Raw genomic sequence first — 72,089 nt, 5'->3', positions numbered from 1 at the left:
ACTATATGTACATGAAGGGGTTGTACAGCTTTAACTATATTGAAATAGTTAGGTTTTGCTGCTTTAACTACACTTGTATAGTTAAAGCGGCAAAACTTTCCAGTGACAAGGTCCCATTCTCATCAAAAGTCAATGGAACTTAGGTATCAGCTATATGTCCCCACAGGATAGACTAGAGAGGTATGAGCTGCAGCATGCATTAAGGCCTGATCTGCCCCAAATATTAAAGCAACCTAGGGCTGGCCTACACTACAAAATTCAAGTTGACCTCGCTATGTTGCTCAGGGATGTGAAAAATTCACACCCCTGAACAATGTAGTAAAGCTGGCCTAAGCCCTGGGGTAGACATAACACTTCTCGGAGAAGTGGATATGCTACCTTCCCTCACTGAAGAACAGATGAACCCCTTCTGTTACTATACTAAGTGTGTACACTACAGTGCTTCCGCTGTAGCTTTTCTAGTGTAGACATACCCCCTAGCTACATCACACAGGCTTGCAAATTATTTCATTGACTTAGCTACCACCTCTTGCAGAGGTGGAAAAACCCCTTATGTCAACATATGAAGCATCTACACTACAGCTGCAGCAGTGTAGCTGTGCTGTGTAGACATACACTGTAACTGCCCAGGGAAGACCTTGCTAGCACATACTAAAGGCTGCCTAGTTAACATTAACATAGTCCTGTTCCTGCCAGCAGGATCTACATGGAGCAGATACAGTGCATTACTTAGGCCTTGGCTACACTGGCGCTGTACAGCGCTGCAACTTGCTGCGCTCAGGGGTGTGAAAATGCCCCCCCCCCCGAGCGCAGTGAGTACAGCGCTGTAAAGTGCCAGTGTAATCAGAGCCTGCAACGCTGCACGCTCCCTCGCAGCGCTGCAAGCTACTCCCCTCGGAGAGGTGGAGTACATACAGCGCTGCGAGAGCTCTCTCGCAGCGCTGGCGGCACGACTACACTCGTGCTTCACAGCGCTGTCGCGGCAGAAGTCCTGAGTGTAGCCAAGGCCATAATGTGTGCTGCAATTAACACATACACACACCCAGTAGTCTGTATTGTGAGGCTGAATACACAATCCCACATCGCCTCCCTGATGCCCCAGCTGTCCCATGGCAAATTCCACAATGCAGTTCCACATTGTCAATACAAAATTTGTAGTATATTGAAACTGAAAATGTGGGAGTGTATAAACAGAGTTTAGTATAAAAAAATAAATAACACAGGGGATACTGTACTGGATTGTGCTCTTGATTTCCGAACTATAGAATGTATACATAAAAATTCCAGTGAATTTCCAGTCTGTCTCATCAGATACTGTGCAGAATCCAGGGACCTTGCCACTGTCTTTAGGCCCAACTTGTGGCTGCATATATGGGGTCTTAGATAAAAGAAAAGCGGGAAAATGGATGCCACAAGTTGACAAATTATTTGAAAAAGATTCTGATTGTTATTCAAGAAAACCATGCATCCTAACAAGAGTTTTGTTGCCTTCGGGGGAAGATTATTTTGTAAAGAAGAACCTTGGTTGTGCATTTATAGCTTGCAGCTAAGAGGTTCCAGTTAGCAGTTAATCAGCCATTCTGTCTCCTGTCCCTGGTTTGTGGGGAGAAGAGGGAAGGAGGTGGGAAACAAACAGGCACTACATTCCAAAGGCAGGTATTCTGTGATAAGAGGTGATGATGAGCTGAAGAGCAAAAGGGCTGTGGGGAAACAATAGAACAGACAGGGAAAACTTTAGCCATCTATCTCAACCCAGTCTTGCTCAATGCTTACCAGAGCAGAGGTCACCACCATCCATAGCCCATGAGAATCCAGATGTATGCTTTTCATTCTCCAATAATCTACAAAGAGATTTAGGGTGAAATCCTGTCCCCACTGAAGTCAATGGGAGCTTTGTCAAAAATTTCAGTGGAGCCAGGATTCACCCCAGAGAGTTTTAAAGAAACCTTGAGCTCAAAGACAAACAACAGTGTCTTGGGAGCAGGAGAGGAATACGGGTGAGTTGAGAGAGTGGGGCCTAGAGAACCTATGTTCATTTGAGGAAAATTCAGACTGGAACAGCCAGCCATGAGAAACTGAATCAAGCAATGGAAGCCTAGAAACCAGAGTAGAGGTCTAAACTGGAAGATAAGACACCAATATCAACTAAACACTGGACCAGCCAGAGGAAAGCAAGGGACCTGACACAAATGGCTGGTGAGCTGATTTGGTAAAGTGGTGGTATTCCCAGTAATTCTAAGAAAGAAAGAAACACACACACACACAATTACATTACATTTCATTTAACATTAACTTTTCACCACCTTCCACAGTTCCTATCAGCCCTCTTGTCAGGCAATCACACTGGCTCCCTGTTCTGAGAATAAGGCTTAAATTATTCTAGGTTCTAGTACAGTAGACTCTGCATACACTTATCAACAGAGCTTCAAGACCATCACAACATGCAGTTAAGCAGCCTATATGCCAGTCCAAAATAAGGCTCTTTTATATTAACAGATACCAGTGGACTTACCATAAATTTCTCACTTAGAAAATACTTGTTACACACTGGAATACCCAAGTGATTCTCATAAATGCTGTATAAAAGAACTGTAGCTGCAACGTATTTATAAAGAGAAAAGATTAAGATAGATTTTTGAAACTTCTATACGTCTTACATTGTGAGCTCTTTTTGTTCTGTGTATACATAGCTCCTAGCACAATGGGGTCCTGGCCCATGGCTCGGGCTCTTAGGCACTACAGGAATACAAATAATAAATACATAAATAAATGAGTTGCCACTTAATACATGCAGGATGCATAAAAACATTTAATACAGATAACTCAGATTAAAATTCAGTTAGAAAAATTAACTGCACCTTATGAATGTTATTGCAACAGTATTATTATACATTGTGGGGCATGAATCAGCGTTCACGTTGCATTCCCTGTCAGTACCTGGCCTGGGCCGGGGAAGCTAATGTTCCAACTAGCAGACCAAATTTGGTGATGAATCCTGGTCACGTGTCACCTGAGGCATGTTGTACATATGCTAAGAAGAAGATTAAACATTTATTGTAAAAAAAAAAAACATAAAAGAGAAGACCGCATTGTACTTTGATTACAACAGGCCGGCTTATGTGCAGGGCCGGCTCTAGGTTTTTTGCTGCCCCAAGCAAAAAAAATTTTGGCTCTCCCCTCTCCCTCCCCCCTCCCCCCGCGTGCTTTTTTTTTGGCTTTTACACATGTTTGCACTTTGCAGTTTTGTTTTGACTGTTTAAAATTTTTTTAAAAAATGAAAACAGAGAATTTGTAGTTAGTGAAATAAAACAATTTCCTACTAGTGTAATTTTAACATTTAATTTTAACAAAAACACAATTACAAACAATTTGAGTTCAACTATACACTGTAATGAAAAACGTTAGTGTCTTCCAGTTTCTCATAAATTAAAAGAATTTATATGAACTGAATTTTTCTGGTTTTTATACTTGCGTAGTCTTTTAATAAGTCAGTGAAATCTACATTTTTTGCAATAGTACTTTCAATTGAAATTAATGCCAGTCCTGACATACGATTTTGAGACATGGTGGACCTCAAATAATTTTTTAGTAATTTCAATTTTGAGAAACTGCGCTCACCAGAAGCCACTGATACTGGTAATGTTAAAAGAATGCGTAATGCTATAGCAGTGTTTGGAGTGAAAAAATCATTTCTTGCTATAAATTCTAATACTTTTAGAGGAGAAGTTTTAGGACTTATTAGCTCAGATAAAGCTATTAATTCATCATACAATTCTACTGCATCAATGTCAGCAGCGTTATCAGTACTGAGCGCTAAATGTAGGTCTTGGCACTGCTTCATGAGGTCTTCTTTGGAAAACTGATTTTTAATATTTCCAATATCGTATAAAAATTCGAAAGTTTCACAATGACCATGCAACTGACAAAATATTTCTTCAATGGAAGTTATAGCTACATCCAAAATACAATAGAAACATTCAACTTTAAACCTTTCGTTTGGATCGAGAATAGGATCATCATGAGCCTCATAACAAAACTGTCTTGTTTTTTTCCAAGGACGAATGAATTTTTGAGGTGCAAACGTTGGTTCAAAATCAAGATCCTCTGCTATTGTTGTTGCTGCTTTGACAGTTTCTTCAAATCCTTCATCTGAACAGTATTTTTTTAAATATTCCAGCATTTTATTCAAAATCATCTTTGCCTCGGATATGTCTATGGTTATGTTCTGCATAACTTTGCTGATCAAATTAATTTGATTTAGAATATTGTGCCAAATAACAGTGCAACGTGAAAATTGAAACTGCATCGTTTTCTGAGCCAATGTTTCAGCTTCATGTCGAAATGAAGGATCATACGACAAGTCCTGGCTTATTTCGAATAGTGCATCGTAAATCTCTCCTGATGAATATCGGAATGGTCTAATAGCTTCTATCCTGCTTTCCCATCTAGTTTGACTCAGAGGTTTAAGTGTGAGTTTTTGTTCAAGAGGCTTCTTCAAGACTGCCCAACAGTGTGTGGAAGCACTAAAAAAGTTGTAAATTGCTTGCACTGTGGTAAAATATGAAATGGCATCTTTAGATGATTTGGCGGGATCACTGACAACCAGATTGAGCGAATGCGCATGGCAAGGAATGAAAAAAGCTCGATTGTTTAAATTCAATATTCTTTGCTGTACACCTGCATGTCGTCCTCGCATGTTTGAGCCGTTATCGTACCCTTGGCCGCGCATATTTTCTAAAGGTATTCCATAGTGTTCCAATCTCTGTAGAATTACATCTGTGAGGGCTTTCCCAGTAGTTTCATTCACTGGTATAAATTCTAAAAAGTGTTCACAAATTTTCACTTCTGCATTTTCATCAATTTTCAGAAATCGTAAAACTATTGACATTTGCTCGGTTTTGCTCAGATCTTGAGAACAATCAACTATAATTGAGTAATATTTGGCATGTTTCAAATTCAATAAAATTTCATTACGCACTCCATTAGAAATTAATTCTATCTCATTTTGTGTATTTTTACCCAAATAATGGGTGTGAATCTCTCCATCTTTCACTCTTCGTACATGCTCAGCCATAACATTATCAAATTTTGCCAATAACTCAACCAATTTTAAGAAATTTCCATTGTTATTCTCATATAAAATATCCGAGGATCCACGGAATGCGAGGCACCGTTCGGCTAGGAAATTAATGATTGCCAGTAAACGTTCCAACACTGCTTGCCAACGTAGAATTTCTGAATTTAGTTGACGTTGCTGTACCGCATCGATTGCTGTACCAGTACATAATCTGTTTGACAGCTCAATCCAATTTGTCAATGAGCGTAAATGATTTTTTGATGTTTCATGTTCTTTCAAATGCTGATGCAAATTTCGCCAGTCATTAAAACCTGCAGTTGCCAGAAAAATGTCCGAGTTACAGAACAGTTTGCAGCAAAAACAAAAAACTACATCTTTGGTCTGTGACTACACTAACCACGATCTATTAATTTGTTCCCCATTTTTCATTTTTTTCTTCATACTGGATGGCATAAATCGACGATTCGACTCTTTAAATGGATATTCAAATGTAGGATCCAGTTTTGAAGGACCTTTTTTCACAATAATAATTCGCATTGTATCAGTAATTATTGTCGGCCATGTACTTGTATCCGATCCTATGTCAGTCTCTCCACCTTCCAATAATTGTTCTTCAGTTTTAGATTTGGATAACAGTTCTTCATTTCTGGACTCTTCAGCTGAAGTAGTAAATCTTTGGCTGGATTGTGATTGTTCGTCTTTATCAGTTAGTGAAGATAACCTTTGGTCAGATTGTTGTTCATCTTTATCAGTTGATAAAGGTAATCTTTGGTTCAATCGGTCTTCATCAGTTGATGAATAATCACCTTCAATGCATTGCTTGGAGCTTTCTCCTTGATTGTCGACTTTTTTAAAATACTTTTTAGAAGTACGAGATAGTTTTCTAGTTCTTTTTGCCGTTTCTCTCTTTGTTGCCGGTAAGCAGCACCAGAAAGTCATTTTCGTTTTTGTCCCGGCATTTTAGCCCTATAACCACTGGCACCGACGCGAAACGGAAATTAGCGCGAATGGTGCCGATAGGGCAGCACAGTACACACACGTAATCATGATTTGAGTGACCGTGTCACAACATGACATGATATTTTTCACGTCACACTCCTATTGCACTACTGTACTTGCCGTAGGTAAGACGCTAGTCATTGGGGCGAGAGAGCTCCCCACGAGCTCGGATATACACTGGACCCAGCCCTGCTGGCGTTTTCCCAGTGCTGAGGTCGCCCAGCTGGGAGCCCGAGGGGCATGCAATGGAGAGAGCTCTGTGGCTGGAGGAGCCAAGGAAGAGGTGCTGAGCTTGCTGGACAGATGCTGCCCCTCTCTGCCAGGTCGCTCGCCCCCTGCAGGGGGGGAGGCAGAAGGAGACTCCAGGCACCGGCACCCTGAGGCCACCCTGCTGGGAGCCCGAGGGGCATGCAACGGAGAGAGCTCTGGGGCTGGAGGAACCAAGGAAGAGGTGCTGGGCTTGCTGGGCAGATGCTGCCCCTCTCTGCCAGGTCGCTCACCCCCTGCAGGAGGGGAGGCAGAAGGAGACTCCAGGCACTGGAGTGCTGTGAGGGGCTGGGGAGGGAGGCAGCAGCCTCTGGGGCTCCAGCAGGCAGAAGCTCCCCAGGGGTCCTGGGGACCCTCCCGCCTGGCCCGACTCTTACCTTGCTGCGGATCTGGCCTGAGGTGGAGTCATCTCTGGTCACCGCCGCTCCCAGGGCCAGGGGTTGGGGCTGCTGCTGGATCCCAGCCCTGCTCATCCTTGGGCTTCGCCTTGGCCCTGGCACGGGCTGGGCTCAGCCCGGGCTGCCGCTCCGCTCCCCTCTCCCCTCCCCTGGCAGGACGCGGCGCAGAGAGGAGGAGGAGGCAGAGGCGGGGACAAGCCGAGGAGGAGCGGACCGCCCGGGCGCCATGTTCCCCCGTCCTCTGCAGCCGGGGCAGGGCCGCGCTACCGGCTCCCGCCGCTCTCCCGCTGTCAGCGCCCACCCCCCAGGTGGAGCCGGTAGCACGGCCCTGCCCCGGCTGCAGAAGACGGGCCGCTCCTCGGCTTGTTCGCGCCGCTGTCCCGCGGGCAGCGGCCACCCCCTCCCCCAGGCGGGAGCCGGTAGCGTGGCCCTGCCCCGGCTGCAGAGGACGGGCCACTCCTCGGCTTGCAGCGGCGGGGACAAGCCGAGGAGGAGCTGTCCGTCCTCTGCAGCCGGGGCAGGGCCACGCTACCGGCTCCCGCCTGAGGGGGGCCGCTGCCCGCGGGAGAGTGGCGGGGACACGCTCCCCACTTAGCCGGCTCCGTGCCCCGCCGCACCCGGCAGCAGAACAGGATCCAGCCCAGGACGCTGCTTGAGGTGAGGCCCCAGCATTTTGCCGCCCCATACATTTTGCCGCCCTAGGCACCTGCTTGTTTAGCTGGTGCCTAGAGCCGCCCCTGCTTGTGTGTGTCACACTTGCTACTGTAAAATAACTGGTAATTGTGTTACAATATTGTCAAAATGACATTGTTGAATGAGCAACCAAAGATTATATGATAGCAGTGTCCTAGGATGGAATCCCGTTGGTCACTAAAAATGGTCACCTTATATCCAAGAGGTGTGATGGCAAAAAGAAACCTGGTGCTTGCCCACGTACAGCAGTTTCATTTTCACTTGTGTTCTCTATGTCCCCATGAGAAACTCTGTTATTTTTGTACTGAGATTCACAACACAGTGTAGAATCAGAATCACTTATCAGGCTTTCAGCAGCATTCCCTTTGCCAAATTCCACTTTTCTGAGTGGTTGAAATTTTCTTGTGGAAGAACATAAACAACTAGAGCAGTGTCAACAATAGTCCTGCTGTATATTATCCCATCCATTATTGTGTTAGTAAACCTGCCCTTTGGTAGAAATTTGCACTTGTTACTACTATTATGCTGTCCAAAGTTTCCCTGGGCCAGGATCGCCAATGGAACAATGCCAATTTACACCAGATGAGAATCTGGCCCAGACGGAACCAAATTCTGATCACATTTACACTGTAAATCCACAAAAAGAACAGGAGTACTTGTGGCACCTTAGAGACTAACACATTTATTTGAGCATAAGCTTTCATGGGCTACAGCCCACTTCTTCAGATGTATAGTAAGGAAATATATATACATACAGACCATGAAAAGGTGGAAGTAGCCATACCAACTCTAAGAGGCTAATTCATTAAGATGAGCTATTATCAGCAGGGAAAAAAAAACTTTTGTAGTGATAATCAAGATGGCCCATTTCAGACAGTTGACAAGAGGTGTGAGATATTTAACATGGGGAAATAGATTCAATCTGTGTAATGACTCAGCCATTCCCAGTCTCTATTCAAGCCTAAGTTAATGGTATCTAGTTTGCATTTTAATTCAAGTTCAGCAGTTTCTCGTTGGAGTCTAGTTTTGAAGCTTTTCTGTTCTTTAAGTCTGTTACTGAGTGACCAGAGAGGTTGAAGTATTCTCCTACTGTTTTTTAAATGTTATGATTCCTGATGTCAGATTTGTGTTCATTTATTCTTTTGCGTGGAGACTGTCCAGTCTGGCCAATGTTCATGGCAGAGGGGCATTGCTGGCACATGATGGCATATATCACATTGGTAGATGTGCAGGTGAACAAGCCCCTGATGGCATGGCTGATGTGATTAGGTCCTATGATGGTGTCACTTGAATAGATATGTGGACAGAGTTGGCATCGAACTTTGTTGCAAGGATAGGTTCCTGGGTTAGTGTTTTTGTTGTGTGGTTGCTGGTGAGTATTTGCTTCAGGTTGGGGGGCTGTCTGTAAGCGAGGACTGGTCTGTCTCCCAAGATCTGTGAGAGTGAGGGATCATCTTTCAGGATAGGTTGTAGATCTTTGATGATGCGCTGGAGAGGTTTTAGTTGGGGGCTGAAGGTGACAGCTAGTGGCGTTCTGTTACTTTCTTTGTTGGGCCTGTCTTGTAGTAGGTGACTTCTGAGTACTCTTCTGGCTCTGTCAATCTGTTTTTTCACTTCAGCAGGTGGCTATTGTAGTTTTAAGAATGCTTGATAGATATCTTGTAGGTGTTTGTCTCTGTCTGAGGGATTGGAGCAAATGCGGTTGTATCTTAGAGCTTGGCTGTAGACAATGGATCATGTGGTGTGTTCTGGATGAAGCTGGAGGCATGTAGGTAAGTATAGCGGTCAGTAGGTTTTTGGTATAGGGTGGTGTTTATGTGACCATCGCTTATTAGCACAGTAGTGTCCAGGAAATGGACCACTTGTGTGGGTTGGTCTAGACTGAGGTTGATGATGAGATGGAAATTGTTGAAATCATGGTGGAATTCCTCAAGGGCTTGTTTTCCATGGGTCCAGATGATGATGTCATCAATGTAGCGCAAGTAGAGTAGGGGCGTTAGGGGACAAGAGCGTTGTTCTAAGTCAGCCATAAAATCCAGAGTATCTCCATGCAAGGACTCTAGTAGCTCAGGGTCTTTATTTGTGTTAACAACTCTTTTATCACCTCAAGCATCAAGAGTTTGCGGTCTGATGAAGAACAAGTGATAGACGCTGCTTCCTAAAGTCATCTATGATTAGTCGTATAAGTACACCTAAAGAAGAAGGGAACTCAGTCATTTTGGTGGTCATTATAGCTTCCATGCCCTGAAGTGAAGAGGCTTTGCATGCCTTTTCTTGTGGTGACAGGAGACAGCTTGGAGAAGAGAACTAGGTCAAGAGAAGAAACGTATCTGAAAGGAGTTTCTTGGATTGCAAACTCTTAGGAGGAGGAACTATGTCTTTATATGTGTCTGTACAGTACCTAGCACAATGGGGGCCTAATACTGATGCTCTGTAATAGAAATTTTAATGAATTTTGATACTAAAAGGATTTTGTTTCCCAGAAGGCTCCCTGCCAGACAAAGAATAGGCATGTACTAGGTGTTTGCAGTGGAGGTCCCTCCCAGAGGAAAGTTGGGGATAACCGATGCAGTTTCCTGCATTTTAGAAGTGTGGTATTACCCTGAAAAGTTACTCTGAAAATGACAGTGTGGTTTCATATGCATCGATTTCCATCTCAAATTTGCTCAGTTTGAAAGTGAAAAGATGTTTTTTTCAAATTGCCAGCCTTGCAAACTGCCCTTGAGATTGAGCATCAAGATGGGCTCCTGCATTTCATGTCACCAGCAGTAGAGGTTGTAAAAGCCAAGTCAACCATCCTCAAATGCAACCTCCTAGTCTCCAGATCATGCCTTCAGCAACACCTCTGCAACCTCATTCAGTGAGGTTAACTGAGGGCATAATCTGAAGGCAATGGGGTTGTTCTGTGTGCCTATCTCTTTTCAGTTTTCATTTCCCAACTCACTGTGGAGTTCCAGGAGAGCAGAGGGGAAAGGAGCCATTTTACTGCTCTAGGGCTGTCTGTGCCTGTTTTTATCCTTGGAGAGGAAGCTGAAGCCTTCAAGGTGAGAGGAGCAGTGGTCTTCAGTCCCCTCTTCCCTCAGAGCCTAGGCAGGGAGAGGAAAGAGGGAGGACTCGTTACTCTCAGGGAGCTAGCAAAGGGACACATCACCAACTAGAACAGACTGTTAGGCGTCTCTTGACTTGGGAAACCCGAGTTGCTTCTACTTTACAGAAGTGGGAGGCAGTGTGTCCCAGGGGACAGAGCACTGGACCGGGACTCAGGTGACCTAGGTTTTACCGTCAGCTCTGCCACTGATTTGCTGAGTGATTTTGGGTAAGTCCCTTCACCTCTCTGTGCCTCAGCTTTTACAGATAAGGCTAACAATACTAACCTCCTTTGTAAAGCACTTTGAGGTCTACTGATGAAAAGCACTACATAAAAGCTAGGTATTGCTATCATTAAGGCTGGGATCCCCCAAACTCCCCAGGCTAGACAGCAGCTCTTCCTGCAGTCCTCAACTGGAAATCCCCCTTCCTGATGAGTCCTCATTTCACTACCCAGTGAGGAAATGGCAGGTGGTGGAGCAAGTCTGCCTCACACCAGAGGAAGAGTTCTCCCACGGCTTTTAGCAAAACTCTTTCACTTTAACCCCATGCTATGACCCTCAATCCACTGGATGTACCAATGAAGTCATGTTTGCTACTTAAAAATGTTTACGGTTCATCTATATGAGCCACGCAACAGACACAGAGCAGAATTGCTCTTTTTATTCTGCATTTTGTTGTGTAATCATTTTTCCATGTCTCTGCAGTCATCCACGCAGAGTTGTTGGCACCATGGGGGTACAAGTGATGTTTCTAGATTTTTAAAACAATGTGGATCCTTGTTTTTTCCAGTCACAAGAGAATCCAGTTCCTTGCTGCCATCCACTTACTGTCAACAGTATTGTTGCTCTGTCCTTCGTCATCTTTGCAGAACAGCTTGACACATAAGAAGTTAATGCCCCATCAGGAAACACACACTAGTACAAACCCAGCTCATCTGGATTAAAGATGCCTTTCTACTTGTTCATAGTCTTTCATAAGATCAGGGAGGATTTACATTACCCAGAGCACAGCAGCAAACCCACGTTTGTTTTTGTCACTATCCTGTCCTCGGACTGTTTTGCATTATGATCTTTCCATCTCTCCAGCCACTGATTTGTAACATTCATATCTAAAAACATATCCCTCACATGCCAAGTTTCCAGCTTCCCCCAACAACATGGATCCACTGACAGGAACTTGTGGGTGGCAGGCCTTGGTAAACCGGTGGCACACGTTTCTTTGACATTTTCCACCTTTCCAGCATGACAACTTTCATGGTCCGGGTTGTAATTATTCTGCCACTTTTCAAGAATCTTCTCTTTATTTTGTTTAAAATATTGAACCCTGACATACCAGTAGCTTCAACAGTTACCATCTGTGTTTTTTATTATATAACTTTAAATCAACTCCACTCTCTCAGCTTAGTATTTTGCAAATCCGAAGGCCACTGAACTGATGTTTGCCTTGTTACCACATTTTTACATTTCACTGACACTCTCCAACTCACCCATGCACTTGCCCAGAGACTAAGTACAGGTGGAGACAGCAAATAAGCCTGTTAGGTATGTAGTTAACCTAATTATGCATGAGTGATGGCACTTATGTAGAGTAGGAACACGTAGTCTGAGCAAAAACTGGGAATCGGTCATTACTATTCATGTGGGCACTTAAGAAAGAAGCACAGTCCACTCTGCTTATCTGGGGGCTTATGGTATCTGACACCAAGGCAAATATTTTAAAAAAATGTTAGAATCAAATGTTTTCTTGGACAAATTCTTTTGAGAAAGAGGCCTGATTCTGTTTGCTTACACTGATTTTATACCTTATAACACCACTGACTTCCAGAATCATACTAGTGTTATTGAGAAGAGAATCTGGCCAAAAATGTTTAATTTAAAACATATCACTAGTTATGCTTCTTGGTATTTTTATTTTTTTTTAAATGACCAAAATATGTGTTTGAAAAAAAAGCTACTTTTCATAGGTTTTTTTAATATAATGTGCTAGTTCTATACACTATTAGAATATCAATGCAATATTTCCTAGTATGACTGTTACATGTAAATGTGTCATGAATACATATGAACACAAGAAAGCATGTTAAAGTAATGTTATATGTGATTTCCCACATAGTCTCCAAATCAAGGCAAATTAGAGAGAGACTATATTCATTCTGATCAGTGCACAGATATGCAGATCACATGTGCTGCAGTACTGAGACAGAATGAGATGTATTAATGGATAAAAACCCTTAAATCTGAACTTGTTAGAGTTTGTGGCTTTTAGTCACAGCCTCATTGTTACCTTAATAGAGTTATTTCAGGTCTAGTGTTATTTTATAATGATTCTAATCAGAAAAAAATTCTCAGTGGAAGGATATGAGACACTCTTCTGATTCATTCTTTAATCTTTGTTAGTCTCTAAGGTGCCACAAGTACTCCTGTTATTCTTTAATCTGTCCATTTACACAGATCTATAAAAGCCACCACATTTCCCGGCAGTTCATCTCACGCCAGTTTTTCATAGGTACGTGTCCTTTGGGCTGGCTGAGAAGGACTTGGTGTATGACTGATGGGGAGAGTGGATTCAGAGTGGTGTAAAGCAGTCGAATGGTCTAAAAAACCCAGTCCATTCACTTCAGTGGAGTCGCACCCAGTTTACAAGAGGAGATCAGTTTCCTACTACGAGTCTGCAGATTACTGACAAGGGGCCAGACGTTGCTTGCTTTTCTCACTTGAACCATTCTGCTGAGGTTAATGGGACAAATCATGTAAGGCAAAAAGGATTTGGCCATTAGCTCAAAGACCCTTCTGATAAAATCAGTCAGACTGCAAACCAGTTTTGGGACAGGGAACTTCTCCTTGCCTTTCATACCAATAATGCAGTGTAATGAAATTCAGTCTCTCAGCCATTGTAAGCATTTTTTATTTTATTTTATTTTGTCACCAATGCTTAGAAATACCGATCACTGATATGGCCCACACCTGAACAATATTCTTACATAGGCTTTTTGAACTGCAGAGGAACAATGTCAGAGTCCAACACTTCCGTTTTGTTTGGTAACTTTATAACTTCAAAACAAACAACTCACATATTGGGCCAGATCTTCACCTTGTGTAAATCAGCCTGCCTCCATAGGAGTCAATGCAGCTGCATTGATTTACACCACCCTTATTTTTTTGAAAAATGAAAATTAATTTTCACCCCAGGGACACATTTCCCATCAAGGGGAGTATTTTTCCAGGCTAATTATAAATTCCTGAGAACAAAGCAGGGAGTGAGGAATATACAGGGTTTGCATTCTGTTGCCCTACACTTTGCATAGTTATTTGCACCAGTACAAAGTGGATATTCTGTTTTGGTGGTGTTTAATGCCCACTTTGCTCTGGTATAAATGCCTAGGCAAGGTGCAGGGAAGAGAGAGAATTGTGCTCACTGCCTCTTTTCCTAGAGCAGAGAAGTAAGAGTGCTGGCTGCAGATGAGGCTAGGCAGGCAAGGCAAGGCTGCACAGGGAATCACTGTGGAGCAGCCAGCATAACCACAGGCAGTGGGGAAAAGAGATCGGGCTGCAACAGGAGGCTTAAGAGGGGGAAGGTGGGAGGGGGAAAGGGGACAGCGGAGGGAGAGAGAGCGCAGTATAAAAGCATCACACACACAGAGCTCACTCCTCTCCAAAGAGAAAGAGGGGGAGAGAAAGCTGGACTGGAAGAAGAGGAGGGCCAGCGGCTTGCAATCACACACACACACGGTGGCAGGAGAGAGTGAGAGGAGCTGGCTAGGGTCATTGCAGGAGAGAGACAGAGAGAGATGGAGCCAGGTATCCAGAGCGCAAGCAGAGCAGATCGCTAACGCTCTGCAGTCCCGTCCCTCTGCTGCTGCGGCACCGGGAGTTTAGCTCCTAGGAGGAGGAGGGGACAGGCACCATCTACCCCGGATTAACCCAGCGGGGGAGAAATCAGCAGCGCCCGCCTGCCCACCGCTCGGCAGCGGGATGAAAGGGCAGCAGAAGCCCGCAGCAGCAGGAGGGCAAAAGGAAGCTGCCGCCGCCCTGCTGAGGAGATGAGTGTCCCCGAGGCTGCAGCCCGCAGCACCGGCAGGAAGAGGGGGAGGAGGAGCGGGGCTCCAGCACCTCAAGCTCAGAGCTAACCTCAGCGCTGGGCGCGGAGGGGAGTCACCCCTCTCCGGGGCCGGCAGGGAGCCATTCGCCCTGGGATCCGGCTAGCAGGCGCTGACAGGCAGGCAGAGGGCACGGGGCTAGCCCAGCCAGAGGCTGGGGGGATAAAGCCGTGCCTAAGGGCAGCGTATAAGGGGGTCGGTAGGGCACTGCCTGGGAAAGGGGGCGCAGCCCGTGGGGAAGATCGAGAGGTCGCGCAGCGGGTTCAGGGGCGCCCAGCCCGTGCAGTGTGAGGGGAGACCGAGAGGGCGCCCAGCCCGTTCACTGGGTCTAGGGGCGCCCTGCCCGTGCAGTGTGAGGGAGACCAGGGCAGCCCGTGCAGTGAAGTGGGGCTAGGGAAGCCCGTGCAGTGTGAGGGGACGTGGGGGGGGGGCTCGGGGCGCCCAGCCCCTGCAGTGTGAGGAGGACAGGGGGGCTAGGGCAGCCCCTGCAGTGAAGTGGGGCTAGGGGCGCCCAGCCCGTGCAGTGTGAGGAGGGCAGGGGCGCTAGGGCAGCCCCTGCAGTGAAGTGGGGCTAGGGGCGCCCAGCCCGTGCAGCGTGAGGGGGGCGAGGAAGAACCAAGCCCCGCAGCGTGGTGGGGAGGACAGCGCAGCAGGCGGAAGCCAGCGGCCTCCCCTCCGCTGAGCCTGCAGCAATAGCCCCCGGCACTCGCCCGCGGTGTCCCGGCGCCGGCCCCAGCCATGTGAGGGAGCCCCGCGGCCGCTCCCCGTTCGCCTCCCCCTGGATGCGGAGCGCGGCCCGGGCTCCCGCCGGCTGCAGGCTGCCCCGCGCGCCTGGCTCCCCAGCCCCCTGCCCCGGAGACCCCCTGGCGAGCCCATGCGGACTCCGGAGCGCGGGGCTGCCAGCCGAGCCGCCGCCGCCTCCTGCAACAGGCCCGGGCCCCGCGACCTGCTGCCCCGCGCAGCAGCAGCCGGGCAGCGGCGCGCTCCTCTCCGCCGCCTGCTGCTGCCCCGGCGCCTCCCGTCCCGACGTGGCTCTGCCGTGGCCTGGCGGCGCCTCCGACAACGGGGCCGCTGCTCCGGCCGGGGCCGGGGCTGCTCCAGCGGCGGCGGCGGCTCCTCCTCCTCCCCGGCTGCTGCCGCCGCTCCTGCGGGGCCCTAAAGCCGCCCGCTTCAAGAGGATGGTGCGGCTGGCGGCGGAGCTGCTGCTGTTACTGGGGCTCCTGCTGCTCACCTTGCACATCACCGTGCTGCGGGCCAAGCCCGACCCCCCGCCGGCCAACAGCACCCACGGCCAGCCGCAGGTGAGTCCCTCCCGCGGGCCCCGGGGAGGTGCGCGGGGCGGGCGAGGCAGCGGCGTTTGCAGCCCTGGCGTGCGGCTCCGGCCCGGGGGTGGAGGGGGAGCCTGCTTGATGCGTTCCGGGGCGGGGCGTGGGTGGGCCGCCCCATTGCCTGACCCCCTCCTGAAGCCGGAGACTGCTTGTTTGAATTCGGGCAAAGTGGCAACCAGAGCCTGGTGTTTGTGCTGAGAAGGTGCGAATTCAGGCAAGCTCGGGGGCCGGCACCAGACTAAATGAGACGTAGGGGTGTCCTGCAGCTACCAGGGCCAACTTGGGCTGAAATCTCTGCAACCGCATGCCCCCGTCTTCCCCACCCCATCTTTTCTCCTCCTCCTTCCCAGCCGTCACCCTCCTGCTTGTCACAGCCATTCTCTCCCGACTTGCGACTTGTCTAGCGCTATTCCCAGACACGCGTTTATCAAACTAGTTTTTTAAACTGCTGGTTGCATTTATATTGCCTTGGGATGTGGGCGGGAGTGGGGTGGGGAGAAGTCGATAGAAGTAGCTCCCAGTTTGATTTCTCATATGATTTGGTAAAGTTGCAAGTATTTCAGAAACGTCTGGAGAGAGTTGCTGTATTTTTGCTGACTTATTAATGACATTTTTCATATAAATGATGAAAGCAGACCTCTCCCTGTGCCAAGGCTGAAACGTGAGATGTGAGGTGTGGAAAAGACCCCAGTGAAAAACACCAACAATAATTAAATTTCACCCTTCAGTGTAAATAACACTTTCTCTAACCCAACCTTCATGATTCTTTGCTGCTGATTGAAATAATTTTCATTTCAACAATAAAAGGACAAAATACGTGTGTAACACTAGTAACTTGGGACCAAAATGAGTGATGTCCCTGGAAACGATCTCAGTGAATTTTAGAGCACTGTTTCTTGTGCTTTCCTAGTCTTCTTCTTAACAGTGTGTTACTGTTGCCAGCTATTTACAATGACTTGAGACCAATAGTGGAAGATGTAAGATCAAATTGAATACATCTTAAATCTCTAATAAAGTGGGTTTTTATACTGATTGGTTAATTTTTTCTGTCTAAATGCAGGTATAGAAAAAATGAAATATCTTCTACATTGTGCAGAGAACTGACAGGAAATATATAATTAATAATAAATTTAGGTATAACTATATTAAAACCACTTCTTTCTTCTTCCTAGTTAATAGAGGACAGGGCTTCCTATTCAGCACTCCTTATTCCCCTTGGGTCCTTATTCTGTAATGCTCAATGTGAAATCACTAGCTTCAGTGGGTCTCTGCAAACATAGCAGTCCACCCATGCATTCTACCTTGCAGGATCAGGCTGTTACTCAGAACATTTCCTGTTGAACTAAGTGGGAGTCAGAATTGAGCAAAGTGTCTTGAATAAGGTCCATGGTTGTATTCTGTCTTATACACTGAAATTTTATCACTAGACTGACATTCCAGTTTTTTAATATCTTTAAGATTTCTAGTAATAATATTTTGTAAATGATGCTTTCTTTCCACATGGGTTCATGAAGTGCCTTAAAATTATATTTTGTGGAAAAGTAAATTTGGAGAGGTTTTTTTATGAGGTGTTTGCTATCATTAGAATTACCCTGTATTTGCCTTTCCTGACAGGCTAATGAGGAAAACATCTGGGCAAATGGAAACGTTAGGTGATACCATTTCTCAAAGGAGTTCTTTTTAAAGTACTACATAGGGATAAGGGTGAAAGAAAGGAAAAGTCATCCTCTTCAGAAAATTGTAGTAAACTAGTATCTATTTAGTTGACCAGCTGCTGTTAAAATCTGTTGACTTCCAAGAAGTCCCTATATCCTGTTTTATAAAATTATCTGTTATAAAATAAGTCTGTGCCTTTAAGCACATGATGGGTTTAGCAGTTCAGTATTTTTCATAATGTTTTCCCATTTGTAGCATAAAACGTTTTATGTACTTCCCAACTGAATTGATTTTGCAGTTATGTATTTGGGAGAGCATCTCTGTAACAGACATTAAGGGCAGAGAGTATATCAGGCCGTGGTGAATATTTGAACAGATGGAAATTTATCAGTCTGTTGCTTTCATAACTTGCAGGGATTCATCCTCTAGCCAAAAAATATTGTAACCTGCTCTAAAAAAATTGCATTTCAGAATGTTACTGGGCAGATGTTTCATACACGGTATTTTTATTTTTGAAAAGTTTGCTCTGGTATCAATTATTTTGTGCTGTTAAAGCACAAGATGTATGCTGCTCCCTCACTGAATTCCTATGTGAAAAGTGAATGTAGAAAGTAAAGAGAACCATAACAAATAGATCGGATATTACAAATAAAAGGTAGTAAATCAGGTTGCTGTTAGCTTATAATTTTTTTTTCAACTGGTTGATAAAATCCATACGTGATGTAACAGCGGTCAGCTTGATTATATGCATAGTTGTTTAGCTTGCTCAATATATACAGTTATCAAGGTTGTTGTTCTGTGATCCTGTATAGTCAGGGGTTATGGAAAGGTGTTCTGAAATCATTCAGTGCTTACTCTTTCTTCTCTGATTGATTTTTGCTATTCTGTCTTTGCTGCTCTGCTAGTGCTGTGAAGAGAAAATAAAAGCTATTTAAGTAGTGGAGCTATATGATTAGATAAATTCTTCTTTTGATAAAATCTGTTGTCTGCACAAACAACTTGCCATACCCAAGAAGGAACTTTCTGTGCCACAACCATTTTGAAATGTAACTGAGTAGGAAAATTTGCATCAAAACCTGCAGCTATACCAAAATGTTTAACACTTTAAACTCTGACCTAAATCTTTGGTATCACTAAGAGGGCAAATTAAAATGATATTTTCTATTTTGTTTATGACTAATATCTAATATAGACTATGACACTTTGGAATGTCAGTAGAACGATTTGAATGAGTCAGGTGAGCATAAATTTGGCCCTATATGTGTGAATGGGAATTCAGGACTAAAGGGAAATGATTCAGTACATTCTTAAGTGCCTTTCCTGCATAAGGATGCCTTCTGAATCAGGCCCTATGGACTTCAAGTGTGGCTACAGATTTACAGACTACATATAAATATAAAATACCTTCATTTATAAAGGCCTTTAATTCAATCTCTTTGGGAGAATCTATTCCTTCCCTTACCCCTTGCTCTTTCAAATAACAGAAGAGATTCCAGCATTTTAGAAGTGAGGTTTTATGTCTGACTTCTTTTTGCCCTCCAATTAACTTAACTCTCATCATTAATTAGGTTGGTAGATGAAAGAATTTCAGATAAAACTCTCACCCTAAAACAATTTGCTTCTCCCTCCATTCTTATTTTTACTCTTGCTGTTCTCCCTACATGTGTGTCCATTTCCCAGCCATCTGGTACGTGTTGTGCCTCTGTTGCTGACCACAATGCTCTGGTAGCAGCAGCACTGGGGAGAAAACACTGATTCAATCCTAGTCATATTCACTTCGCTGCTCCTGTGCTATGTGTAGGAGCACAGGTGTTACTACTGCTGCAAAGAGACAATGGGCCTAACTCACCATTGTATTAGTGTAGTTTTATGCCAGTTGGTTTATATTAACTGGAGAAACACACTGGTGATTCAAGCCCTCTTGTGTTCAGGGATGCACTCTTTTTATGGATTTATATTGTGCTTTCACTAACACTTAAGTGTTTCATAGGTACAAATAGCTGATGAGTAGCTGTCAGAATTTTTCAAGCAAAGATAGTTTCATAATACCAGAGACAGATGGGTTATAAGTATTCTATTCTATTCACTAGCACACATTTTGCTGCTGCTAAACTTAGGACCCGATCCAGCAAAACCTTACTTCAGCGGATAGTTCTTATTTACGCAAGTATCCCCGTTGAAGTAATCTGAGCACTGTTTTACAGGACTGGTTCCCTATTTGCTCATGAAGATTCTACAGCAAACTTGATGGAATAAGGTGGCATGTTCCAATACCAGTTTCCTTTCCTGTTTCCTTTGGCAGTCCTTTAACATACAACTTATCCTACAACACATTATTAGAATTGCTGTAATTATTAACGGGTGTGTCCATAACTATATCTGAAAGACTGAGCTTGATAAATTTATGGAGGGGATGGTATGATGAGACTGCCTACAATGGCATATAGCCAATCTGTGACTGCTAGCAGCAAATATCTCCAATGGCCGGTAATGGAACACTAGAGAAGGAGGGCACTGAGTTACTGCAAAGAATTCTTTCCCAGATATCTGCGTGGTGGGTCTTGCCCATATGCTCAGGGTCTAACTGATTGCCATATTTGGCATTGGGAAGGAATTTTTCCCCGGGACAGATTGGCAGAGACCCTAGGGGAGTTTTCACCTTCCTTTGCAGCCTGGGGCATGGGTCACTTGCAGGTTTAAACTAGTGTAAATGGTGAATTCTCTGTAACTTGAAGTCTTTAATCTGAGGACTTCAGTAACTCAGCCAGAGATTAAGGGTGTATTTCAGGAGTGGGTGGGTGAGGTTCTGTGGCCTGTGATGTGCAGGACGTCAGACTAGATCATCATGATGGTCCCTTCTGGTCTATGTGACCGTGGTGCCTGGAGGAGCCATGCTCAATCAGGGCAAACTGAAAATTATGGGTTAGATGATTCCCAAAACTGGTGGTTTATTTTAATAATTAGATTCACCAAGCCAGCAACAAAACAGCTTCTACAACACCTTACTGGTTATGAAGAAACTAAAGCACAGATCTCCTGGGCTTCCTCCCAGATAGCCAAGTCAAATATGATGAGAATTACTTTCAATCTTGTTCACCGTACATAAAGTTCTGCCAGTCTCAAGAGATCAGACACATCACCCACCGGATCCATGAGTTTTTCCGATCTTACCCAAATACACGCTTATAGCCGATTCTTATAAACTAAACTAAGATTTACCTAAAAAGAGAAGAGAGAGAGTATTGTGGTTAAAAGATTGTTATACATACAGCTATGGAGAAAGTTCTTAGGTCAGTTTCATAACAGAGATGGTGAGATTGCTAATTTGTAGAAAGTATTACCAGAATCAGTTCCATAGGTTATAGTCCAGTGGTTCTCAAACTTTTGTACTGGTGACCCCTTTCACATAGCAAGCCTCCAAGTGCGACCCCCCCCCCATAAATTAAAAACACTTTTTATATATTTAACACCATTATAAATGCTGGAGGCAAAGCAGGGTTTGAGGTGGAGGCTGACAGCTCGCGACCCCCCCATGTAATAACCTAACGAACCCTTGGGTCCTGACCCCCAGTTTGAGACCCCCTGGCATAAGGGGTCAGCAGGGGAGGAGGAAGAGTTCTTAAAATGTTGGTGTGTTCTCTGCTGTCTGTGTGTGTGTGTGTGTATGTAAGCATGCAGCTTTTGGAGCGAGGGATAGCTCAGTGGTTTGAGCAGTGGCCTGCTAAACCCAGAGTTGTGAGCTCAATCCTTGAGGGGACCACTTAGGCATCTGGGGCAAAAATCAGTATTTGGTCCTCCTAGTGAAGGCAGGGGGCTGGACTCAACTCAATGACCTTTCAAAGGTCCTTTCCAGTTCTATGAGATAGGTATTTCTCCATATATTGTCATTTTTACTACTCTTTAGAAATATTTAATCAAAATGCAACAAGATATCCATTCGGATACACAGTAACATACCACAAAATTCTTCAGTTGCTCTATCAATCTAAACAGGATTGCTGTGTATTTTTGGAGACTTTTAGGTGAGGTTTTCAAAGATGGCTGGGGATTTGGACCATAATTCCTATTAAATTTTAAAGAGGATTGGGCATCCAAATCACATAGGCAACTTTGAAAATCTTAGTGTTAGATTTTTCCATTGATGGCTTCCAGACAGCCGTTGGCCTGTTAAATAAAATGAGTGATAAGCAAGCACTCATCATAAGTGATTTTAAGGCACTAAATCGTGACCTGCTCGATCAACAGTTTTAACACAACACAAAAAGCAACAGAGGGTCCTGTGGCACCTTTAAGACTAACAGAAGTATTGGAGCATAAGCTTTCGTGGGTGAATGCCCACTTCATCAGACGCAAGTAATGGAAATTTCCAGAGGCAGGTATAAATCAGTATGGAGATAATGAGGTTAGTTCAATCAGGGAGGGTGAGGTGCTCTGCTAGCAGTTGAGGTGTCAACACCAAGGGAGGAGAAACTGCTTCTGTAGTTGGATAGCCATTCACAGTCTTTGTTTAATCCTGATCTGATGGTGTCAAATTTGCAACTGGAGCTCAGCAGTTTCTCTTTGGAGTCTGGTCCTGAAGTTTTTTTGCTGTAAGATGGCTACCTTTACATCTGCTATTGTGTGGCCAGGGAGGTTGAAGTGTTCTCCTACAGGTTTTTGTATATTGCCATTCCTGATATCTGACTTGTGTCCATTTATCCTCTTGCGTAGTGACTGTCCAGTTTGTCCACCATCACAGGACCTAACCAGATCAGCTACAACATCACCGGCTCATTCACCTGCACGTCCACCAATGTTATATATGCCATCATGTGCCAGCAATGCCCCTCTGCTATGTACATTGACCCTCTGTTGCTTTTTACAGATTCAGACTAACACGGCTACCCCTCTGATACTTAACACAACACAAATTACTTTTACAAGGCAGTTGGTTTATGAATGAAAGTAGATGATACTTTAAAGACTGAAATCTCTTAATGAAGATATGTGACTTCATTCTAGTGGATACATTGTTCACCTTAAAGGATATGGATTTGACTTGTGCTGTTTGACAATGACAGGCAAATTGCTATCTGTTTACAGAGGGCTTTTTCTATTCTATATAGATTCTTATACTCACTCTAATCACCGTAGTATCTGAGTGCCTTCCAATAGTGCCTGAAGCAACATGACTGACTTCTGTCATGTGTGGTTCATTCTCTCATTCTCTCCTCAGAAAGAGACTTGCAAGTGGAGTGTAAGTTTTTTTTTGTTTAGGTTGGGATTTTTAGTTTTTGTTTAAGAGTACATGCTGCTCTGTGTGTTAGAGAAGGCAGGTTGAAGGAATGTACGCTACACTTGGAGGAGGTGGTGAGGTTTGTGAGGGTCCTTAGTTTCTGTGGGAGTTTGATGCACAGATTCGGACTGGCCCTTAGATTGTGTCTCCTGCACAGACAAGCATTACCCATCTGATAGTGTTCCATTGTGCTGGAAAAGTGGAGTTGTTGACCCTGGTCTTCATCCTGGAGCTTTAGGTGATTTGTTAGATATGCCCACCTTCAAGGTAAATACTGAGACCTTGAACTTGATTTGATACTCTTGGGAAGTTAGTGTAGAGAGCGGGGACAGGTTTGACATGCTTGCCATAGCTTGTGTTGCTGAGGAGATGTGCTATGATGCTCTGTATTAGCTGGAGTTTCCGAAGGGCTGATGTCTTCATGCCCAGGTATAGCACAATATTTTATTCCAGGTAAGGAAGGTGAATATAACCAAGGCTAGGGTCAATGTCTGCCAGAATAGGACAATCTCCTCGTCAACCCATGATGACCGGAAGTGTTGATTGTGAATGCTGCTTTTTAGAGAGTTGAGCATCAGCTAGGAATTGAGCACTCCTGAACTACAGGCAGAATTGACTAACTCTGGATGCGTATCATCAGCCAAAGGAGGCTGCATCAGGCAATTTTTTTCCAAGTGTTTTGCTCTGCCCACCAACATAACCTTTGTCTGGTTCACATTCCGCTTCAGTCAGTTGCCCTTTGTCCATGAGCTGATCTCATCCAACCACTTGGCCATCTTGGTGGTAGTTGCATGGTCATATATGTGGTGAAAGATTAAGTAGAGCTGCATTGTCTGCATAGTACTGGCATTTCAGTCAATATCATCTTGCCAGTTGATTTACTGGCTGCATGTAGATGTTGAAATATAACCAGAGAAAGAACTGATCTTTTTGGAACTCCACAAGCGCAGGCTAAATCTTGCCATCCGTACTCATGTTAGTGATCACTTATTCTCAGGAGCAAATGGGACTACTGGAAAGTACCTACCAGCACCAGTAAGGGTTCCACAGCCTAGCCCAAAGAATTTTGTGAGCCCAGCTGAACTCTGAAAGATGGCTGTACAAGTACATCAACTATCTTTAAACTTTATTTTTAAAGTATTAATGCCAGAACCTTGGACTTCCTTGGGAATTGAGGGCCCTCAACACCACGTAGGGTCAGACCATTGCTTTCTCTTGTTTATTACATTTAACACACTAAGAATATTGAAGAATGATCACATAGGGCCTATGATTAACTAGAGCTGTGGAGTGGTTTTTATACAAAGAAAAAGCATTTTACAGCAGTCCCTTGGAAAGTTTAGCTCACTTGATGAAGCATACCTCAGTCATGCAAAGAGAAATAATGACTTGTCAATTCTTTCTTTAAGCAAAGTAATTTAGCTTTTTTAGCTTATAAAAAATGGTAAGCAAGTTTAATATTCCTGGTGGTTTTCCAGAATAGTTTTGCCAGTGCAATTCATTTCTAAGTTTAAGAAAACCTGTAGTTCTGTTCTTGGGACAACTTTGAAGAGAGAAATCGCTGGCAATGGAGCAAATAAGGGCTTGTCTTTATACAGAATTTTCACCAGTTTAACTTAAATCAGTTTTTAAAAATGAATTTAGTTAAACCAGTGCAAACCCTTGTGTAGATGCTCTAATAGGTTTAAACCTGGCTTATGTGGATTTAAGCAGCATCTGTAAGTTACAGGCATGCTTGGTGCCAGCTGACTCCATAGAAAACAGATTTAAACACCAAAAGTGAAATCCTGGCTCTACTGAATTAAATGAAAAGTTTTATCATTGATTTCAGTGGGGTAGGAGTTCATCCGAAGTTGCTCTGCTTTAACAATCGTTTAAAAACCACACCTTTAGTAAACCAGTGCAACTTTGTGTGTAGACAAAATCAGCTGGGAGTGTGATTATGCCATTGCATCAAATACCAGCTTACTTCAAGCTAACCGAGAGACTGCCCATGAAGTGTCTCACTTGTATACTGATTTTTTTTTTTAGGTGAACAAAGATGGGCTTTGAAGAAACCATCACATTCACTTTCATTGAAGCTGTGACATCAGCAAGAATTTAAACAAGAGGTTCTAGAGCTAGAAAGCTAATATTAAAATATTTTGCTCTTCGAAAGGCATTTCCCATTTGAAGATCTCAGACCTTTTAAAAAAAAAAAAAAATTAACTAAGCCTCACCTGATCCACATACCTTTTATCTCCTAGAGATACTTTCCACTGGTAGATGAATCTATCTGTAGTGGGATATGGCAACTGTTTTTAGGACCATGCAACACCCCAACAGTTTAGAATGGGAAGTTATCAAAGAATACTATATCCAATTGAAGCTACAGAGGGCAATGTGAGGTAGGCGGAATGTGATTTCTTGAGCTGTAATGTGGCCAGGACACTAAGATAAACACCCCACTCTTGTCAACCCTCCCTCCAACTCTGCTCTTACCTGTGTCCCGAGATTTACCATGGGATACTCTGTTGCCATTGCTGGTCAGGCCTTTGGCTTTCCCTGTCATTAGAAGATCACACCTTCGGTTGTAGGGACTTCAGTTCCACTCTGAAGCACTGGTTCAGTAATTAAGAAATGGGAAAGATAATCCAAAACAGGAAGCTATAGTACTTCCCCTCCCCCCCCCCCCCACTTTTTGAAAGAAACAGACTTGAATCTTCTGAAACTAGTTTAAGAAAGACTTTTAAAGTGTTGTAGCATCAGGATTATCTGAATGAAGGAGAAGAGTCAACTTAGTTTACAATCCTGTAGTCCATCCAGAGCCCTTGTATGGCAGGCAGTGCCTGTTTCCATAGGGCCAGCCCTAAAGCCCAATGAAGTATTGGAAGGTTTTCCATTAACTTCAGTGGGCTTTGAACTTATCTTCTAGGACTTGCTACAGCACAGCAGCATTCGAAAACAACAACACAAAAGTTGGTGTTGGTCCTGCTTTGAGCAGGGGATTGGACTAGATGACCTCCTGAGGTCTCTTCCAACCCTAATATTCTATGATTCTAAGCCACAAAACAAAAACATGCTTTCTCTTTCCATTTCCCGGAGGCTACATCTACACTTGGAGCCAGGGATGTTATTCCCAGATGGCGTAGTAGTGTACTCAAGCCAATGTGCTACAAGTTGCTAATGCCACGGTAGCACAGTCAGTGGAGAGCAGCAGCACGGGCTAGCCACTCCAAGTACATACCCATCGGGGTCAGGTGGGTTGCACTCGGGGCAACTAGCCCATGCCACCACTCCCACTGCCCATGCTACTGCAGTTATACAACTATTTTTAGCACGCTAGCTTGAATGGAGCCAGTGCAAGTACATCCATGCAAAGTAGGAATTACACCACTAGCTCCAACTGCCGGCATACCCCTAGTCGCTCTCAAATATACCTTGCTTCATCTGAGCTAGTGGGGGAAGGGAAACTCGCTACAATGTTTCTAGGCCATGTAAATATTGTTAGGTGACCAGTGGTGTGTGAAATGAGTGGTTGGGCTGAATCCAATTTCCCAGAGGGTAAATGTTCACAATACAGACCACTCTGTCAGTTGGCACTAATTGCCACTGTCAACAAGGGTGACAATGAGAGGCCAAGGATTGGCTTTTCTGTATCAGTGCACTTTTGTGGTATTTTTTTGGAGTAGTTTATATTGCAAGCTCCTGTTCTATGGATAAACAGTTGTCTTCATTCTTCATGGCTGATGGTCTAGTACCAGCCATGAGCACTAAATTGACTGTTGAAAATTTAAAAAAAAAAAAACACTTCATCAGTGCACAAAGATCAATCTTTAAAAAAAAAAAAAGAAGAAATTGTGATAGGTCCCAATAATTTCAAAGCTAATCTAATATTTTGCTTTTGCTACAGCATAATAGAGCATGTGGATTCTCAACCAAAAAATGCATTTTTAAACTATTAACTATTAGGTTTTTTAAATGTTTCTTTTGAAAACTTAAGGGAAACAAAGCAGAAAATGTTACCTCGTTTACAATTTTGGTTTACCATCTTCATGTTTCTGTCAGTTTTCTCTTTCATGTTCAGTTGTCTTCAGTCATTGTGTTTGATTTGATAAAGTAGGGCAACCATTGTACTTTTTTCCTCTTCATGTTTGGTTGTCATTGTTTGTAATGTGGCCCCTGGGGACTCTGGAGACCAATGTTTTGTTTTGTTCATCCTTCACCATTACTTTGTATGTTTTTTTGCATTGCCAATTTTGATTGGATAGTTTAGTTGTATGGGGGATTTTTTTCCAAATTCAAATTTTGGTTTTGAAGATTTTTACTAACAACTCAGTGGCAAATTAAAAAGAAAAATAAGTCTAACTCAAACTGAATGAAATTCCTTTTTTTTTTTTTTAAATATATTTTAATTTTATTTTTCAACCAGCTCAGTACCAACAAGTTAACTGAGGACTTATCACAGGGAATCAGCTCTTCCAATGACATCATGTGTCATGTTACACAGATGAAGGGCAATGTATAAATAGATTAGAAAAATAATGGCTAGCTACACAGTGACATTTTCTAATCTCTTTTTGAGGTGGGTACGCCTAATTATTTTTCAGTAAGCAACCTCTTTCTTTCATGCAGGATCATGAACTTTGTTCTCAAGCTCCTTTAATTTGGTTTGCAAAAGTTAGCCATTCTACATAAATAACATTATTTCAAGGTTTTATTAACTGGGCTTTTGCTCAGTCTCACGTTTGCTATTCCTTCTTATCCTCTTGGACTTATCTGTAGCAGTTGACTATATCTACCATCTGTCTTCACTATTTCTGCTCAGCTTTTGGGTAGTCAGGATTTTACATGTTTGCCTCTTATCTACAAGTACCTGGTTGTCTACTCTGAATGTTGGGTAAGCTTGATAAGTCTTGCTCATATGACTTAACTGCTATTGCAGTGTAGTTGTAGCCTTGTTGGTCCCAGGATATTAGAGAGACAAGGTGGGTGAGGTAATATCTTTTATTGGACCAACTTCTGTTGGTGAGAGAGACAAGCTTTCGAGACACACAGAGGTTCCTGAAGAAGAGCTCTGTGTGTCTCAAAAGCTTGTCTCTGACCAACAGAAGTTGATCCAATAAAAGAGATTACCCCAGCCACCTTGTCTCTTTTAGCTGCTATTGTCAGTCAGGATTCAGTCTTGGCCTCGTCATTGTTCTCTTTCTTCTTGGTGAATGGCAGATAGAGATGAACGACAGATCTGTTTAAGTATCTCTACCTGCTCTTCATTTTCAAATTATTTGGTGCCCAAAATATCACATGCTGGATGCACCAGGATTCTCTCATGACTAACGTGGCCAAAATGGAAGTCTTTCTATTGACCATGAACAGTATTATGTCCTTTCCCTAGATTCCACTTCATTGAATGAATGATACAGCCTGCAGTAGTTGTATCATTCATGGATCTGTCCATCCTTTTCAGTAGCAATCTTTTGTTTCTTAATCACACAATTTATGGTCTCTCTGATATCATTTACTCATTATTTCTAAAATAGAATTTTTGAACTTTCTTTGCTCTTCTTTACCATGTTGGTTCATGCTCCAATTTTCTGTTGCACTGGTTATTGTCAAACTCATTGCTTCCTTTGGAAAAAAAAGATTTAAAAATTGCTGTACCTCTAATTTTTTCAGTGTTTTGTACGGTCACATTACTTTATGTCCTTATTTACACTGACTGCCCATGAAAGTGAGAATCCAGGTTGAAGTTCTGTTGATGATCTTTATGATTGCAGAGACCTCAACTCTATTTTACATTAGGGAGCTGATTTCAGTGTACTCCCACGGTGGTTTGAACATGCATATCATGACCTGCTACTAGATAATCTACATCTACCACTTGTGTATTCAACACACCAAGCTTTTCAACACCTTGCTCCATTCTGGAATTCTTTTACCACAGAGAAATCTGGTTAACCAGCCCAATTGCTATTTTAAATATAAACTTAAGTATTTAACATTTGAGCTTTTGTCTTAATTTTAAGCACTTGTACTAAATGTATATATTTATCAATAAATTGGTGTGAAAAATTCCAGAATGAAAATATTATTCAAAAGTCTGAAAACTTCCTGTGTTTTGTGTTCTACCATCATGAAATTTAAGTACACAAATAACATGAGGTATACAATTTTCAACTATAGATTTAATAATGAATATGATTGACAGATTAATCTAGAAGTATGATGTTAGTATCTTGGCAGACTGCTGAGCAAATATATCTTTTGATGTAAAGAGAACATAATGAAAATTGTGGTATGAATATATATTTTATACATTTCCCCTGGGGAAAGAAAAGAGGAAAAATAAACTGACATTCAAACCAAAGACATTCAAAATTCTCTGGATAGTTAAATGTGTTATTTTATATATTACAATTTCTCATTGTTTTCTTAGTTTGAAAAAAGTGATTAGAATACAACTAATGGTAGGAAATAATTTTAGCATTTAAATGTTTCCTTTTATGCTTGTAAGTTCTTTTGAGTGGTTAAAAGAAAAGATAAGTATGTTGTGTGCATAACTTCTGAGGTATATTGAGAGATTTCAAGGGACTTTTTGGCACAAGTCTGTCCAAAATATTATTTAAAAAAAAAAAACAATTTGTTTCTTGGTGCTCACATACTGAAAATTTGAAATAGTGATAGTCAAACATTTGGAAATTCCAGTTTTTAGTTTTACTGGTTGGGTTGCATCAGCTCCACCACTGTGCTTTACGTTAACAGATTTAATGGTGTCAAATTATCTGTTTTATTCCATTTTCACTGTTACCTATTGCTCGCCTTGTCTTTTTGTCACCTGTTGTCTCCCTTTATACACTTTAATAATAAGGGTGTGATTTTTTTCAAAAGCTCTGAGTTCGCTGAAGCATGCTCCCTTTAAAGTTAATGGGAGTTTTACTATTGGCTTCTATGGGAGCAGAAATTAGGCTAGTGTTAAGCCCTTTTGAAAATCCTACCCTAAATTCTTTGGAACTTTTTGTTATCCATGTACAGTGCCTAACAATAGGTCCCCAGTGTAGGCACTGCCACAATATAAATAAGAAAGTGATAATTTAAGGAAAGAAAATACAGAGTGCTTAAGCAAGCTGTAGAAGGAAATGTTACTGCAGTGACAATTGTTGCCTTTTAATACAAATGTGTCCAAGGGAATATTGTTACAGTAAGTCTTGAATGCAGAAAATGCCAGGCCTGAAGTCTAAGTCATTGAGAACATCACAAAGAAACTAGATGACTAACATTTCCATGAATTTTCCACTACTCTTTAGGCAGTTGTGAGGGCAGTGATCACTTATTTACCCATCACTAAGAGCAGAACAGTTCCAGCGTTGTTGTTTTATAAAATTTAAAATGCCAAAAATCCAAACGAAGTGAAGGATGAATTTATCACTATGTTAAAACGGATAGGTAGCTACTTCAGCCATTCAGTTAGGCAGCAGCAGAATATTTTATCAGAGGTGTGGGGCGGGGGGGAGGACGGCTCCCTGCTTTCTTTCACTTCCTTTTGCCCTTTTTTTTTTTTTTTTCTGCATCTTAGAGAACAATCACAGCTGTTGGTCACATATTTTATGTTCTTCTCTTGGTTAGAAACCAACAAGATGGCAGCAGGTATGTCGTTGCTCACCTCTGAGAGTGCAGTCATCTAGACCCTTTCCACCTTGAGTAGCTTTTCAAGAAAACCAGAGAAGAAATTCAGAAGGATGATATCCCTCTCACTACTCTACCATATTTTCTCCATCTAATCACTCTAGGTTGCAGGTTAGGACTGATTTAAACATATCTGGATTGTATGGTGGTACACTCCAGGCCAGATCCTCCAGTGATGTACATTTGCCTAGCTCCATTATCTTCAGTGGAGCTATGCCAGTTTTACACCAGCTGGCTGAGAGTCTTGGCTGAGAGTCTACACTGGCTGAAAGTCTTCTTCCTTAACTTTCTCCTGTTAAGAGCTGGCTGTTCTTCACAACTAAGTCTTTCTGCAGAGTCACATGTGCATAGCAAAAACATCCCTCCTGCAGACATAATCAGGGCCTTGGGGAACCTGGATCTTTTCTGATCATGAGAGTCCACCTCGATCCAGAATGTTTTATTGTTACGGTTTAATACAGCTCCTAGGAAAGGCTTTGGACTGTGAGGAAACTAAAGAAAACATTCTGCTTAGAAAATATCAGTTTACCCCTTTACCTGTGTAGCCTTTGATATCAGTGCTCAGATACTACAATGCCAGGTGCCAGTAGGAGTACTAGATACAACCCCCCGTAAGGGCGTTGATTGCTTTCCCTCTCTTAACAGTAGAGTTTCTGACCGAGTACAGCCCTGTTCTTAGTAACGACTACTTAAGTCCCAAGCCAATGTCCAGCGACGCCAATAGAAAGGTTCCCATTGTCTTCAGTGAGTGTAGCATGGCCCTTTTAAAGCCCCATGCTCACTTATGTGCTATGTAAGATAGATGAAGATGGAGTTCCTGCCTCAAAGAGCAGGAACTCTAAGATGAAGAGGAAGTAACAAACAGAGAGGTACGAGAGTGGAAGGAAGAGTAAAGAGGACACTTTGCTAACGCAGTCATACAGGATACTAACAATACCATTTGAGGATAGTGACTCAGGTTTAGTTCTTCTCTCCCCTTCTCTCTCTCCCACCCCCCTCAAAAAAGTCAGATCATTGGCAAATTCACTTCAACATGGACTGGTAATGGAAAACTCATATTAATATTTGAATATTAATATTAAAACTGGATTCAATACAGTGCATGCGTTCTTGTATGTATAAGCAGGGGAATATCAAGTAGGAGCAGGGAGGTTATATTACTTTGGTATTTGGCGCTGGTGTAACCACCAGCGGAATATTGTGGCCAATTTTGGCATCCACAATTCAAGGAGAATGTTGAAAAATTAGACAGGGTTCAGAGAAGAGCCACAAGAATGATTAAAGAATTGAAAAACGTGACTTATAATGAAAGGCTCAAGGAGCTCAATCTATTTATCTTTTCAAAGAGAAGGTTAAGGGGTGAACAGATTGCAGTTTAAGAACCTACAGGGGGACAGAAATTTGATAATAGAGGGCTCTTCGGTCTAGCAGACAAAGGTTGGAAGTTTAAGCTAACCACATTCAGACTAGAAATAAGGTGCAAATGTTTAATGGTGAGTTAATAGTAATTAACCATTGAAACAACTTACCATGGATTCTCCATCATTGGAAATTTTTAAATCAAGATGGATGTTTGTTTAAAAGATATGCTCTAGTTCAGCCAGAGCTATTGGATTTAAAGCAAGAACTTATTCAGAGAAATCCAATGGCCTGTATTATGTAGGAGGTCAAACTAGATAATCGCAATGATACCTTCTGGCCTAATCTACCAATCACCCATCAGCTGTGTAAGGATAGGACACTATCAAGTGTATTCCTCTGATGAGGTCTAGTTTGAAATGACAGACAGCTTGTTGGACTAATGCACTTGTGGGGGTTCCAGATTCAAAGCTTGTGAAATTTCAGTAAGCACTGTGGGGCTGAAACAGATAATAGTTTCTGGATTCTGAAGAATACATAAAAATAATGAGCCAGATTCTCACATCTGATCTGGCTCCTGGGCACTGCTGAGGTGGTGCTAAGGAAGCAAAATCTGTAATTAGCAAGCAGAGAACTCTACTGGCAGGGGGAGCTCTCAGCTTGCATAAAGCAGATGTCTCCTGCCTACTCTCCACCACAACACAGAGTGAAGGACAGAGCTCTGTTTCACAGATTCTCAGGTAGCATAAGGTTCTTTAGGGACTACAGTAGAAACTCAGTTACGAACATCAGAGTTACGAGTTGACTGGTCAACCACACACCTCCTTTGGAACCAGAAGTACACAATCAGGCAGCAGCGGAGACAAAAACAAACAAACAAAAAAGCAAATACTATACAGTACTGTATTAAACATAAACTACTAAAAATAAAGGGAAAGCAGTGTTTTTCTTCTGAATAGTAAAGTTTCAAAGCTGTATTAAGTCAATGTTCAGTTGTAAACTTTCAAAAGAACAACCGTAATGTTTTGTATAGAGTTACGAATGTTTCAGAGTTACGAACAACCTCCATTCCCGAGGTTCTGATGTTCTACTCTATATGCTACTGGGTTAAACTAGAGCAGCCCCATGGCTGCTCTAACTCATGCTGAGGCTGAGCCAACCAACAATTTATTTGAAGAATAATGCTTTCTTATGGTAGTCAAGCAGTATAAGCATGGTAGCAGACAACCCATTTCTCATGTTTACTTTCTAAGGGACTTCACTTTTTCAATCTGGGATAAAATATTGAACTTTGAGTTGTCAGCCTCAAAAAAATTCTGGACTAGGTTCCTGGCCTGAGATACATTTGGAATTAGTATCTGTCCTATTCAGGTTCTTGTACAGCCCATATCACTGTAGTAATCTGTCACCAGTCCCTTCCCTCTACACATATACCCATTTTTTGGCAACTGTGAGTTCTGTCATACTGCCATGGGGGGAGAGGGGAAGGAATCCTCTGTCTGTACCATCCACTCCTCTGCTGAAGTACAGTGCATAGAAAATTCCTGACCCTGTGTTAACCAAAAACCTATTGTCTTTTTGCCTTGTTAAGAGGAAAGAGCTCTGTTAAGAGGGCACAAAACAGCCACAGCCTGACCAAAATAAATATAAAATGTATTACATTGCTCTTTAGAAGAACTGTTCTACCATTTGGTTAGGAATATTCCTCTGTGCATTAAGAGGTTAATTTTCAGCCTGATGCATTGGATTTAGCTGTTCATCATACTTAATGGTTAAATTCTGTATGTATCATTGAAAATGTATCCTGTTAGTGGGCCAGAGTCTCATGTCACCTGTGTAATATTATTGGGATCCACCAGACAGCACAATTAAAGATAGTCCTAAAGTTCTGCTTAACAATGTGAAAAAGAACTAGATCTCGGTACAAAGGCATGTCAATTGTGGTGTGGTTCTTTTATAAACTGAGCACACCACCAATAAAGTTGGCGGTCTGCACTAGTGTCTTTGTCTGAAATCAGTCTTAATCCATAGCTGATGCCTACAGATACAGCTACTCAAGCAAAACCAAAAGTGCTAGTACGTGGTGTCAAAAACATTACAAGTTACCCCAGTGCAAAAACAGAATGACTCCACTGAAATCAACAGGAGTTGCATTGGATTAATACAGGTGCAACAGAGCATAATTTGAGTCTTTAGCTTTGCCTGTGAGTTACAGCAGTGCAATTTTATTAAATCAATTTAAAGTTGATCTAGTTACAACGCAAACCACTAATACAGACATGGTTACATCAATTTAAACCTCACTTAGATCAATTCAATTTGTCAATATATTACACAGAGCTATTCTGAGTTCATTAAAGATAATATCTTTGATAGTTCAAGTTCTTTAATTTCCACTTTTACTTTTTGAATACACCATTTTCATTTAACAGATATTTTTCAAACCATGGACCAGTCTACTAAGAGGCTGTCCTTAAGAAAACTATGATCTCCTGTATGGGTGCATGCATACATGCACTCATGAAGGTTGCGACCCATCTGGGTTTTACCATTCCAGTTTTTGGCTTCTGTGTCTGGGTCCCCTTTAGGGTTGCCAGGTTGTGACGAACTGGGACTGTTCTTAATGTGGTCTTTGAATGCTGAGTGGGGAGTGTTGGCTGGGAAGGCAGGGGAGTGTGGCTAGGATGGTCTGCATGGCGGGATGGGAGACTGGCCGAGGGAAGATACCTGAGCATGTAACATGAGAACCCAGGAAGGGGTTAGAGGCCAGGTGACACCTTTGCCCGGGAAACTGAACAAAGGGTGGGGGGAGAGTTTCAGAGCGGGCTGGTGGAATGGCTGGGAGGCAGACGGGGCTCTGACCTCCCAAGGGGGCGGTGGTGCCCTGGGACCCCAAGATGGACCTAACTGAGGGGGTCCTGTTGTCTGTGCCTGCAAGACCTGTCTTGGACTGTGTCCCTGTTGTCTAAATAAACCTTCTGCTTTACTGGCTGGCTGAGAGTCATGGTGAATTGCAGGAAGCCGGGGGTGCAGGGCCTTGTGTCCCCCCACACTCCGTGACACAGGTGATGGATTTTCGACTGGAAAACCTATTCAAAAAGGGGATCTGGCAACCCTAAATGGCACTCGAACCAAAACTCTGGTTACCACGTGATGGGGGGAGGCGCCAGGTCATTAACCCGTGCCAGCTCCTGCTCAGCCGGGGCCGCCTCCTACATGCAGGCAGGCTCCTTGAGACAACCTAGCAAGCGACAGGGTGGGAGAAAGGAGCAAATGATGGGGGCGGGGCCTTGGGGGAAGAGGCGTGGCAGAGGGCAGTGCCTCAGAGTCCAGTTACCAGCAGTTAGAAAGGTGGCACCCTAACACTCATGTTTTCAGGGCTGGGGAGAGAATTAAATCAAGATGGAAGCCATAACATTAGTAACAGGGTGTGCAGGGATTAACCATCTGTAAGAGAAGAGTGTATAAGGCAAATATCCATTACCAAAGGTATGTCTTCACTGCAAAGAAAAACCCATGACCCTGAGTCTCCGAGCCTAAGTCAGGTGAATTGGGTTTGTGGGGCTCGGGGCTAAAAAGAGCAGTGTAGATGTTCCCGCTTGTGCCAGAACATGGGCTCCGAGACCCACGCCCCTCATCTGGTTTCTGAGCCCGACTCCAGCCCAAGCCTGAATACATACACTGATATTTTTAGCTCTGCAAACTGAGCCTGAGTCCATTGACCTGGGCTCTGAAACATGGCACTGCAGGTTTTTCTTTGCAGTGTAGACAGTAAACAACAGAAACGTAGCCCCAGGTTACTATACAGTGATTACGGAATTAATTTATTGATCGGGCCTTGATTTTACTGGCCTATATCCTTCAATTCCATATCAAATGTATCCCTTAGATTACATCTGATTCACTTACCTTGTATTTCCTGTGCAAGAGACTAAAATAATTCAGCAATACTACAGCAATGAAAGCCTTTTATAATTTCCCGTTTTTAAGATGACTGTAGCATCTGCAAATGTTAAAGTCTCCTGAGAGTAGCCCAGTAACTAAGATGGATTACATTTCTTATTATATAAAGATGTGATGTAGATGTTGGTGGCATTATGTGTAACTGATTTTAAGATTAGTTTGGACTTAAGAGTTCTGTCAATGTTCACTACACAGATCAGACAGTAACAAAATAGTTAATGATTCATGGGACATGAATGCTGCCATTTCACTCTATTTGAAGAGCATGGGTATTTATTTTAAATCATTTTTTGTTAATGTTGTTTTCTTGAAACCAGTCAGATTCAAGTGTTAAGCCTAGCTAAAATGTAATTCAGTTAGTTCAGTAAAATAGTTATGTATAGTAGAAGCCTTATGGACTATAGCTAGAATGCACGGAGTGTTTGAAAACCTGTAACCACAGTGATATTTTTATAAAGGAATGTTCACCTCATGGGATTTTTTAAAGGTGTTCTGTTTTCCCCCCCAAGTTACAGCTTCACAGTATTGTACATGATGTCCTATAAAGAAGATATATGTCTGTGACTGAGCTTTGAAAAAGGGCCATGGTGCCTATTCCATTTAAAGGGAATGAAGTCAAGCAGTAAATTTGCTGGTCGCCCTTTTCATATTGACTGCATCTCAGCCAGCAGTTGGTCTTTGATGTTGTAACAATAGAGAAGAGGCAGAGGAGGAGGATTATGACCTCCATAACATTGAAATAAGTCTGCATTCACTACAATTGTTATAGACGACAATCCATGTATATCACAGGTCTGTACCATACGCTCCATCTTAACTGTGTATGGGAAAGGAGTGTAGCATCTTGGTATGAGTAAGTAGTTTGCAGTTTCTCTGTCAGAACTACCTTTTCATCATTTCCACCTCTCTCTGGGCTTTAAATATTTCTTTTTTCTTTCTTCCTCTTATTCTCTCCTATAACCTAAAGCAGGGGTGGGAAAACTGCGGCCTGTGGGCCACGTCTGGCCTGTCAGACCTTTTAATCCAGCCCTCGAGATCCTGATGAGGAACATGGTTGGGGGTTTGCCCCACTCCAGTGCTCCAGCTGGGGAGCGGGGTCAGGGGCTTGCCCCGCTCTGCGCATGCCGTGGCTCCGCGCAGCTCCCGGAAGCAGCGGCATGTCCCCACTCCAGCTCCTACGCATTGGGGCAGCCAGGGGTCTCCACACACTACCCCCGCCCCAAGCGCCAGCTCTGCAGCTCCCATTGGCCAGAAACCGCAGCCAATGGGAGCTGCAGGGGCAGCGCCTGCGGACGTAGCAGCGCGCAGAGCTGCCTGGCCGCCTCCGCATAGGAGATGGACATGCCACTGTTTCCGGGAGCTGCTTGAAGTAAGTGCCGCTCGGAGCCTGCACCCCTGACTTTCTCCTGTGCCCCAATCCCCTACCACAGCCCTGATCCCCCTCCCACCCTCCAAACCCCTCAGTCCCAGCCCGGAGCACCCTCCTGCACTCCAAGTCCCTTATCCCCAGTCCCACCCTGGAGCCAGCACCCCCAGCTGGAGCCCTCACCCCTCCCAGACCCCAACCCCAATTTCATGAGCATTTATGGCCTGCCATACAATTTCCATACCTAGATGTGGCCATGAGGCCACAAGATTTGCCCACCCCTGCCCTAAAGGAGGTGCATATGTCCAAGGAAAACTGTTATTGTCCCATTTTCCTTTACCAGGGAAGAATTGGGCTAGCTCATAACAGATGGCCACGGAAGGGGTAAGCTTCCCTCAGTCTAGAACTTAAACTTGAACTTTTATACTTGTGAAGAAAATCATCCAAATGGGAAGTGAGGGTAGTCAATGAATTGGCGTCTGCCCGAGTCTTCAAATAGACTGAAGCAATAACTCTAAAAGAAAGAGGTCCAACATTTCATTTACATCAATGGGATGTTAACTGTGAAGCTTACAGACAATTTATCAGCATTTATCAGGTGCAGAAGAGAGGGTCAGGCACATTATGAAGATATGCACAATGAGAAATAGCATCCAATATTGGTATGAATGGGTAAAACTTGAATTGTGGGCAGAGCTTGAGAAAATACGTCTGAATTATATACATTTGTTTCTCCCCTAATCTGACCCCTTTTCCTTCTGCCTGATGTAGGAAAGAATATTTTCTTTCTAGTGTAGTGTCTTGTCTTCAGATGGCCCAACTAGTACAATGTTAAGATGATCAGCAATGGAATTGTTAGTGTTGACATATAGGTTTCTGTAATTAGGTTTCAGAATTAACACTCAGAAGTTCACAACCCCCAGAGCTATTACTTCAGTAAATCTATTTGCAGGTTCAGGAAGACAACACTGCAAATATGATCACTCATTCATATGGGATTTTTTGCATCCCTTTGGTTGAGTTGTGACTGGTTCATTTTACAGAATTTCCAAAGTTGCTGGGAGAACTTGGGGACTTTACCTGCAAGTTGGCCCCATGATCCACCTGGCTAGTAAAATGAAGTGATGAGGTAATGGCCAAGATCCTCTTCTACTTCCAGACCAGGCCCAGTGCAGCTCAGGAGGGACATATGAAAGTGGTGCTTATGCTTATCTGATCTTGGGCTGGTTTCTGATCTGTAATTTAGAGCCACCGAAAGGCAGCTTTAAATTACATCAATAGTTCCAAAGGTCAACCAGTCTGGCAGCTGGGGACCAGCAGGGTGTAGGGGGCATAGCTGGGGCAGCACTGGAGCTGCAACACTAACTCTGCATCACTGTGAGGATGCCCTGACACGGGAGAGAGCCTCGTGTGGCTGCAGCACAGGTGTCTTATACTCAGAAGACCTGGGCTATAGATGGAGATACTAACACTGCCCCAGCATCTCTCAAATGAGCAGTCATTAAGCCTGATCATTAACTTGTCCTATCTCTAGCTGCCCATCTAGTCAAGGCTGCTGAGAGGGCAGGAGTGCCAGGATAAGATGCTATCGAGTCACTAGGTTTCTTGTTGATGTGGTGGATGATCCCCTGGTTATGTTCGGCAAAGGTCAGGTGACCATACATCTGTCAGCCACAACTACCTCTGACCACCAGGCTTTGTTGACTCAGCTAGCAGGTGTGGAGAGCATAGAGAAATACCAGAAGGCCGTGTTGTGCAGTTACTCATCATGCAGAAATCAGCCGAGTTCAAATCTGCCACCACTCTGATTCAGTCTAGGTTGATGACCATTTAAGAAAAAGGAAACTTTTAGCAGCAATTCACACACACTGTTCCCAACAAAAGCTCTGTCTCCTTTATCAGGCCCAGATGATGCAGGGTCTTTGGTTTCCCAAGATGCAGACTGATGAAAGCAAACTGGCCAAATCTCAGTTCAGTTAAGGCAGAGGTATAACTGGCTGGTTAAAGGTAGCAACTAGAGTGCTTAAGGAGGTTTGCTCCAGGGAAACCATTAGATCCCATAGTGCTCCTGAAGTCACAGGTACCTCTAGGGGCCAAAAATACCTTTCTCCATCTTGTTTGTTGTGCCACTTGTGACCATTTCTCTTGGATGCAGACACTGCCATAGTTACTCATGCCTTTGTCCCCCTCCAGGAATAAGATTGTTTTGTTTTGCTGTATCTTTTTTTTTTAAATAGCACATTAAAAGTGAGTCAAAAATAGGGCTTTGTATGGAATGACTGTTACACTGAAATAAGATTTGCTTGTCACTTTATATATGGTCAGAGTAAGGTCGAGTTTAACGTTATCCGTGTGATTGCTTTGGGTATTGCCATTTTAATTCTTCCCACTGTCCATTATGGGAGGAATTTACAACTGAAGTCAGTGCTTGAGTTTTTGCATACATGAGTGGGGAGGGGGACTTAAGGGGATATGCCAGGTCCCCACTACTCACTTCTGCGTTTCTTAAAAAGGAAGAGAGCTGGAACACCAGTCAGCTTCCCCAGCGCCTCTCCCCCACAAGACATATTACTATCACCCCCATAATTTGAGGGTTAACTACAATGCTCAATATTGGACATTAATTCCTCCCACTCAAACACAAAGAGGAATTAAACAGCAACAATGAAAGATATGTGACCATTATTCTACTAACACACATTTCTAACTTTACTCTCATGAGTGGTATCAGGGAAGTCAGTCAGACTACCCACATGAGCAAAGTTACATGTGTAAGTGTTGGCAAGATTGGGGCCTATTTAGGTAGCAATTTTTTTTGTTTTAAAATTAAGGCCTACATTTTCAAGAGCAACTTTCGGTGCCCAAATGGAGACACCTTAAAGAGTCTCAATTTTCAGAGAATAGGTGCTCCACACTTCCTGAAAATCAGACACCTTTATAAGGACTCAAGTTGGGCAGCCAAGTGTTGTGATCCCAAAAGTCACTAATCATTTTTGAAAGTTGAATCCTAAACAAAATAGCCCATGGGAAACGGCTAGAGGTGATCTTACCAAAAAATGAGGCCAGGCTAATGCCCAAATTATACATGATTTTGGCATAACTGTCCAGCCTGTCTCCCCACTGCGCCATTAAAAAAGATCTGCAGTAATTGCCCAAAACATCTGGGGGCAAATGCTAAGAAATTGACCAATGCCAGAATCTCCTCTACTCTTCTTGAATCTCTCTTCCAGCTCAGACAACATTTTAAGTAAGGCTTGATTCTGCCCTCCTCACCAAAGCCACTGAGCAACCTCACTAATTTATCTCCTAGCAGAGTGAAACGGGTGCTTCTCTACTCCAGCCTTTCCTGACTTCTGCTTCTCTTTCACCCTCTTTGCTTTCTCTCCCTTTTGGGCTTTCACAGTTTTGTGCTCTCCTGACCTTGCTGACTGTAGTGGCTTCTCCTCTGCCGGCATCCATTAGGGTTCTCCAGTCTTCTTCCGCCATGCCATGGGTTCCCTAATTCTTTTGTAGTGTAATCTGCATTACTAGAGGAGAGCAAAGAGAGGCAGTCACATCAACCACCTCCCTTTCAATTTGCAGTCACATAATGTCCCTGTGGCAATTACAGACATTTATTTGGAAGAGTAGTATTAGGAAAGTAATGTAATTAAGCAGCAGGAAGCAAGGAAGCGCAAGCAATATATAGCCAGCCAGCTCACCACAGACCACCAGCAAGCGCTTCACAATTTTGTGCTGTATACACACTTTGGGCACCTCATACAGCTCCAAGTAGATGCACCTCTCCATCCCAGTCCAGACCTTGTTCACTCTATCCATTTCTCAGACATCTCCTTTCAGATGTCCCACTGCTCTCCACAATTGAACTGCTGAATTCTGAGGAAGTTTTTTAAGATGCCCAAATGATTAGTAAGGGGACACTGGTACCAAGCTTGATAAAATGGTCATCTAACTCCTCAAAAGTAGGGTCTTAAAGCTTGCAGGCTGAGATTAATTCTTGATGGAATTCCACTGCAGGTGATGGATTTATTCCTAGGATGAATTTGACTATCAATGTTACCGTCATTAACATCCAGGTGGCTTCAAGCATTCAGTGCAGCTAATGAGTTTAAAGACTCAATTAATTTATTGCAAGAGTAACTTAGACTTAAGTAGTGAGCTGCAGGGGGTGGGGGTGAAGAAATGAAGATAAATATTTTTCTTTCACCTACCTGTCTGATTCAGAGGCATCTGCCTTGTTCAGTTCCTATATGGTATTCATTTCCTGTCTGCAGTCTACTGGAATACCCGTTGAGTTGTTTGAAATTGAAAATCAAGTCATGCTTCTTTCATCGGCTCTAGAAAATAGTGAAAGAAGAAGGGGGGCTGTTTTTTAAAGAATATTTTTGTATATAGATGGTGTATGTATAGTATAAGAAGCCTGGTTCTTTTACATGTCTGCTTCCTCAGTTTCTTCCCCTTGCAACCGCGCCTCTCCTCTCACCCCCCCCCCCCCCCCGCAACCCTCCAGGGGCAGAGGGATGACATAGCATCCTCTGTAGCTTGTTTCTGAAGCAAGAAAGCTTATTACCATTGTGTATGCAGATGCAAGTTATTCCGTTGGAATTCAGTCACTCATGTGACTCTTACCCCCGATCCTTTCAAAATGGAGACACTCACATTGCATGTCCAGGCTTAAAAATATATTGCTTATATAATGGGCAAGGGAATAGATGTGGTATGTGACCTTGACCTCATCACTTCAAGTCTCTGCCTCAGTTTCTCTGTCTAAACTGGGGAGGATATTTACCTGACATGACTGTTGCAATGATTAGTATCTGCACAGTGCTTTGAACATATGAAACACTAATTATTATTGGCAATTGTTGCCTCCTCTTCCCTTCCCCCCCCCCCAGCTGAACAAAAAAGGGGTGGGGAGTGGATGGGAGGGGGCAGGCAAGCAGGCTTGCAGTGGTTTGGTGGTGTGTTTTAAGTATCCACGATGCTAATGAGCACAGGAAACATCATGTTTTTCAAATATAACACTTGTCTGCTTTCTTGCTTCCCCATTATTAGCTTTTGATTGTGTGATGAAGTCATCCTGTAGCTTGTGACCTACAAGGAATTAACACTTTCAAGTCACCAAGGAAAACATCTGCCAGATACCACAGCCAGAATATCAGACACTTCTGTAAGCCCAGGGTGAATATTTAGTGGCCTTTAAGAGGAAGGCATAGATGCAGGGAGTAATTGTTTCTTGGAAACTATAAACGGCTGAAGGCAACATTGAAAACTGTGAATTGTTTTCAAGCAAGGTCATTTTTTCCGCTTGGGAGAGATAAAAACTTCAATTATTTAAACCTGGTTTACATCACTGAAATCATAGTCTTAGTGACTGAGTGGAATGAATTTGTGAAAGGTCATCTTAAAAAGCCACAAGAAGAATTCTAGATGTAGGTATCTATTGTCTTTTAATTACACTGACTATACATGCTGGCCTGTAAAAACCAGACCAAAATATTGCATTCAAACAACATTAGCGCTCTGGATTTCTGGATTTTTTTTGTGGCTTTGATTCTAGCTTTTAGCAGATCCTTCCAGTCTGCTGGGACTTGCTTATTGTGTGTAAAAGATGACGTGATTTCCAAATATTGGGATTTTAGATTACATAGACAAAATTCAGCCCTAGTGTAAACAGGTGCAACACTATTGAATCTTGCTCCACACTGAGATACTGAGATGGCTAAAGGCTTGATCCAGTGCTTGTTGAAGTCAAAGGAAGGGTTCCTGTTCACTTCAGTGGGTGATGGATCCCACATCAGGTGGGCCCAGGTTGGAGTGTTGGGGTCAGTCTCTTCTCAGAAATGTGATGATGAGCAACTTCAGTGTAGTGGCACTGGTGTAAAATCCATACCAACAAGAGCAGAATCAGGTCATTGCCTTTTTTGAAAGGGGACTTTCACAGTCAAGCAAATATGAAAGACCCCCCACTATCTATACAACTGATAGTTTACTTGGAGCTTCACCTCAGCAGAGGACAAGATATGTCTGTTATTGATATTTTGTTTGGATTTAGATTGTAGTCTGTGTCCCAAAGCGATTATCTTTGTTCTGTATTTGTACAGTGCCTACCACAATGGGGTCCTGCTCTGTTATAATACAGATAGTTCAGTCTCTGGTCATTATTAATTATCCTCATGTCCTTGGTGATGGCCCCTCAAACCAGGTAAGGTTGCCAACCCTCCCGATTTCGCCGGGACGCTCCCAGAATCAGGCCAGGTCTCTTTTCTGAGTGGTAAAAGCTAATTTAGACCCCATCATTTTGTATGTATAGCTGGGATTGTAGTTTACAATGTGCATTACTCTGCACTTATCAGCACTAAGAACAGGAGTACTTGTGGCACCTTAGAGACTAACAAATTTATTAGAGCATAAGCTTTCGTGGGCTACAACCCACTTCTTCGGATGCATATAGAGTGAAACATATATTGAGGAGATATATATACACACACATACAGAGATCAGCACTGAGTTTCATTGAATTATGTACATGTGCTAAGTTACCTTGAGTCATGTTTTGGTTGCTTTGGCACTTTGGGTAGTGGGACTCAGATACTATTGGAATGGGCAATGCTACAAAATCGCAAGCTAGCTAGACAGAGGTCACCTGAGCAGCCCTCAGGCCTGACTCCACATCATGAACACAGGGTAGAAAAAGATGTAGCACTAGGCAATGTAAGTGGTCCCAGAGGGGGGAATAGCTAGGTCACATTACAGTCAGTAGGGCCCAGATCCACAAAGATACTTAGGCACCTAAGTTCCAATTTTAGGCACCACTGTGATCCACAAGAGTCCTGGATAGCTGCCATCTAACCCTGTAGGGGCCAACACTCATTAGGCACCTAAGCACATAAGTTGCTGCTTCTGGGCATGTTCACTGCTGCCTTACTTTAGTCATCCAGACATCTACGTCCTGCCTAAGCCTTGGTGCAATCTACATACCAGGGAAGATAGGCGGAGGAGTGTCTCTCCTATGTATGGCCTAATCCAATAGGCATGCTCAGAGGCTGCCCACCGGATCATGTCCCAGTCAAGATCTGTCCAGTGGTGGTGCTTTTGTCCACCTTATAGCTTTTAGCCCAGTGGCCAGAATGATCACCAGGAATCTGGGTCTCCCACCTGCCTGATGGATTTGAACAGGGGTCTCCCACCTCTCAGTTGAGTACCAAGCTATGAGATATTCTGATATGGGGCTCCCTCGGTCTCTCCTGAGGAAACTTTTCCACCTTGTATAAATCAATTAAATAATCATTGGGACAGAGAGTGTGCAAGTGAGAACAACTCTATAGCATGGTGGTCCACTCCTCCTGCTCCAACAACTCCTAACATTCTCCCAAGACACAACACAGGTGCCTAAGCCACCTGACACCAGGAGAGGGGTTCTTGGTTGTAGATCCCTAGCAGAGATAGGCACCTGCCTTTGAGAGAGGCTGGGCTTAGGACACACCCCTCACATTGGCATCTCCCATTGGCTAACTTAGGTGGCTCCCTGCCTCACATAATGGATCCCATTGCAAGGCACATTTCTCTCCCCATTCCTTGTATAAGGAGCCTAGCTACCTAACCGAGTCTTTGTGGATCCCATTGTCGTTCCTTTGAATTTTTTTTTCTAAGCACCTGTAAGTTAAGCGTTGCAATGTCTAAGTCCATTTGTGGAGCCAGGCCTAAATGGCTACATCTCATTGTACTCCACCACCCAGGAGCCATGATGCATTGATGTCTCTGCGTATCTGCTCCCACTCTATGGAGTGGTTCAGCCACGCCGTAAAGCAGCGAATTGAACAGTTTGCACTCGTAGATTTATAAGATGAGCAAGAGCAAAGAGACAGGAGACGGTATAGAGCTTGCATGGGATGGACGGGGAAGGCAGAATTCGTATTAACTAGCTGTGTCCTTTCCTGCTTTGCCTTTTTGGTTTCTTTTCAAGGGAGAGTTTTCTTATGTAGCATCCCACTGGTACAGATATTTATGCTGTGTTCACTACAGCACCCAGTTGTTAATCAGTTCAGCAGCACGCGCGTACACACATGCCGAGAAAGTATCCCTGAAGCGGTGGTGTCCAACCTTTCCCGCATGAAGGCCAAACGTACTATTTCAAAGAGGTCAAGCAGCCACGAGAAATGCTTCGGGGCAGAGTCTCTACCCCGTTCCGCTCAGGTATCAAAAGTCATCTGCAAGTCCTGGACCGGGTGTGGAAAGGAGTCCCTGGTGGGACTAGAGCCAGCATAGCTGGCTTCTTACACCTCTTTTTGCACAGCTCCTTCAGCAGGGTAGTCCTAGGCCAGAGTGCACTGCACTCAAGCTGATTTTGTCTCTTGGGGACCATAGCCTGTTGGCACAAGCTAGCTAGAGCAGCCCCAAGGCTGTTCTAATCCAATTATCACAAAATACCTATGAACCAAGCCCCAGAGAGATTGAGGTTTGGAGGGCGTAGTTTACCTCAACAACCAGGGTGTAGTTGCTTGAAGGAGGGGGGCCCAGGCCCACTGCACTCTTTCTCCTGCCATATATAGTACTCTGCCAGGGGTGCTGTTGGCAGAGCTCTCCAGCAGAGTAGTGGGTCTTGGAGTAAACCCACTGAAATGCATGGGGCAGTTCGGACCTCAGAGCTATTGCTTCAGGTACATGCAGAAAGATCACTGCTTTGGATACACTTGCAAGTTTAAGATTTTTTCTTCACAGGCATAAAGGCTAGAAACTTTTAGTAGAAAACAAAAGCTGGGATTCTGGTGCGCCTATGCCTCAGTCTACCCCAGGAAGAGGAGGGACTATTTAAGTTTAAGGTAACAGGCAGCATTGGCAACTGCATCTACTCTTTCGTAATAAGGCTAAAGACTTGAGCTTTGACACGCCACCTTGCCATTGTACTAACTTCTCACTTAGCATCACTCTCCATCTTTTCTAAGGCTACATCCTCACTACAGGGGGGGGTCGATTTAAGATATGCAAATTCAGCTACGCGAATAGCGTAGCTGAATTCGACGTATCAGATCCAACTTACCCTGTTGTGAGGACGGCGGCAAAATCGACTGCCGCGGCTCCCAGTCGACGGCGCTTACTCCCACCTCCGCTGGTGGAGTAAGCGCGTCGATTCGGGGATCGATTGTCGCGTCCTGACGAGACGCGATAAGTCGATCCCCAAGAGATCGATTTCTACCCGCCGATTCAGGCGGGTAGTGTAGACCTAGCCTAAGGGCTTGTTTCACATAGTAGTTGATCCAGAATAAAGGTAGAGTGTGGATTTAAAGCCGAATAGCTCTTCCTGATTAACTCCATGTGTACACACGATCAAGAGCAGCCACACATGTAACTAATCAGGAATGATTCTCCATGTAGACAAGCCCTAAGGGGGAGCAGGATTGCAGTTTTTGTGCTTGCACAGACATGTGGGTAATTGGGCAGAAGTACTGCAAACTAACCGGCAGTTTTGCAATGCTTTGTGTAACACGGGGCAAGTAAATACTAGTTTACTATATTATGACTGAATACAGCAGGCCAGAGCAACAGCTGATGTAAGTCCGCATAGCTCCACTGATTTCAGTGGGGGTTATAATGATACAGCGGCTAGAAATTTGAGTCAATTTTTAGAGAGAAACTCGAGAGCATTGCTGCCTTTGCATCTGCTTTGCTCCTTTTGCTACATATTTCTTTGCAGCGAAAGAACAGTCAGACCATTTTTGTGGAGCACAGATGGGACACAGATACAAATTTTATATCCACGCAGAGCTCTAGTCATTAGGATTCCCATCAGCATAGGGAAGAGGTTCTCAAACTGTGGTCCGCAGACCGAGCTCCATTCAGGTGGTCCGTGGATAGTTCCCTCTAAGGCGCACGCCTGGGCGGCCGCACACAAGAGAATGAAGGGCCACCCGCCTAATTAGTGGAGCTGTGCAGGCGTGGTTCCACTAATTAGGTGCCTGGACCCTAGAGAAGACGCACATGTAAGGTGAGGTGGTGGCCTTGGGGGGAGGGGGCAGTGGGAGGAGGTGGGGGGGGCAGTGGGGTGAGAAGAGGGGGTAGGGGGAATTTGGGATGTGCACGGTTGTGGCAACCAGAGAAAGAGGCGACTTTCCCCAGCTCCAGGGCTGCGGCTGCTGGGGAGAGACGGCCCTCCTTCCCAGACCTAGCTCTGGGGCTGGTGAGGGAGAGACCCCCCTGCTCCTTCCCAGTCCCAGCTCAGGGGCTGCTGTGATGGGAGAGAGAGGGAGAGACCCCCCTCCTTCCCAGCCCCAGCAGGGGAGAGAGGGCACATCCATTGCATTAGAAATGTAAGACCACTGGTATTAAAATATGAGTTGTGTGTTTTTATTTGTAGAACAAAAAAACATTAATTATTATTAAGGGTTTTTTTTAATATAGTGCTTTTATCCAAAGTGCTTTACAATAGTTAGCTAACGGTACAAACAACATTTGGAAAGATCATTACGTGGTCCACCAAGACCCTCAGCAATTTTCAAGTGGTCTGTGAAAAAAGAAGTTTGAGAACCACTGGCATGGGGTACTAACCCTGGAGTCCTAAAGAAATGTAACCATACATTAGGTGTAGCAACAGCTTACCTTACATATCACATCACAAAACATCCCCTCTAGCTGGACAGTTGATTTGGAGTTTGTCAGGGACAGGATATTTCTAGCTAAAATAAAGCCCTTCCCCTTCCAGGGCAAAGGAAAAGAGTCTAATTTAAAAACACTCCTTCAGTCCACTCCCCCTCAGTACAGAGATTTTTTTTTTTTATTCATATCCAGGTGGAGGAAAGTATACCCAAGACTGGGACCCTGAATTGGTAGGCTGCCCTATGCCACTATTTGCAGAGCCACTTACTATAGTACCTTCTTCCATACACAGAAGCACTTCCTTTTCAATAGGGAAGCTCGGCCAGACACTTCCCCAATTCATAAAGAGCCACATCATACAGCACTGCTTCTATCCATTCTCTCCCACAACGAGAAATGGTTCTGCTTCTTATATTTCATAGCAGGTCTGCACTCCGTCACCTGCTCTGTCACATGATTCAGTGGGTGGGATCATAGAAACCAGGCCCACGTGAACCCGGTAAAGCCCCAGCTCACACTGTGACAGTGGGTCGTTAAGACCTGCCTCTCTTAACCTTCCTTAGAAGTTTTAATTTGATACAATATCATTCTAACCTTACTGTACTCAATTGTTGCATAGCATGACTTAACACACAGTGCTAAACACCAGTTGTGTTTTAAAACCAGAGTTGGCTGCACTTCAGCCATCACTAGCTCTGGAAACATAACAGCTCTTCAAAATCAAAACAATCTGTTAAGGCAGGTGGGGAATGAAACCTAATGACTAAAATGATTTTCTGTCAAGCCTCTAGGCCTTACTTAGTCTGATGGCAATATAATCTTTAATAGCATCTGAGAGGTTTCCTAATAAATAAATGTTATTAGTTCTTGGTGGTTGAGGGTACTGTACAAGGTGCATCATGAAAGTGCAGTGGTGTATTGTCAAGTTTCAGCCCATGATCTTTGAAATAGCTTGTAAAATGATGTTGGCAAAGGAGAATACCAAAATATATAAAACAGTGCAGCTGAAGAGAGGTTTCTGTGATAAATTTCTGTGCCACTTGGGGGCTGTTTGACTTTGACTTCCAAATGCATTCATCTCTAGGCTAAGGAGCTCAAGCAAACGTGCCAAAACTCACTGGCACTCTTTACAGAGCATGGTGTATGCGCCAATGCGTTCTTTAATAGCTGCTGAGTCCGATGCACAAGTGACAGTCCTGTCCACAGATAGGACACACCCATGCACTAGCTATGCTCTGAATCCAAGCAGCAGATTCTTTCCTTCTCTGATGCCAGTCATCACAAAGCTTGATCAAGTCTGCCTCGCAATACCTCGCTCCATCTACAAGCTGACTCCGCCAACCAGAGCAGCATTCTGCAGTCCTTTCCCAATCATCCACAGAGATTCCAAAAGATCTAAAAAACAGAGAGTCCTATGGCACCTGTAAGACTAACAGATGTATTGGAGCATAAGCTTTCATGGGTGAATACCCACTTCGTATTCACCCACGAAAGCTTATGCTCCAATACATCTGTTAGTCTTACAGGTGCCACAGGACTCTGTTGCTTTTTACAGATCCAGACTAACACGGCTACCCCTCTGATACAAAAGATCTAAGTCATCTTTGCAAGCATCCCAAAGTCTGCGCAGCGGTCTGCCTCTTTCTAGACCCTTCATGAGCTTCAGAGTGTAGTACACTCTTCAGGTTCCTATAATCCAGCATTCACTTGACATGTCCAAGCCACCTGAGTCTTTTCTTACTAATCAACATTCCCATGAATGACATACCAGTACTATTTAACACTTCCACATTTGTTACCCCATCTTGCCATCTTATTCAAAGAATTTTACGGAAGATCAGATATGAATGTTGTTTAGTCTTTTGGTATGTTTGACATAAGTCATCCATGTTTCTGAGCCATATACAAGAGTGGATAAAACATGTCTCATAAATACAGATTTTCACTTTAGTTGACAATTTGTTATTGTTCCAGGCTCTGTCTTGCAGCTAGGAACTTTGCTGCAAAAGACCAAAGTTCCTAGCTGCTTTGCTGATTCTATTAGTGAGCTCAGCATCAAGATCTACATTGCTGGTAACAGTAAAGCCAAGGTAGCAAAACTGGTCAGCAACATCCAGACGAATACCATCTAAGGTGATATCTGGAACTGGTTCTGAAGAGCTGTAGTGCATGATAACAGTCTTCTTCAAGCTTATGGCTAGCCCAAAGATGTTGCATGAATCGGAGAACTTGGTTATGAGATGTTGTAGGGCATCAACACTGTGAGCCACGAGGGTTGCATCATCTGCAAATAACAGGTCTGTTATGACGATCTCCTAAATGCTTTTGGGTGAAAGAAAGAGTAGTTCCTCCAGGATATCCTATCCTGCTCCGGTCCTTCCCTTTACTTCTCTGCCTCAGCTGAACTTCCAACTCAGGAGCAGAGGTTAAAATAAGGGAGAGGAAGGACAGCTTCCCTGCCGCTGCTGAAAATATAGAGTGCCCCCCTCCTCTTTGGCTGATGCTATTAAAAGTAGAGGGAGTGCTCCCATTCCTGTTTCAATCCCATATTACACCCCCCCCCCCCCCCACTAGGAGAGAGTGGCAGTGCAATTCTGTGCTGCTAGCTTCTCGCTGTTGTGGAGGCAGAAGAGCAAGGGGGGAAAGGTTCCAAATCTAATTACTAAAAAGTTCCATTGCATAGCAGATAAGGAAATTCTCCTGTCTGTAGGATTATCTCTTGCCCAGCACCCTCAAATTCCCACAGTGTCAAGGTCCCATATGGCTCACCCAACCTCTGGGTCCCATGCAGAGTGATCCCCACTAAACCCCTGTGGAGGCAATGAATTACCATTATTCCCCATTTTAAAGGTGAGGAACTAGAGCACAGCCAGATTAGGGTATGGGATTTTCAAGCACCTAAGTAACTAGGCCATGGTCACATTCTGGGTCTCAGTTCAGAGCCTTCACCACAGCACCATTCTTCCTCTTCCATTGGTCCCCTGCATCACTTGCTACATGCCGTAGAACTCTGGCAGTGAATGAGGCGGGGGTGCTCTCCATGCTGCCACTAATGACTTAAAAAACTTTCTGCACTTGATCTTTATTTTCTTCACACTGCGCCTAAATGAACAACTGCTAATGAGAATCTGACACCTGGCACTGAGCTGTTATCCCACCCTTATCTGTGATCAGGGCAACAAGGACATTACTGTCTTCCTCAAACAAAAGCTTGCCTTAGTGTGGCAGTCTCTCTCTCTAATGAGCTGCTGGAATTGCCTTGTCATATGGCCATTAGCAATATGCTCCAGTCAGTGTATATCGGGGTGGGCAAACTATGGCCCGGGGGCCACATCCGGCCCTTCAGACATTATAATCCGGCCCTCGAGCTCCCGCCGGGGAGCAGTTCCTAGGGCTTGCGCGGCTCCTGGAAGCAACGACCTGTCCTCCCTCCGGCTCCTATGCATAGGGGCTCTGCACACTGCCCCAAGCGCTGCCCCCACAGCTCCCATTGGCCGGGAACCACTACCAATGGGAGCTGCAGGGGTTGCACCTGCAGACAGGGCAGCATGCAGAGCCGCCTGGCTGCACCTCTGCGTAGGAGCCGGAGGGAGGACATGCCGCTGCTTCCAGGACCTGCTTGAGGTAAGCGCCACCCGGAGCCTTGTTCCTGACCCCCTCCTGTGCCCCAACCCCATGCCCTAGCCCTGATCCCCCTCCTGCCCTCTGATCCCCTGGGTCCCAGCCCAGAGACCCTCCTGCACCCCCAACCACTCATCCCCAGCCCCACCCCAGAGCCTGCACCCCCAGCTGGAGCCTTCACCTTCACCGCCCCAGTCCGGAGCCCACATCCTGAACTCCTCGTTTCTGGCCCCACCCCGGAGCCCTCACCCCCTTCCGCACCTCAACACCCAATTTCATGAGCATTCATGGCCCACCATACAATTTCCATACCCAGATGTGACCCTCGGGCCAAAAAGTTTGCCCACCCCTGGTGTATATTATACATACTTCAGAGAGCTCAGAAATCTTAGTTGTTTTCCCATTTTGAAGAGCTATAAATCTATGATTCCACATGGGTTAAAGAGAATTGTTTTAGCAGGTGGCATTCATGCGTAAAGGCTTAAAATTATTTTATGAAATGTAAAAGGTGTGAATAATCCTTTTCAATGAAATGAAATACTGGCACATCTTAGGAATCTAGAGGAGATGCCTCATTTATACAAGAAACCCATCTGCCTGATTGAGAGACTTCATAACGTCAGAGAGACTGGCTGGAGATTGCTATCTCAAATGGCCCTTCTTCCAAAACAAGGCAGGCAGCTATACTTTTCCATAAAGAAATGTGGAATACAAATTGTGAACACCTTCCGCAATGAAGAGTGTTGCGTTTGAATACTTGAAGTTAAGCTTAGAGCTAGTCTACACTAGACTGCACCGATACAGCTGCGCCGCTGTAGCCCATCTGGGGAAAACGTTCTATGCTGACGGGAGAGAGTTCTCCCGTCGGCATACTAAATCCACCTTCGCCAGAGGCGGTAGCTATGTCAGCAGGAGAAGCTCTCCCGCCAACCACACCAGCACTTACGTCAGTGTAACTTATGCTGCTTGGGGGCGGGGAGGAGCTTATTCAAACTCAAAACAGACCCTGTGTGACATGCACAACCAAAATAGTGACCAGAGTGATGTGCTCTCATCAGCCAATGTTGCTTGTGAGGCGGGATGCTGAGTTTTCGACCAGCTGGAGCTTGTTTTAAAGCTCAGTGCACTCATTCCCGGTAGTAACCTGTGTGCAGGCCATAGAGGTGCAGGAGCTACTGTAACCATCTAATTGTCGGGTAGTAAGTGATGCAGCCTTCTTAACAGTCACAGCTGGAAGCCAGAATTTTTGTCCGCTGTAGCAATTTGAATGTCAAAAACAATGAGGAAACCAGAAGAACTGCCAGGCTATAACCTAATTTAACTATCAACGTAGAAATAACGTAGAAAATTTTTTCACTTCAAGGTCCCAGAAACAAAGACAAGGTTTTCATCTCGAGGCCAAAAGACCAAAAACATCAAGACACTTGATCACAGCCTTGGATAGACCAAGAGACTACCTACACTTGACCAGAGCTCGGAGAGCCGAGAAGCTGGTGCTGGCTAACTCTTGAAAGCCATTTCCTTCATCTCACCTGCATAGTCTCTGTGCTGCTCAGGGAATCCAGTCTCCATTTCCTTTCAGCCTTTGGTCTTGGTGATAACTGATGATGGTTTTATAATGGGGACACCTGCCTGCTAAGGATTGAATTAAAACCACCATTTTATCTTACCTCGGGCACTGAACTATTGAATGGCAGTAAGCAAAATAGTAGCCACTCACTCCTGTTATGTGAAGGGGTATTAACTTTTGTAACCCCAATTCAGGTCAGGTAGAAATATACTTGAGTCTCTTACTACCAATCCTGTGTGTCACACCCTTGTTACAAGAGCTACAGGTCAATATTGAATTTGAATTTAAACCAATGATACAGAGATGTAGGGCTGTGCATATCTATTACTAATTCCCTCAGCTATGTAGTGCCTCTGACCAAATACACAGGCTGCATTAGTGTAGAAAATTAAGATGCTTCTGAAATCACAGGATAAACCCTTTATGAAGTGGATATTTAATTTTGCAATAAAAATCATTGCTAGTATCAGATACCCTGCCCCAAAACAGTATAATGTCACATTTCTTCATGGGTTTCTGTCTGTCTGAATTTATTTTATAGCAGCAATAGTGTTTTTTGTCAGACATACATGACTGGGAAACTGTTTAATCACAGTGCTCCAAGATACTGATGTAAATTACTCATTATCTAACAGTAATCTAAAGCCTTAAACCAGTATGCCTGTCAGAAACACATACATTAGCTGAAGGTGGCTATACTTTAGTATCAATCTGCAGACAGATTAATTGTATTGTAACGGAATGATTCTCTGAGAGCTGATGCTGAGCTCTTTGGAAAATTCTAGCATTACATTTTATATACTTGGGTGCCTAGCTTTGGGATGTACATGTAAGGATTTGTATGCACCTTGCAGAATGTACAAAGACTGCCTGAGCAATGTTGTCCTGGTATTCTGCTGTTTGCACACATGCTGTCTGTTTGATGATCTTCATCAATTAAAAGTTGGAGGTAGGGGTCAGAGTAGCCAAGGCTGGGTTTTATTGTTACTGTTGTTACTAATGGTGTTATCTGACTGTATTCCTTTCTCCCCAGAACACCCTGGGAGCAGATGGCCATTCTGCTCCCCAAACCAGCTTCACATTAAACCCCAAGGACAGAAGACAATATCCTGACCACCAGGCAGCACACAGGCCATTTCCCAAACAGCGATTCAGGCAGGAAAATGGACACACATCATTACAAAGAGATGGACCCAGATCCTTCCTCCTGGATCTCCCAAACTTTCCTGACCTATCAAAAGCAGACATCAATGGGCAAAACCCCAACATTCAGGTACACACTTCATTAAGACTGTGATATTTTACACACTATGGAAAATGACTTAACCCAACCACATCAGCTTTAAGCTTTGCTTCAGTCCCTTAGTCACTGCCAGCTGTGCTTTCTTATACCCTTCTTCTGTATGGTATCCCAACCCATAGTGCTGTTATGTGGAGAGATAGTCTAAATACTTTTTGCCTACCTGGATGTACCGATCCCACTTCCCCCTGAGCCCCTTTATGAATGCCACTGACTGCACAGAGCTAGAGATAGAATCATAGTTTTCTTGCAGATGTCTTTCTTTCATCCTCTTGTCATATAGATATTTTCCATTCTTTGGTTTTGGGCAGCGTTTTACCTCTTTTATTTTGTGGCCAACCACTGGCAATGTGACAATCAGGAAACTAGTATCTTGGAAATTATGGTCCGATTCTCATTTGTTACATTAGTGTAAATCTCAACTGATTCCACAGGTTACAGTGGAATGACTATAGATTAGATTCTCACCTAGAGATCAAAATCTGGCCCTCTGTTCAGAAAATAAAGAATTAAATGTTAATCTTAGCAGCAGCCCCCTTGAGTAGAAAGTCCCTCTCTCCACAAAAATCTGATATGTTTTTAGTCAAAATCTTCTTCTTGGTTTTGGAATAATTTACTACAAGTCACTTGCATTAAAGACAGAGGGTTAGGAAGAAAAAAAATAGCAATTTAATTTAGTGTCTCAAAGAAAAATCTGCATTAATAAGAAGTCATGTTTAACCAAAATAATTTAGTGAAATATTGATCTGCCTAAAACATGTGTTTACAAAAACATAATGCACTATTATAACTAGTATCAGAGGGTTAGCCGTGTTAGTCTGAATCTGTAAAAAGCAACAGAGGGTCCTGTGGCACCTTTAAGACTAACAGAAGTATTGGAGCATAAGCTTTCGTGGGTGAATGCCCACTTCATCAGACGCAAGTAATGGAAATTTCCAGAGGCAGGTATAAATCAGTATGGCGATAACGAGGTTAGTTCAATCAGGGAGGGTGAGGTGCTCTGCTAGCAGTTGAGGTGTCAACACCAAGGGAGGAGAAACTGCTTCTGTAGTTTGATAGCCATTCACAGTCTTTGTTTAATCCTGGTCTAATGGTGTCAAATTTGCAAATGAACTGGAGCTCAGCAGTTTCTCTTTGGAGTCTGGTCCTGAAGTTTTTTTGCTGTAAGATGGCTACCTTTACATCTGCTATTATGTGGCCAGAGAGGTTGAAGTGGTCTCCTACAGGTTTTTGTATATTGCCATTCCTGATATCTGACTTGTGTCCATTTATCCTCTTGCGTAGTGACTGTCCAGTTTGGCCAATGTACATAGCAGAGGGGCATTGCTGGCACATGATGGCATATATAACATTGGTGGACGTGCAGGTGAATGAGCCGGTGATGTTGTAGCTGATCTGGTTAGGTTCTGTGATGGTGTTGCTGGTGTAGATATGTGGGCAGAGTTGGCATCGAGGTTTGTTGCATGGGTTGGATCCTGAGTTAGAGTTGTTATGGTGCGGTGCGTGGTTGCTGGTGAGAATATGCTTAAGGTTGGCGGGTTGTCTGTGGGCGAGGACTGGCCTGCCTCACAAGTCAGATATCAGGAATGGCAATATACAAAAACCTGTAGGAGAACACTTCAACCTCCCTGGCCACACAATAGCAGATGTAAAGGTAGCCATCTTACAGCAAAAAAACTTCAGGATCAGACTCCAAAGAGAAACTGCTGAGCTCCAGTTCATTTGCAAATTTGACACCATCAGATCAGGATTAAACAAAGACTGTGAATGGCTATCCAACTACAGAAGCAGTTTCTCCTCCCTTGGTGTTGACACCTCAACTGCTAGCAGAGCACCTCACCCTCCCTGATTGAACTAACCTCGTTATCGCCATACTGATTTATACCTGCCTCTGGAAATTTCCATTACTTGCGTCTGATGAAGTGGGCATTCACCCACGAAAGCTTATGCTCCAATACTTCTGTTAGTCTTAAAGGTGCCACAGGACCCTCTGTTGCTTATTATAACTACTTCTCTTATTAAATAAATTCCTGGCACTCTATACCCATCTACCCACAAATTTACCAATGTATATATCTCTCTATTAGGCATCCATGCCTAAAGATAAAGGTGTACTTTAATTAGTCACAGACAATATTAGGAAACAACAAAATGTATCAAAGCTGATACTCCATTACTTCAGAGACAAGTTGTAATGTTCCAAATTTTTACAGCTTTGGACCTAACACCATTCCAGTATTCGACAGGCCTAGGTAGTAAATGTGTATATTTTGACTGCATGTTGAATACACCTCTACCCCAATATAACGCGACCCACTATAACATGAATTCGGATATAACGCGGTAAAGCAGTGCTCCGGGGGGCGGGGCTGCGCACTCTGGCGGATCAAAGCAAGTTCGATATAACGCGGTTTCACCTATAACGCGGTAAGATTTTTTGGCTCCCGAGGACAGCGTTATATCGGGGTAGAGGTGTACATGCTTTCTGCTACTAGAAGCCTCCCAGTTATATATTCATGAATTCCTAGAGGAGGGTAGTCTGGGAAGCTCTACAAAGGCCTGAAGCTGCAGATTGAGGTAAATAGTGTGCCACTATACGTGTATATATTAACAAATAACAGTGTAACCCACAGAATATAGAGGGGGGGAAATACATTCCCCCGCAGGAACGTTATTGAATGCTTAAAGCCAAAGAATGGATAAATGAGGAGTAACATTTTCTTGGCTTCCCAATACAAATTAAAAATTGTTGTCATTATGAGCTCGTTTTTCACTGGATGATGTGGCGTCTGAAAACTGGACAACACATGGAATGGTACACCAGCAGTGACCATGGGGTCTTGGGCCTGAGAAACTTAGCCTTCTCTCCCAGAAAACATTGGGCAGCAGGACCAAGATTTTATGGAAACAGGAGTCTAACTTTAGGCTCCTCAATTCATTTAGCACCTAATTCAATTTAAGCACCTAAATATGTGGCCAGAATTTCAGGCTACTTACTTAGGTGCCTAAATATGGATTTAGGAGCCCAGCTCTGGGCTCCTCTTTCTGAAAATCTTGGTCCTGCTGCCCAATGTTTTCTGGGACATACACACAGCCCAATAATAATACATTTAAAAATGAAGACATTTTCCCTATAAATTGTAGAAGTATACTTTACAGGCCTGAAAGTCAGCCTGTGAAAACAGTTTGAAATGATATTCCCATGAGCCCTGTTTTATATAGTGGTAAAGAAAGCAATTGTTGTATCATGTCGTAGTTATGCGCTTGTCCACATTTTTGTTGTTGTTATTCCTGGGGAGGTGGTGTTACAGGGAGTATAATCACAGTGTTAAGAAAACTAGCCCTGCCCCAAGGTTACTACTCTAACTACAAAGTCATTGTTGACTATAAAGGTATTGGATCCAGTACACTAGAAACAAATAGAGCCACAAAACAGTCAGTTCTAGTTAGAAGATCTATGCAAAAGTTGTCAAATACTTAAAAAAAAAAAAAAAACACAGCTGCTAAAGTTTCACCACTCGCTGTTGTGATGTATGTAAGCCCTTTGCAAGTAATATAAAAAGGACTCTTACTGGTTTTTCTGTGATCTGCTAGCCCGGTAGAAGTTTGGCCCATTTTTCAACCCCTGCATCATTTCATGCTGCATTTGTACAGTTGTTTAGTATTGGTAAGGCAAGAGGTTGTTTAAGGGAGTAACCACAGCAGCTGTTGCCATTAGTGTACTGTGGCTGGTTTTTAGCTTGGTGTCAGAGCTGCAGCCAAATGCACCATTGCACTCGAATAAACTAATTCATTAGAGGTCCTCTAAAATGTGAGGTGCTTTTTAAAATCAGTGCCATATTTCCTTTGGGAGCACAGATTTTTTTTTCATCATCCTCACCGAAAAGCCCTTTTGTTGGTCTCCATTGATTTGACACATGCCAGCTCAGTAATGCATGCAGACCTGCCAGTGTGGCAGGGTTACTCAGTGTAAAACAGAATTACTTCCTTCCTTCCCATTAGCAATGAAAGTGAAGTCACGTCAAGGGGATGTGGCCACCTATTTATTTTCTCTTTCTGAGATTTTCTGTCTTCCACCCCCTGCTACAACCCATCCAATGCTACCCAGCTCTGAGGGGGGTGCTGCACTTGGAACCTGATACCCCAATTTTCATTGGAATGTTAACTCTCCCCCGCCCTTGAATTTCAAGTCAAAATTTCCCACTCCTGTGGACCCTAAAGGGTGCTGTACTGTTGTGTCCCATTCTACTGCTCTGTGGCTCCCCATTGCAATACAGACACCTTGGGAGTACAGCAGAAAAGGCTGGTGGTAAATGACACAAGAAGCAGCTGGCAAGGGGAAAATCCTTCTGACTTGGCAGATAGCGGTATTTTGTCCTCCTGTGGGAACTTCATTCTTTGTCAGGTTTCATCACACACCAACTTACTTTTTAAAACATTAATGTGAATTTACACAGTCTGACAGCTGAATTCGGCAATGATGGGCATGTTAGAAATACTTGGACTCCAGAGTTGGAGAAGTGAAATCTCTGTGGAAGTATATAGTACACACTTTATTAATAATCCCTTTGTATCAGATGGGTTTAACACCTTGCAGTTTGCATTAGAGTGGTGTGTTTGGGAAAACTGCAGCAGAATGGTGAGTGACTAAATCCATTTTCCTTAGGCCTATCAGAAAGAATAATATAATTGTTTAATAATTGGTAGAAGTGGAAGTTTTTTGTATTTTAACCCAACTTTAAGAAGAAATTAATGCTACTTACTGTGAGATGTGCAATCCTTATTGTTTTAAAGTACCCTGTAATAAGACTGCATAATAACAAACACATTACAAGTATAGCAGGGATAACTAAAAATTCAAAGATCTTTTTATAATATCTTAAAAATAACTTAATATTCTGAGTAATCTTTTTAAATTAGATTCCGATGGGATTTCAGATTACATCTGCATGATATACCCAGAGAGTTAATCGCGATGAACCGTATTACAATTAAAAAATAGCAAAGAAGGACTGATTTTGAAATGGTCCCTTTGGAAAGTCTTTTGTTTAGTTTTTGCTTTTAAAGTTAATGTGCTTTAAAAAAAAATCCTGTTGATATTCAGCCAGTGATAGGACCTTCCAAGCATAGCCAGTTGTCTTTAAACTGCTACCTTGTTTATTCCCACTTACTGGATGCACAACACTGTTTTGCTTGGATCCGTACAGCCCAGGAACTGTCACTTATAGTTTCAAGCATATGAAATCTATTTTAATTCTCAGTTTGTAGAAATTGCAGTGAATAATCTGTTGGAGTAATCATTTTGATTCCACCATTAAAATGACAAAATGTAAGACAAACAAAAATATGCTGGACGGTTTTATCTCCTTCCCAGAGACTTATTTTGTTACAGCCACTGCATACCTGTATTGCTTCTTTCTATACAATCCCAGTGGAACTTCCTAATAGCCTCCCAGTCATTTCGTCTCATTTTTCTGACCGTAGTCAGAGGGGAAGCAGTGTGTAAATGCAATGGCTTGTTTCTCCAAAAAGGAAATGTGTGCATTGTTTTGTAAGTGCACAACTGCATTCTGCACTACTCAGCTCCAGCAGATCTTCGGCTGAAGCCATTCCACTTCCAGTGTAATGTCCCTCGGCAACTCACAAGTAACAGGACGGACATAGAAAGTACATGAGGTTTTATTTGCCAGAGAGAGAGAGAGAGAGTGTGTGTGTGTGTTCAGGTAAATCATGATTTTATTAAAACCAATTTTATGAAACTGTGAACTCTAATCCAATTGCCTTCATGTCCCCGCATAACAGGCTATTGTGCTTTGTCTGGTTTATAGAAACCCAATTTTAAGAAAGTTCTCTCCAAAAGACTCTTGTAACATGTAGGTGTATCTATAAAATTGACATACTCACACACATTTTATACAGTAGATATATATGACAGAACCACCTCTACAGTCTGGCTCCTTTGGCCAACCCAAAAGTCCAGCTTACTCAGCAGGTTGAACTGGGTTTACAGCTGCATTGCATTACTGGAGCATCACAAAGCAGCGAGGGCATACCAATGACTCTGAACGATAATTTGTTTGTCTATGGTCATACCGTATTTCCACGACACCGGGACCCTAGATTCCTGATTGCTAGTACCAGTGTCTCTCTAAATACATATGTATGTGTACACCCAACATTTATTTAAGAATTTCATAATTAATTCATTAATTTTTATGCAGTGAAAAGCAGCAAAGGGGTGTGTTATAATTACTATACAGTATTATACAGATTTATTTATATTCACGAATGTATGTGTGGTCTAGGGATTTGAGCAGGGAATCTTGAATCTGGGCTGTTCTATTCCTGGTTGATAGTGGCCTGTCCTACTTTAGACAGGTGATTTAAATGTACCTCTTCTTACCCCTCTGGAAAGTGAGTATAATCAAATCTATTTCAGAGGGCTGTTGTGACAATTGCCAAAAATGCTTAAAGCTTCTCTAATGAATAGCGGTATAAAATGTATATTTATTATATTTTGTTGAAAAAATGTTGACAGTCATTTATGATTAAAATTCCCATGGTAACCTTGGATATAAAAGGTATCTCAGGGTAAAAGAAGAATATATAGAGACTGTGGCCACCTACACTATGGTTTCACACGCTAGTGCCAGCCCTAAATATTATAGGGTTGCAATTGTGCTATAGGAAAATCTACTAGAGTGCAAATCGTCTTATCAGCCAGCGACCAGGCCAACACTTGAGCAGATATTTAGCAAGCAAAGAGAATGCAACTGATTCTGTACTGCCTTGCACCTGGTGTAGTTATTTGCACCTATGCAAAGCCAACAATGAAGGCTACCGTTCTGCTCTAGTACATTTCACATTCAGGCCCAATGAATTTAAAATGAGTGTTTTTCTTTTTCCTCTTCATAAACTTTTAAATTACTTTTCCCCTGAAGACAGAAAGCTTCACTGTAAAATGCAGGTTTGGTTCTTGTTTTGTTCAGGATTTTTTTTTGGGGGGGGGGGGGGAGAGAGGGCTTTTTGCTCCAAGATTTGACTCAGCAGAGGTGGCAGAAGGAATCACTCAGTTTCTGCATATCTCTGGGCTCACAGTAATCCACATATGGTTTATAACAGGCTAGCCCTAAAGGATTACAAGCCCCTTTTGCTAGATAACATCAGTCCCTTATCTCTGCTGTTTAGAAGATTCCCCACTGATGCATGGACACTCTCTGTGGAGATGACCTAGTTTTGGATTTTGCATGCCGACTGACCTGGCATAACTTGAATTCTCTAGGTTACCATAGAAGTGGTTGATGGCCCCGATACTGAACCAGAGAAGGATCTGCACAAAGAGAGCAGCAAGCCTAGCTGGCCAGTCCCATCCCCTGACTGGAGGAACTGGTGGCAGACGTCATCCACCTTGACTCGCATGAGTAGCGGTGACCAGGACTACAAGCATGACAGCACCACCGAAGATAGCAACTTCCTAAACCCTCTTGGTGGGTGGGATAGGCATGCACCCAACCACCGGACTTTTGAATCCAAGGAGCAGCCAGAGTATGGTGAGTTCGCATTCCAGACCTCTTATGGGCACCTTGGGATTGTAAAACTAGTTTGGGGGAAATGAGAATGGAGAGGCATCGCTGAAAGTAGGCCAAGCAAAATAGAATTTTTCCAACATGTGGCTTTTGTTCATTGGCTTTTAAATACAAATCTGTGCAGATGCACAAACTAGGCTGTGGTAGCCACATTCCATTTGTGAGTCTATAATCTTGAAAATTATACCAGTTATCCTACAAGAAGTTTTTTTTATTCATAAGTGTACTTTTTTAAACAAAGGAAATAAGGTCTCATTTATTTTTAGTGTAAGGATAAGTACAAATTTAGAACCATGTGCAGTGATTTGGAAGCTAAAATGTAACTGGTGGATAAATGAGTGAGAACTACAATGTGGTCATGTTTGGTTGAGATATAAGTAAGGCAAGTTATGTTGACTCATGTGTAGGGAGTGGCATAGATAGCAGGAACATTTTGCGTGTGGAATTCTGTTCCAGATGTATCATGGGGAAAACAATTGTTTTCAGTTTGTTGTATGAAACAATTGCTGAAAACCGAAAGGACAAATTATTTCCTTACTATCACATTGGTCTATAGCTGCACATTTTGGGATGACTTCTGGGAGGTGACTTAATATGCACACTATGGGAGTTGCAAGTGGCTCAGAGCCTCTAAGGATGAAGCTGTAAATCAATATATACTTAAGTAGAGCCCTACCAAATTCATGTTGCATCATCTACACACACACAGAAGCTGTAGCTTACTGTTTCAGCCCTAGTTTCCCTTGTTTTGATTAGGTTTGAGCCTTAACTTAGAGAGCTTTTTTGCTGAATTTTATATTTAAATATGTACATAAGTATTGAATATCGTGGGCCAGAATTTTAAAGTCCTTTCTTCTTGCACCTGTATCTGTGGACAAATTTTAGTACTACAAAAAGATGTACAGTGCTCTGCCACACCTAAGGGCATCAATGTTAAAAGAAGATTTCTATTTCCCAGTGCAGATTCTCTAGGCTAAAACAGCCATCTTTAACAGGATTTATTATCCATGTTTTCTGTCCACACTGGCAATAAAACAAACCATGTTATAAAATAGATACCTCTAACCCTGGCAGAAAACTATGCACTAGCGCAGTCCGTTACATAGTGAGAGACAGGAGCTTGGTTGGTCTTCTCGCAAAGGTGTAACACTGAAGTGGCATGTTTGGTATCGGGAGTGAAGGCACACTAGGCAGTACACTCTATGCCCTGGGCTTCTCAGATTAGTTAGTGGAATATTTCACTCAATTTGGGCCCAGTCATGTTCGTATTATTTGCACTGTGGCAGTGCCTAGAAGCCGCAGTCATTACAGAACAAAATGCTGGTTCCTGACCCAAAGAGCTTTTAATGGTACAGGATCAGGCCCTCAGTGACAACAGTTAGTCATTTAGTCAGTGCTATAAAATGTTCATTACCATGGGTTTGAAAAGAACGTGTAATTCACTGCGTCAGTGACTTCTTCTATAACACGTTAGCTCTCTTGCTCTGATGTGTGGGGAGATTAAAGAATGAAACTGAAATATTTCCACATACAATCAACTACCCAAACAAAATCCAACCTGCATTCTGTCCTAAAATCCAGTTAAGTTTTGAATATCTTTGTATGCTATAGATATGTTTGGAGGGGTTTATTCGAGGGGTGGAGAGGTTAAAGTAAATGTTTTTATTACATATCTGGTCGGTTTGTGATCAGAAAGCATATTCCGACCGATGGAAAAATAGTTTAAATAGATGTTTTGTTAGTTCATGACCCAGCTTTACAGCTGAAGATTCTCGGCTGCTAAAAGGTCAAAAGAGAAAGGAAATATTTTTTCAAATAATGTTGCATGCACGTCCCTGAGGAGAGTCAAGTGTGAAAACCATTTAAACAGCAGGCTTAAGCCTGGCACTCAGCCCAGGTTTCAGGTAAAGACATCTGGATTCCATTCTTGCTATGCCTACTTAATAAAAACCACCATCTATACGGTAGTATTTGGTAGTAGGGTTTTTGTTTTTCATTTCCTTCCTCCTCTTTGTTCCTGTATAGATTATATTGATGGAGAGGGAGACTGGAGCCCATGGTCCATTTGTAGCGTAACCTGCGGGATTGGCAATCAGAAGCGAACCAGATCCTGTGGATATGCCTGCACAGCCACTGAGTCGAGGACATGTGATAGGCCAAACTGCCCAGGTATGGTTCACAAATGGTTGTTGTTTTTAAAGAGAGAACCTGAATTGTTATTAGAAAGATCATTGCACCAGGGGACAGAGCACTGGGTTTGGAGGGCTTCACCATACATGGTTAAAGGCCAGCATCACATTTGGACCATGGCTGGGTAACAGTGCTATTAAAAAGTGGTGTTCCAGTCCTGAAGGTCACTTATGAAATTTTATTTCGTATGTGAACTACCCTAAAATGTAAAAGGCAGACATGGTATTTTAACGTTAATGTACCCTGCCTGTCTTTTATGTTTTAGGGTAATTCTATATTTTATTTTTTATTTTTAAATTAACAAAGCATGTGTTATTAAATCCAATGTTGTCTCCTATAAGGGGTTAAACTTGCTACAGAAAGTTTCAGTCTAAAGGCAAACTTCTTTTGTTGCTGCAGTTACTTCTTGCCTACCCGAACATTCCGCACGTCACAGGACTGAAGCTTTTGCCCAAAGAAATGTGCACTCGTTTCACCTAGAATGCATTTGGGTTTTTTTATTTTAAAACAGCCACATTACTACTATTTGAAAATAAGAACATACATTGCAATACATTTAATGTATATACTTCCCATAATGTCAGGAATAATGGCTCCATATTAGTTGTTAATATGCCCTTTAAAGTATCATGCCAACTCTCTGCAAAGTGGCTTTAGAGAATTGGTTCTCAAACTAAGGCCGCCGCTTGTTCAGGGAAAGCCCCTGGTGAGCTGGGACGGTTTGTTTACCTGCCGCGTCCGCAGGTTTGGCTGATCGCGGCTCCCACTGGCCGCGGTTCGCCGCTCCAGGCCAATGGGGGCTGCAGGAAGCAGCGCGGGCCAAGGGACGTGCTGGTCGCCCTTCCTGCAGTCCCCATTGGCCTGGAGCAGCAAACTGCGGCCAGTGGGAGCCGCGATCGGCCGAACCTGTGGACGCGGCAGGTAAACAAACCGGCCCGGCCCGCCAGGATCTTTCCCTGAACAAGCAGCTGCCCTCATTTGAGAACCACTGCTTTAGAGGAGATCTGAAACATGGTCTTATACACTAGATGTTCTACTCCTGGGGGAATTCTGTGCCACTGCACATGTGTAGAATTCATGTCCCTCACAGATGTCTTTGCTTCCCCGCAGAAAAATGACTTTCTGACAGGGAAGCAAAGGGAAGGTGCAAGAGCAGTCACACATCACTCCCTAGCTGCGCAGGTACATTGTTTTAGGCACCCGTAGCAGCCAGTGGAGACAGTCAGTGGCTCCTACCCTGAGCTGGGATCAGCTGCTAGTCCTGGCTGGGGAGGAGGCAGGAGAGGATGGGATTTTCTCTTCCCCTGTAAGGAGTGGCTGGGGCTGTGTCAGACCCACCCCTAGAAACCTCCCCCAGCTGCATCCTCCCCTGCTTCCTGCCCCCATCACTCCTCAACTGTGGGGGGAGGGGTCACTGTATGAGGAGCTGCTCCCCCATCTGCCCAACTCCTGTGCATCCAGACCCTCCCATTCCCAAATATGCCCTCCAAGCCTCACCCTGTACTCCCAGAACCCCCCTAGTCCTCCATATCCAAGCCTCACCCCATTGAAGCTTAACCCCCCCACACCCAGACCATCCCCCACTGAGCTCCCTGCACTCAACCCCCCACCCTGATGAGCCCCACCCCCCTGCACCAACCTGAGCCCCCACATTCAGACCCCCATGCCACTGACCCCCAACTAGCTGCACCCAGACCCCCACCCCACCAAGCCCCACTCCCCCAGCACCCATACCCCCCTACTGAGACCCCCACACCCAGACCCCTCCTCTGAGCCCCAACCATTTTCACCTGGAAGCCCCTGCAGAATCCCATTGCCCCTGCACCTGGAACCCACCCAGTGAGCCTCTGTGCATCCAGGTCCTTCCCCCCCCCCCCCCCCCCCCACTGAGCTTCCTGCACCCAGATTGTCCCACACAGAATCCTCTCACCCTCACACCTGGATCCCCCCACACTGAGCCCCTCCTGCCTCGTTGAGCCTGCCTGCCCCACATCTAGTGTGCCTTGCTGGGCCCCAGGGTGTTCCTGGGGCAGGCCCAAGCCTTGTGCTGTGTCAGGGTCGGGTGCAGCCTCACCACTGAGTCCGTCTCCTGGGGGTGGGAGATCTCCCACCTTCGTGCAGCCAGTGGCCTGTGCTCCCCCCTGCCATGCTGCAGCCTCTGCGTTTATTTATTGACAAATAAAACTTGCCGAATTTTAAAATATTGTGAGCAGAATTTTTTGGATGCCGAATTTTTAGGCACAGAATGCCCTCAGGAGTAATGTTCTAAAGAGCTGTTGCAGTTTGAGTCAAGGGATTTTTTGTTTTTGTTTTAATAGACATTAAACCACAAAGCTCCTGTCTCTTAATACAAACCAGCAAGTCTAGAATTAAGGCTAAAATGCCATCCAGCCATATCTCTCTCTCTGTCCATTTTGCCTACAAATTGGAAAAGTCTCCAAACCAGCAGGCTTGGCCCTTCAATGCCTGTGCACAACAGGGCAGATTAAGGATGTGGTTTTAGCTTGAGCCACGTGTTGAGAGGATTCTCTGCTTATTCATATTAATCCACATTTGCACAACCCATACAGTGATGCAGCACTGAGGGTGATGCATTGGAGCTGTATAATTACACCACAGAGAGCAGTGTGGTGCATCCACATTACAGTACATAGGCGCCAACCCTATGGGTGCTTCGGGACTGGAGCACCCATGGGGGAAAAATGGTGGGTGCTGAGCACCCACTGGCAGCCCCACTACCAGAACGTCCCCCTCCCCCCAGTGCCTCCTGCCCGCTGGCAGGCCCCACCGATCAGCACCTTCCCCTCCCTCCTATGGCCTGCCACAGATCAGCTCTTTCGCAGTGGCAGGAGGCGCTGGGGGGGGGGGGGAGGAAGCAAGGGCACAGTGTGCTCGGGGGAGGGGGTGGAACTGGGTGGGAAAAGGTGGGGGCAGAGCGGGGGTGAGAAGAAGCAGGGTGGGGGTGGGGCCTTGGGGGAAGGGTTGGAGTTGGGGGCGGGGCCTAGGCAGAGCCGAGGGAAGCACCCTCCAGCAGCTTGCATTTCACCAACATTTAGCCACGTTTAGCTTCACAATTTGGAAGGTAAAGGAAGTGAAAGACCTGAAATAGCTATAAAATCCTAAGTATGAGATCAGATGTTGCACTGGGACTACACAAATGCAGCATTGCTAGAGATTTTTAAAGTCATTCGACAAGCAGTGTTTGGCAGTTACTCTCGGACATGCACACCCATCCATCTCAGGATGTTGGTGGCTATTTGCTAGCCACTGCAGGAAAAATACACACACACACACACACACACACACCCCTTGTTGAACATTCCCCCACTCCCTCAACCCTGAACAACAATGGGTTAAATCCAGAAGAGGTCACCATCTCCCAGGTATAGTCTCAGGTATTTGTTACCATCTAGAATCAAACCATGGCAGACTTGAAAGAATGTATTATGTCACATTACAGACACCTGAGGATCAGTGAGGAAAATGTAATACACTCTTCGAGTCTCTGCTGGTATTTTTAAAATGACCAGGGCAAAGCTCAGCTTCTACTGTTTATACTGTCAGCAGAACCTCTGCAGTGAATTATTACCTTGGAAAGATTCTGGGGTATCTATTATTCTGCATCTACAGCTGCAGTTAAGGCAAAGCCCTTACAATAAATTATTGTAAAAAAGTCTGAGGCTGTTTTGAAGCTCTGCAAGGCCCTGGTTTGTATTACTGTGCACCAGTAACAAGACCACGATAAAGTTCGCTGGAAAGGGGATGGAAGGGAACCAGGCTTTATTAACCACACAGTTTTTGCATACCGAGAGTTTTCTGGGCTTACTTTTGAAATATATGATGCAATGGAATAAAAATTACATGCTTAAATGCTTCCTTGAAGGGCTTTCATTTAAAGAGAATAGTAGTTCGCTAAATAAAATAGCATCAAAAGGGTGTTCATTTGAGCATAATACAATTAGTCCAGTAATGACCATGTTTTCACACCTTTTTTGTTAGTCTATGGTTCTCTATGCTAGTGACAAATGCTTTACTGGAGCTTGCCAGGCACCCCAAGTTTCTAAGATTTTTGGACCGTTATCTACATATTTGTCTCTTTCCTCCCAACTCCTTTCACTCCCCTAGCAGCGGAAGAGAATGTAACTGAAGAGCAAAGCACACAAATACATTTTCAGTTTGTTGGGGCAGGCGCTATTGCATTCACTCTCTGAAACACATTTGGTATCCTGCCAACAAGTAAACATGACCATATTAGCAAGTCTTCATCAGTTTAAAAGGTGGAGCTGAGGCGGTCTCCAACCAGTCCTGGAGTCTGAAACAGCAGTGCTGGAATGCAGGGCCGTGGGAGGCCCTGGAAGGGAGCAGCGGGTTGCTGAGAGGTAACTGGGGGAGCTGGGAGAAAGATGGGGGAGCTGAGGGAGGCCTGGGCGAGCAGGGAGTGACTCTCCATAGAGCCGGTCCTGTCCCTGCCTCATCCCTACCTGTGCCAGGCTCCTCCCTCCACTATCCATGTGGTCCTGCTGCCAGACTCCAGCTCCACCCTGGGCTCCTGGCACTCTGTTCCCTGACGCTCCCCTGGCCGGTCCTGGCGGCAGCATCCCCAGCTCCCTCCCAGGCCTAGCATCAGCACCTGCTGGCTCAGAAGCCTCTCTGCAGCTGGGGAGAGAAAAGAGGCACTTGACCTGGGATCATCGCTGTTCCAGCTCCAAAAAAAAATAAAGTGCCAGATCAGCATTTTTGGAGCATTTCGACACAGCTGGAGCACGGTCTCCAACGGGTTTCATATTCCACGTTGTGCTTTACAGCTTTCACTAAGAAATTTCTCAACAAGTTGAGATGTCATCAACCATCCCTAACACATGCTAGGAAAAAGATATCTGGATACGTAAACTTGGCCACCTAATCAAATGGACGGATTTTCATTGGTACTCAGCACTTGCAGCTTCTATTGGAATTCCTGGGAGTTACTGGGCAGCTTTGAAAAATCAGGCCACTTAGTTACATACCTAAATATAGATTTAGGTGCCCTAACTAGATCTAGGCACCAAAGTTTGGAACCTTTGGCCTGGCTATTTAAAGGCCCGCCTAGCAAGTATACCGGTTATCTACAGGGACTCCACCAGGTCAGCCTGTTTCTCATCATTATATTGTTAATGTTTTCCTCCAGCACTAAATTCAACAGCGGCAATGCAGTCAGAACGTTGGGGGTTTGGTTTTGTTTTTCATTGTTTACGGTTAAGAAAACACATCTATTAGTTTGTGTTTGTCTTTAGGGATTGAAGACACCTTCAGGACAGCTGCCACCGAAGTGAGCTTACTTGCAGGAAGTGAAGAGTTCAATGCCACCAAGCTATTCGAAGTTGGTAAGCAGCTGGCAGTCTAGTATCTCTAGAGACAAGCTCCTTTTAGGATTGTTTTTTAAACTATCACTATAAGATTTGGGCTCATAAGCCTCTGTCTTAAAAATGAGTCATATTCCAAATTGCTGTTGATTATTTTATTGTTAAGGAACAGAACTAGACCTCGGAATATCTTGGTTCTATCCCTAACTCTGTCACAGGATTCTTTTTGAATAACTTTCCGCAAATCACCAAGTCAGTGTCTGTGCCTCAGTTTCTCCAGTTGTAAAACAGCGATGCTGCGTCCTTACCTCACAATAGTGCTATAAGCGCTTCAATATCCTCAGTTGAAAGGTGCTGTAGCGGCACTTTATTCGTGATCATTTTTGTAAGAGTTACAGCTGTTGCTGATGTGAGGTGGATAATTATATTAGCAATAGCAGCATTTGTAGCTATGGATGGCAAGATAGGGTCAACCAAATCAATGCCTCAGGGTATGAGCTGATTGCTGTATGTAACTTTCTTCCATTCATGTACAACAGTGCACATAATGGGCCACGTGTACTGTGAGGGTTTATCCCCTACCATAGAAGCATCAGGGATTGATCCCTTATGGAGGTAGGATACTAGACAGGTTGGATCAACAGTGTTATCCGGCATGCCAAATCCTAGTGTATGCTTGTAAGGCAAACTATAGTACTTGTTGACAACCGGGCATATGACTTAAATGTATGGCAAACTGACCATGAAATCGTTGAGGCAATATGTTTGCAGTATAGCTTTAGGCCGAAACTTTGCTCACCTTACTCATGTGATGAGACCTATTGAGTGCTGATGACATAAGTAATGTGGAATTAAGCCCCTACATGTGGGACCAGACCCATCGTTTGAGATGATTTGGCCCCCAAAAAACCAAAATGAGAAACTTAACTGATTCTCTCCAGTCCCCTTCAACATAATCCATTAATATCAGCTGTAAATGTTCTACTCTGGCCACCCCTCCACCCCACACCAAAATTCATAGGTCTAGTGCCATTTGACCATCCTAATTTACGGACATTGTCTGATGGTACATCATGTAACTGGCTGCTGTAGGCCACTCTCTATCTTCGAACTGCAGCTGCTCGAAAGATCCTTGTGGAGAGGCAGAGGACGTGGCAAGGGAAAAATAAATGAAGTCCTAACCAAAGTATTTTTCATAAATACAAGGCTATGCTTATCCCCTCGGAGTCTTTAGTGTCATTACAAACCAGCTGAGCCTCACGTACCATTTCAGAGCCCCAAGTGGTGGTACAGGAAGGCTGTGAGATCTTGGGTTTTGGAGCTGAGGGTCAATAGCTAGGGCTGCCGGCTTCTATTCACAATTCTGATTCATTGTTTAACCTAGGGCAAGTCACTTAATCTCTCTGTGCTTCAAGCTCACTCACTTGCAAAACTGGGGTATGTTGTCTATTGTACTTCACTGGGCTGTTGCCAGGTTTAATTGAAGTTTATAAGGCACTGTTAAAGCCTAGTAAGTGCCAAGGATCCATGTAACTATGGCAATGTAATTCACGGTAGGATGGCCTTTTCTTGTCATAGCTTGCTTTCTTGATTATCCAATAACAAGATAAGTCACCACACTGCAAGCAGGCATGCTTTATAGCCCTTACTTGGATACACAGAACTTTCTGTGGGACAGTTACGTTTCTCTCATTGGTTATCTTCATTGTTATCTCTGTAGCTATATCATATTAATTTACGTGCTGCGTAACGTACCTTAAGGCATTTTCATCTCCCCTCCTCACACAGATACTGATAGTTGCGAAAGATGGATGAGCTGCAAAAGTGAGTTCTTGAAGAAATACATGTACAAAGTGGTTAATGACCTACCCAGCTGCCCTTGCTCCTACCCCACAGAAGTCGCTTACAGCACTGCTGAGATCTATGATCGGTTTAAGCGGAAAAACTTTCGCTGGAAAGATGCAAGTGGGCCAAAGGAAAAATTGGAGATCTACAAGCCCACAGCCCGATCTTGTATCCGCTCTAGGCTTTCCTTGGAGAGCACAACTCTAGCGGCGCAGCACTGTTGTTATGATGACAATATGCAGCTGATTACTAGGGGGAAAGGGGCGGGCACACCAAACCTGATCAGCGTAGAATTCTCCGCAGAGCTCCACTACAAAGTCGACGTTTTGCCTTGGATTATATGCAAAGGAGACTGGAGCCGATACAATGAAGCACGGCCCCCTAACAATGGTCAGAAATGTACAGAAAACCCTTCAGATGAAGACTATTACAAGCAGTTTCAGGAAGCAAGGGAATACTGAAGGGATTTTCCTCCTCAGACAGGAAAATGGGGATCATTTCCATAGATGGCACAAAACTGCATTTGCTGCATTATCTAATTGAAATGGGGTTGGTCAGTTTCTTTAGTATGAGTGTATATATTTGTATATAATACATGTGTATTTTTCTCTGTGTGTGTAATTTATATATGCATATATCTCACACACTCCTCTGCATACAAACATACACAAAACCTTTAATGATAGAAGTTTATATAGCAATAAAATGCATTTTATTTCAAAAGAAAGAAAAACCTCCAGGGAAAAACAGTGTGAATAAATTCATGCTGAACAAAGCTTGATACAGATTTTTACATCAGTGTAAATCAGTAAA

General features: G+C 43.8%; 1 protein-coding gene across 1 annotated transcript; it reads left to right on the top strand.

Annotated features, from left to right (window-relative positions):
* The first annotated feature begins 15,402 nt into the window (after positions 1-15,402).
* ISM1 (isthmin 1) lies at positions 15,403-71,737 on the top strand. Its single transcript, XM_065402106.1, has 6 exons — positions 15,403-15,921; positions 54,047-54,286; positions 61,596-61,863; positions 63,925-64,068; positions 69,363-69,452; positions 71,220-71,737. Exons 1-6 carry the CDS (start codon positions 15,403-15,405, stop codon positions 71,735-71,737), a joined length of 1,779 nt encoding a protein of 592 aa, XP_065258178.1.
* Positions 71,738-72,089: the final 352 nt, after the last annotated feature.

Source organism: Emys orbicularis, chromosome 3 (genome assembly GCF_028017835.1).
Source record: "Emys orbicularis isolate rEmyOrb1 chromosome 3, rEmyOrb1.hap1, whole genome shotgun sequence".
NCBI classification, from domain to species: Eukaryota; Metazoa; Chordata; order Testudines; family Emydidae; genus Emys; species Emys orbicularis.
Note: the sequence above shows the minus strand (reverse complement) of the source record. Positions and strands in the feature narration are given on the sequence as shown.

Excerpts from the sequence above, each read along its gene's own strand:
- ISM1 (XM_065402106.1), top strand. The coding sequence starts at position 15,403 with ATGCGGAGCGCGGCCCGGGCTCCCGCCGGCTGCAGGCTGCCCCGCGCG. Across the intron at positions 15,922-54,046 it reads GCACCCACGGCCAGCCGCAG|AACACCCTGGGAGCAGATGG; the intron begins GTGAGTCCCTCC and ends CTTTCTCCCCAG. Across the intron at positions 54,287-61,595 it reads GGCAAAACCCCAACATTCAG|GTTACCATAGAAGTGGTTGA; the intron begins GTACACACTTCA and ends TGAATTCTCTAG.